The sequence below is a fragment of the Strigops habroptila genome, chromosome 1 (genome assembly GCF_004027225.2).
Source record: "Strigops habroptila isolate Jane chromosome 1, bStrHab1.2.pri, whole genome shotgun sequence".
Taxonomy (NCBI): Eukaryota; Metazoa; Chordata; class Aves; order Psittaciformes; family Psittacidae; genus Strigops; species Strigops habroptila.
Window position 1 is genome coordinate 92,367,153 of NC_044277.2, and position 72,089 is coordinate 92,439,241.

General features: G+C 42.2%; 1 long non-coding RNA gene across 1 annotated transcript; it reads left to right on the forward strand.

The window, feature by feature from the left end:
* Nucleotides 1-17,006: 17,006 nt before the first annotated feature.
* Nucleotides 17,007-33,653, forward strand: LOC115617146. The gene is made up of 2 exons (XR_003994515.1): nucleotides 17,007-17,167; nucleotides 33,393-33,653. It is a non-coding gene; the product is annotated as an uncharacterized LOC115617146 (long non-coding RNA).
* The last annotated feature ends 38,436 nt before the right edge of the window (nucleotides 33,654-72,089 follow it).

Consider the following 72,089-nt stretch of genomic DNA (forward strand, 5'->3'; position numbering starts at 1 on the left):
AGACTACTGAGTGCTTGCTTAGGTGATGAAACAGATGGAAATTAATTGTTGGAAAAAAAACAACCTCTGGTAGCAGTCAGATAGACAAAGGTCTATCTTGGCCTGAAGAACCACTGTAGATGACTTTGTGTAAAAATGGATGCTAAAATGGATGCTTTCTTCCTGGGTAAGCTAGTACAGCAATTAAGACAGCTTTTTCTCTTGATAAGTTGGAACAGTTGACATGCAATTGCCAGAGAGAATAAACTCCTCCCAGCACCATCTTTAAAAGCAAGAACTTTATTTACTGTGTAGAAGATTTACTGGACATTTGGTAAAGCTGCTGTAAGAAAGCAGCACCCTTCTGCTGTTGTGAACACATGATCTGCTCAATGCAGTTAATCCAAGCTCCCTTCTTTCAGGCATTTAGCCTTACTAATAATTCAAATCTGCCTGAGCAGAGACTGTAAATGTTGTCAGATTAAAACAGCCCATTGAAGTAATTTTTCTTGCTATTCTGGGAGCTAGGTACTGGTTACAGTCTTCACCCATATGAACTAATCATTAGTTGTAAGTGGTGTATTTGTAATGAAAGAACAACTAGTATACAAGTATCGTAGGACTTGGCAAGTTTCATGGAACTGTGCGATAACATGCTGTGGGGAAAAGCTGGAAGGTAGGACACTTGCCCATCATTTCAATGATTCAGAATGTGTCATTACACACAGAAACATACATGTGTGTATGCACACGCCTACGATCAAATGCTGTTTATAATGGCCAATCAAAACATTAGCCATGTTCTTGAGAAAAAAAAAGGTGTTTTTTTAGTCTCATAACTCATTCGTATGATTTATGATTAAATAAATCATTAAATATATACATACATTAAATATATACATTTCGTGTGCATGTGTTATGCTCAAGTGCTGTTCTACCACTGGTTAAGGGCAGTTTTACTTCTGTCAAAATTAATAGCAAAATCTCAGTGTCCTCTATTATAGGAATGGGCTTGTAGATTTTTAGTGGTCTCTGAAGGTAATGCACAACTTCTTGTTGTACAATGCATACTAGAAAGCTAGTCAGTGGCTAAACCTAATGTCAAGGCTTAGACCCTTAGATATGCCTGACTGTAAAGTGAATAGGAAACACGCTTTGATTTAAGTGTACGTATTTGCTCACCGTGATGATTTCTGCCCCTCTGTGATATCATCAAGTAAAATAGTTTGGGATCTCTCAAAGCACACAGGGCCTTGTTCACTACACTTGGCTTCCTAAGGGAAGGGAACCGAAGCCCCTCAAGTGCTGTCCTGGAGCCATCATTTCATACAGCAGTGGGTACAATCCAAACCTCTCTGAGCATCACAGCTCTCATAAAATCAGAAAGAAAGGTCCCAGATCAAGGCTGAAGGTGTATCTTATTTCTAATTTCATTCTCGTGATCTCTGAGTCAGCAATAATTGCCAGTTATTAAAAGGACGCACACAGTTTAAGTTTGAAAAATCCACTAGAGCTCTCGGGATGGCCGCATTTTGAGGCTTATAGTTGTGATTCCTCCCTCACACCTTGCTGAATCCTCTGGATGTCCTTCACAAAAATTCAGGTACACTGTCCCATTCTCTAATAAGAAAGGAAGAAATGTAATTATCTTCCCTTCTCTGCAGGTGAGCTCTCTGGTGTTCTGTTTCTTGGGAAACCTATTTCTCATCAAAAGAAAAGTGAAGAGATAGAGTGGGTGAACAGACACTGGGAGTGCAGATGCTTCATAGACGTATTTTTATTTTCTTAGCAAGGTATCATCTGCTCCTCAGAGCATTTTCTCTTCTGCTTGCTTGGAAACATGGTCCACTCAAGGATCAGATGGTTTTTGTCATCTCCAGGATGGATTATTGAGTTGCATCACATCTGAAGCTGAATGGGAACAGAGTATGCAAGTTCTGGCTCATTTAGAAATTGGCTGTACACTTTCTGGAGGGTTCAAGCCTGTGCTCAAATCTCTCCCTAACTGATTCCCAGGGAGCTTCTGTGCCTCATTTCCTGAAGAACAAAAGGTTCAAGCCTTTGCTACATGGGACACCCCAGTTTGATCTAGGAACTATCTTTCTCCTGGTCAGTGCAGTTTTCAAAGCCCAAGATGAGGTATGAGAGGACTAGGAGTCCCTCATTCCTTGCCACTGAGGCCCAGCTATGTAATGAAGCACCCTCCAAAGGAGATCAAGTGAATCATGAGTCTGCCTGCTTGCATGAAGCACTGGAAAATCTTCTTTTAGGAGCATCTTTCTTTTATGCTTTCAGATCACAGAGCCCTTTTATTTCCATTAATTCTTCAATCCCAAACACAACTTTGAATTTCTAAATGCCAAAGTGCTAGACACCACAAAGACTACTACTGTTATTACGATTTTATGCTTATGGGGTTCTGTTCATGATGGACAGCAAATAAAAGAGTCAATATTGAACACTGATATCAAGTCTCCTTATGTATTCTTCTTCTGCCTAATTTTGGTTTCCTGTGGAAACAGGCATTGCAGAGGCTCAGAAAGAGGCTAAGGAACTGATATGCTTAAGGATGGGAAACCCTTTTACTCCTAGCTTCAAAGCTTAAAAGAAAAACACAGAGAATAAAAGAGAGTCTTCAGAGTCTATCTTCTGGCCTAAGGCAATGGAACAACCCTGTAATAGTCTCCCTTTTTTTCTCAGGCACCCTGATAACATAAATTACTTCTGTTCTGTCACAAGATCACATTAGGGATGTCTCATGTAGGATTCCACAGTCTCAAGGCATGACTTCGAATGGCAACAGTAAACCACGTGAAGCCTCACAGAGTTATTAATTCAACTCATGTCACACGCATATAGAATCACACAGCCAGATATAGAATGTGCCATGGCAAATTACAGCCACAAGGAGCTTTGGCAAAAATGCTGCTTGACAAGTGAGCTCTTTATCTCAACAATCCCCCTAAAACTACCCATCAAAGAGGAACAGGTTTGCTTTATCATATTGTTACCAATGGAGAACACGTATGAATCTCAGTGGCTAAGCGCTTTTAGGTCTTCTTGTCAGCAGTAGCTACTAAAGGCTAGGACACCCAGCTAACACAATCAAATTACTGCGGTTTACTAGGTATTTTACCAATATTACAGACTGGTGTATGACCTGTTTAAGTACCGATGGAAGAACACTCCTGATTGAAGACATGTAGGAACTGCTTTAGAGCTGTCCTTGGTGGGCCTGCATTGCCATACTGACAATTTGGGCTGCCTGCTCCTCTTCCTGCTATGCAGGGTGTAACATTTGGATGCCTGCTTCTCTTCCAGTGCTCACTTTTCTTTCACAGTTGCATATGCCCTTGAAACAAGCAGTACATGAACGTTTGTGTGTGGGAGGGGTTGGGGAGGCTTTGGGGATGAAATGGGACACCTTCATGGAGTACTGTATGTTAAATAACAGACTGAGAGAGGGAGTGATGAGTCTCTCAAGGAAGCATAAACACTATGTACTCATTAGAAGGCTCATTATAAATAAAGTACAGGGAAGGTGCTCTGAGAGCAAGCTTTTTCATTGGTATTTATTAGGACAAAGAGCTCCTTTAATAGGGCAACTGAAAAGCACTCTGCTGCAATCATTAATAGGCATTACCACTTTTACTGACTTCTTGGGAACAGTTTTGCCCTTCTCACTTCCTCTGCATTAAAGGGACAGGCTCTTTATTCCATATTTATTCCAAAACTACAAACCAGGCCAAGAAGGGGGGGGGGGGGGAGGAGTGCAAAACCACAAGAACTTTTACGTCTCAGCCCAGAGGCAAAGCTTCACTGATGGAGTGAAACACAGCAGGCTGCTGATAGACTTGGATAGGCTCTTCTGCCTGGATTTCCTCTATTTTGGGAGCTCCAACTGGGGACCTCAACCCACCAGACGAAAAGTATAGCAAAAACGGGGAGTAGGAGAGAGAAAGGAGCTCACTCTCTGAAGTTCCACTATGTATTTTATCACTTCTGCCAGGCTGGAGCAAAGTTGTCTGTTTTAACTAAGCACTGTGCTTCTAGCTTTCAAACCACAAGGACGGTTGTAGTTTAGCACCTGGAAATGGCAGCCATTTTCTCTGTCAGGTTGTCATAGCCTTGTCGAAGCTGTGAAAACTACCAGCCTGCTGGAACACAGTTGTGGTGAACAGCAAGGTTTGCTGTTTGCACTTGTTAGTTTATTCTTCCCTCTCCCCAGTGGAATTTTAAGGTATACAAACATTGTATGTTTTCTGATGTTTCTTTTCTGCTTGTTGTTGGATTTTACCTGGCTGTGCTTGATAAATGTCCATGGAAAGCTGAGCACTGTGAACAATTTGAAAGTTTTGCATTATGTGATCTTGCGCCAACACACATGATGAGCACTTGGAAAGGAAAATATTAAAAACAATTGTGAAGAGAAGTGAACTTTGTTACTTTTCTTTAAAAAGCATACCCATGTGACTTTGAATTGGCTGATTCTCTCTTCTGCACAGGCACATGAATGTAGCAGTCCTTCTGCTTTTCAGAAGGAAAAGAAGAAAATGTTTTGCTGAGAGCCCGTGTTTGCAATTGCAGATGTTGCATCTCATAGAGGATATTGCCCCGTACGACTGCATAGTCACCACAGCAAGGTGCAGTGGAGTACTAGGCTTGGAGTAATCTGTGTCCTCTACCAAGCTGGATGAATTGCGTGGTGCTGAACCCAAGCTGACTTGGCTACATCGCTTCTGGGCTAGAGGCACTTGCTTCAGGCTGTCCCAAAACATGGAAAGAGTGGGCACACAACAGCCTAGACTCAGAGAGAGCTATGTCAGGCACTGCCTGAACACTAGCAGACAAGCACTGCAACAGAACATGAACTGTGTGTGCACCACAGCTTTTGGTCCTTGTTATTTCCCAACTTCTTTTCTCCCAAGGCAAGCACATCAGCTACCAATCAAACCCCTGAGAAGACTTTATCTGCAGTCTGGCCCTCTGTGTTTCTATTTCCTGTTTGCTTCTTCTCTCCTTCTGTCCTCTAGTTCTGTTTCTGCAGTTCAACACTGCATGGTTCCCTCAGCCCCAGATATGTGACAGTGCTGGGTGAGATCAGTGGTCTGTCCTGCTCAGCACCTTGTTTCTGAAAGGAGACAGAACTGGGTGCTCTGAAGAGTTTAAGAACACTGCCAAAATGTGGACAGAAGTAATGTCTTTGCCTTTTCATGTCGCATTAGGCTTACTTTGATGTTCATTTTGTCTATAGAGAAACTTACTTAGAATGAAGAAAGTATTCTAGATGAATTCTCTGGCCCATCATTTATCATTCTTCTTGCTGTCACACAAAGCAAGTATCTCTTTCTAGGTTGTCTGTGTTATATATTTACTTAGGCAAAGTATTGACCATTCTGCTCCCTAAATAACTTTCCTCAGCTGTCTGTAGTGAAGGTTAATGAGAGAACTGTCAAAATCAGTATTGAGCTGTGAGTTTTGTCTTTGTGAGAAACCTGCAGCCTTTTGGTCAAAGGTTTTCTTTTAAATTCATGAGCTTAAAAAAGTGCATAACACTCTTCAGACAGGCTTAGTTCATTTGAAATCAGGCTTATATCAATTTAGATTAGACAGACAAGAATCAATGCAAGCTGTCATCCATGCCAGCCAATGCTAAATTGAACTGACAGCAACCACACAGTGGTTTACACTAGTTTAATCACTGGTTTAAAAAACAACATTGAACTGCTATGACCACCTTGTAAAGAAAGGGCTTTGCTTTACCCCCAGACATATTGCCTGTGGGCTTCAGTTGAAACAACAGGAACAACAATGAGCATTTCTTAGCTTTCTCCTTATGCATGCATCTCTCTCAAGACCTTTCTGTTTTATAGGGTAGAAACTCCAGGAGGTTTTAGGAAGGGCACACCCAGGTGGAACAACTCAGCACTGTGTAACAGTACTTGCTCCAAGCAAGGTAGCTCAGGGACTGTGGTGCCTCCCATGTGCATATGTCCAATCTAAGTAAGCTGGGCTATACTTGAATTAAAAAGCATAGCCAGGTAGGACTGTGGGCTGCATGGCAGCTGAGAGGTACATGGCATGAAGAAATGTGGATGAGCATTCAACCCTGTTCTTGCTGACCTCCCATTTTCTGCTGCTGACTGCTGGGCTGTGGGGAGGAACTGCAGGACACCTGCTGCTGTTCCCTGTAGCACAGGCTGAACTCAGCCTCCTGGAGCTAGCAGAAAATCCTCTCAGAGCCTCCTCCCTAATGCAGACTTCTGGAGTAGGACTTTTTCTTTTCTGAATGGTATAGAGGGAGTTGAGTGTTTGGTTATTTTACAAAATCTCTTTGAATTTCAATTTGCAGAGCAGACCTAAAAAGCAAAATGAAGACAGGTTTGCCTATTAAAAAATTACAGCCAGGTCCCAGAATTTGCAGTCATAAAAGAACTGGGGAAGGTTGAGCTGTCCCTAATGTCCTAACTGCCTATGATGCTGTTACAAACAACAAACACCCTCCTCCCCCAAAGAAACCAAGGGGGGAGAAGAAACCAAAACCCCAATAACCTTATTTACAGCAGGCCTATGCTGAGTATCTAACTTCCTCGAAAATGAATCTGGACAACTTCCCAGATAATATATCTGTCCCTCTAATTCCTATCTCAAGGATGAAGTTGATCAGAGAAGAACTGTAGAGGACTGGTGAGTTATTCTCCATGTTTATCAGGGTAGCACCTGGAGGTGATCTGATCTTCCCGCCTCCTCAAAAAAATAAATCTGTCTTCCCTTGGCTAGCTCACAAATCTGCACTCAAACCCTTCTGTGCCAAACATGTGCAGGTGTACAGTATGTGTGTTACTACTGAGCCATCTGCAGCCTCCCCTGCATGGCAGTTGTTTTACTTCGGAGTTCCTTTCCCGACCAAATGGAAGTCCGTAGAACAGTTTCAATAGCACAAATTAAGAAACTAATGCTTTCTCACAGTGAGATCAGCTTTGCCTGAGCTCACGTTGCAGGAACAGGAGATTTTTCTCTCATCTTGCTTGTCTCACTAAAGAAAATATATGACAGGCAAAGGAAGAGATCTTGTAGGGTCCACCTTTATCCCCCCCACAGGGCATTTGTTGCACAGAGTCCCACTGAAGGGAAAGAAATGCTAAGTATTAATTTTCACTCAGGGTTTTTGGTCAGCTGGTCTACACTGAGGATATGCCCACCCCCAGACCTGGCCTCCTCAGCAGGACCACCCTGGATCTCAAAATCACACTGAGCATCCACTGTCAGATGTATGAGGCATTCCAGCTTCTCACCCCTCTCCCAGAAAGCACTGGCTTCTCCCCAAAATAAGCCATTTCCTATCTCTAGCCTCCTTAGATTGTGACATGCTCAGCATTACTGTGAGCAAAGAATGCAGCCCTTTCGTTTATAAGGGAAGGAAGACAGTAGCGTATCTGTGAAACTGGGAACGTCACCATTTTCCAGTTGTCCCAGTTGGTGCAACAGAAAGCATCAATGTGCCCTCCTGTTTTTCATAAACCTCAAGGAGCTGCCAGCCAACACGCTGAGCTGGTGAAATTGATGGCTAACTAGATGAACAAAAGTGCACTTTGGGGACCTCCCCATAGTCTGTCATTCACTAATGTTGTCCTCCCCTTGACTTCCGTGGGCTTCCCGGGGAGCCAGCTGTTCCCCACATGCAGGTCGGCAGCTATGTTGCATTTGTGAGCATAGGCACAGCTGTGAGTGGTGAACCAGAAACAGGTAGAGAACTTGTCCTAGTGCCAGCAGGAGATAGTATGGATGATGAAATCTGGAGGCTTCCCGAAGCATCTAAGCACTTCTGCCTAATGTGGCTTTGCACCCCCAAAGCTACTCCCAGCTGACCACTGGGGGCCTACGAATAACATGTTCTTAAAAATCCCAAACACTGACAAGCTTTCAGCCCTACTGAGCAGATTCTTTGTGTAACATTTTCAGAGATTTCTTCCTAAGAAAAGGCAAGTAGACACTTTCCTCTGTTTATTGTTCCTCCTATTTCTCCAGCACCATTATTGAAGTCAGCCTTGCTGCAGAAACACACTCTGCCCCTGCCCACGCTTGTCCAGGGCGCACAGAGAGAGGTGGAAACTGTGACTGGATGAACAAATCAGTGTCTAACTGCTTCAAAAGAAGTGTTAGCTGAGTTAGCATAGTCCATTTCTGCTCCTCATGGTTTCAGGAGCTGCTTGTACTTGCATGTTTTCCATTCCTCCGTATGGTTCTGTATTTTAGCAGGAGGGACAAAAGATGGGTTTAGACCACATCATTTGATCATTTGATGAAAAGGAAGAAGTTCGGGATGTGGAATTTCTGCATATCAGCAGGAGAAACGTGTCAGCTCAGACTTTTCTGGACTGAAGTCAGAATGTTTAAAATTTAAAAACAAGCCACACAGCAAAGGTGTGCTCTCCCAAAGAGCCTAAAAGTGACCCCCCAAAATTACTGAGACCCTTCCTTGTTTGTGTCATGTAAATAATCTGGAAAGCATAATATTTAATATAAGGAGTCAAGCTGTTCACATAAGGTTAAGTTGCAACAAACCGTACACTGCACTTGTGGAAATCCTGCCTGTGTTTGCTTGAAACAATGCAGAGAGCCTCAGCCAGTGCTTCTGGTGAGTGGAAGACCTTTGATTCTCCCAATGCCTACAAAGAGATGTCTGCATCTCTGATAAAGTCACTGGTGTCTCCAATTCTGAGAAGGCACTTAAGGTTTCTTCAGTCCTAGTTTGTATTCTCTTTGCTTTTGGCTTTTTCTCCCTCCTCCTTCCTCCTTCTTCCCCCCCTTTCCACTCCCAGCTTCCTTTTATATGTTAGTGCCAAAAGAGAACAAGAAAAGCAAGAAAAGTAGCCCCAACTGGCATTCAATTATTATAGGAAGTTTTTGTAAGTGCACTTTATAAGTTTGGTTGTGTGTTCCTTTTACTAAAAAGATTTACTAATCCCCCTGGAATGAAAATGATTCAGAAAGCGTCAGTTCAAAGTTATTCAGAGAAGTAATTAGCAATCTTAGCCAGCTCTTAGAAATATCTGTTTAGGCCAAATCTTTTTGCACAAATATCTGTTTAGGCCAAAAGTTTTTGCACAAAACTTTCTAGTGACTTATTGTGTCTGCAACTCAGACATAGCCTGACCTTGAATAGATACTCTGTTCACCGTTCGTCTCTACAGGCAAGCAGGCATTAATCTAGTGTAAACATCAATATTTTTGTAAAATATAATCTCCTCCCAGCATCACTTTATGACTCTGTGATTTACAAAGTCTTAAACTTAGTTAAACTCACCACATACATTGTTTATGTCTTTAATACATAGTTGTTTCCTGCAACAATCAGGTGTTATTCACACAGAAGTTCTCCACTGTCCTTGACTCTGCCTTCAAAGGGAACACACCCTCTGTGAGGCAGAGATGCAAGAGTAAATATTTGGCAACGGTATGTTCCTTTCTGACCTGCTCCCTCTCTGCATGGTCAAGGATTTTATTTTAGCGAAGGTATTGTATTCCTTCCAATGAACCTGAACACTCAGCCGTCTTACTGACATCAATCTGTCAGTTTCTGTGTGAATGATTTTGGTGTCATTCCCACCTAGAGGAACTGTCCGTAAAAGCGAGCAGTGGCATCAGTTTTGGAACAGACTGAACACGACTTGTCTTACATATAAAGCACTTTCCAGCCTGACAGTTGTCAAAGTGCCTGTCTTCCAGTGTCTAGTGTGTATTTTGTTTTCATTCTTAAGTGAACTCCAGTCAAAGCATTGATATGCATGCATACTGTGTGTGGCATCACCTATGAAAAGGATCCTGTACTTCCAGCCTTCTCGGGTTTCGTGGAAGCTGGTCTCAGTTGCATGTACAGAAGAAACCAGTCTGGGCTCAACAATTTTATCCTTGCCCCAGAATTTCTCTCTTTTTAAGTCCCAAAGGTGGAAGATAGCCATGCCTTTTCTCAGGGCTACATTACTGCATTCTGCAAATGGCAGGAACTGAAAACTTAGTAACATTTGTGAAGCCAGAGCATTACTTTAATGGAAGAAATGATCAAATTAGCTAAAGAAACCTCACTTTGACAGATGCCATTTTGACTGAGTAGTTTACAATTTGCTACCATGGAAAGAGCACAGAGGAAGGTAAATACTGACAAAAGAGCATTCTTTTCCAAGCTAACTGCTTTTGAGATGAATGTCAGCTCCTTACCTTATAATGAGGCATATCTATAAATCCTTTATGTGAAAGGTTAATAGGAGCTGGCAGTCTCTGACTTGTGCGGTTCATTCAGTGCTACAAGGAAAGAACCACAGGCAGCACATTGGCAGAAATGAGCCTAAGTGCCAGAAGTCAAAACTGGTATCTCCCACAGTGATTCAATGGCACATTTCATATATGCTAAAGCAGGACGACTGACAAATAGCTATTATGTGGAGGTGGCAAGATCTTATATATATTAGTAACTACTTTGGCTCTCTAGAACCGAGCTATCCCATATGTTTTTGAAGAAGTCCTAAAAACCTACAGCCAACCACTGTAATGAATTCAGGGGGTAGTTTAATGGAAATCTCAAGAAGGAATGTAATTAGATGAAGTCAATTAGGCTGCTTGGGGATTTCTAGCTGCTGTTGTTGCTATCTGGGAACCCTAATAGGACGATTAGGATTAACTGAAATCAGCCTGATTGATTAGGGCATATAAACCTACATATGCCAAATTCCAGGGGGACAGAGTGTTTGAGCTTGAATCCATCTGGAGCTATGAGTCAGGAGGATGAGTTTACTTTTCTGGCCTTGGAGAAAGCGACAGATCAAGACTAGATACACACAATACAAGCAAAGCCAAGCAGTGACACAAAAAGGCTGCGAGGGAAAGGACTGATTTTATCTGTTGTGGCACTGTGTGTGAAGGCCATCCAGTCTATCCTGAGGAAGTGAGACTAATACTAAGCAGATCTTTTCCTTAGAAAAATCCAAACAAACCAGGAATGTGTGTGTAACAAAATACATCCACATCTTCTTTGTACAGCTTTTTAGGCACAAGTTCTTACTCAGTATGGCTGTGAAATTTCCTAGGATGTTGGAATCTTGTTATTACTACAGTTCTGTTAGTTCCAGAGCCAAATTTGAAAATGTGAATTTAAAAGTGCATGAAAAAACTGTCAGTGGGTAAATCCTGATGCTTCTGTGTTATGGGGTCAAGCACACAAATGCTTATTTGCATACATTTAAAATCCAGTCTATGCTGTGCATGGGAACCCCACCTGCAACCTGCTTAGAGGACAACTGAGTTATCTTGGCTGTATTTGTTGCAGAGAAAGGTCCTTACAACCACAAAAGGATTTTGGGAATAAAGGTTGGAGTGTGTGTGGGGGGGGAAGCAGAAAGAAGGGGGGACAAAAGACCAGCTCTTTCTTATTCAAAGAAGCTGCTCTAAAGCAAGGTAAAGCAGCCCAGGCAGCAGCCTGAGGGATCTGATCCCAGTCATTACCACTCATGTGAGGGAGAGGATATGTCAAGGGTAGGGAACGTCTTGGGGGACCTGCAATATGGTAACTCACTTTCAGCTAAGTGGAGAACAACAGCTTTAGCTGTACAGTTTAATAACAGGCTAGGCCACTTTGTGCACCGGCAGGGCTGTTAATGCACAGTAGTCTGCCTTTCATTGTTAGGAGAGGAACCCCGCAGTTCCCATTTGACAGCCAGGAGTAAAATTATTTTGCCGCTAACATTTCTCTTCGGCACGAGACAGCGGGGCTGCACATTGCACTCATCCTGCCTGCAGCCCCCTGCACCTGCAGCTCCCTCCTCACAGCACAGGAAGGTTCCCATGGGCTTGGAAGCAAGGGATTTTTGCTTTCCTCCCGCGGCTCCCATGCTATTCAGCTCTATTTGGGTGGCATACCCGCCTGTGTACCATGGCTGCCAGCTGTGGAGTGCTGTACAGCATCCTGGAGTGCCTCCAATGGTATTTTGAACAATTAGTAACCAGCCTGGCATGATCATATCCTAATGAATTACTGAACTGTTTTCTTCTGGTTGAATACTGGGCTAAATGCTGAAAGAAAGTGGACACCTGCAGATTGTATTGGCCAAGACCTGTCAGTGAGAATTTGCCTGAGTTAGGACCACAGGACTTGCCTCAGCCCTCCCCAGATATGTCCTATATTGACCTTAATATTGTTAATTTCTCTTGCTGTTTAGAAAGCATGCATAACATAAGCATCACGCAGCAATTCAAAGGAACAGAGGTCCTATCATAACACCAAATGCCACAATCACTACATGGCACTTCCCTTAGTTACCTGTTGACCCATGAAAGCATTTTTCTTCTATTAACTGGGCTTTATTAGGAAATGATGGGGAGCAGAGGATTTTTCCCAGTACTGCCAACTTGCCCATATTATTAATAATCCAGCTCATGTATTCACAAAGCCAGTGTAAATCTTCCAAGAGAAAAGCCATTATCAAAAATAGATTACTCAGAGAAAAATGTCTGAATTTATCTAATATTTTTCTGCATGTCTTGCTCTATTTTGCATCATTTTATCAACATATTAATTTGAATGTTTATAAAATGCTAGTGATCACTCTGGAAATAATTTTAATCAAAGCACTTGCTTCACTGAAAAATATTGTATAATAAAAAAATAAAAATAATAAAAAATATTTTCAATAACAATCAACATAAAATTTGGTAAAAATTAGGAAAAGGAATCTCCTTTGAATTCTGCTCAGCAGAAACTATTTTGCCATCCCCCCCCAACAAGTCAAGGAGCTTTTTTCCTTCTCATAAATGTTTCATATCTATGGCTCTGACTTTCTGGTAGGTGTAATCATACAGGTAATTCTTTCAGCAAAACAGATCACCTCTGACAGGAGATACTAGTGTGTTTTCTATAACAAACCAGTTACTATTGACTGGGGCATCTGCTAACAGAGATGTTGTTCTTTGTGTTGATTTTTTTGTGTGCTATAATCCTATTTTTCATTAAATTGTTTTATTGCACCTGGCTTGCAGGAAGATTTCATCTGTATCAGAAATGGCTTGACTGTTCATTTTTATTCTAGTTTAAAAACTCAAATCACCATATTTCATGTAGTTAATGCCATTTTTCTTCACAATGAATCCCAGTATCCAGACAATCCTGGATAAGCAAGAGATACTGCAGGCAGCACTCGCTTCTATCGCTAGACCATTTCACAGCTTATTTCATTTGCTAAGTTTTCACAAGATTTGACAGAAAGTCTGTGAAACTTGGGGGAAAAATACAGGATTGTTTTTAACACAGTGGCATTTGACCAAACAGGAGGGAGGAGGAGGGGGAATGGGAAAGTCAAAAGTGTAATAGAGGCTGGAAATTCTTGAACAGATGTAGCAGGTGTAAACATGTTTCCTTATTTTGGTTCCTGGATTTAACATCCTCCTACAAGACTTCCATGTGCTCAGAAAAAAGGTTATATGTGCAGATGGTAAACTGCTAAAATGCCCAGAAGGTTCAAACTCATCTGTGCTTGTGAAGACAGGGAGAATTTCCCATAGTCTGACTCACAGGTGTTTGGAGCACTCTGAGTTAGAGGCAGGTTCGACAGTGCCGCTTTGCTTGAGCAGATGCCTTAGGTTGTGTGTTAGAAACACGCAGGCTCTTTTTCTCATGATGTCCAAGCAGCTAAGAACATTAGGAGAGCTCCCTGGAGCAAGGAGGTGGGAAGAGACTTTTTGGCATGTGGTCCACACAGTCATTACAAATTGAGGCTCTGGGCTGTTGCTGTCCCTGGGCTGCTGCTCTCTCTTCCTGACACATTGCGCTGCCTCGGGTCACTGCCTCACTGCTTGCCTGCCCATTGTAGTTTTGATCATACATTCCCTTTTGGCACAGGATGATTATTTTCTGCATTCTGCTAGGTCCTCTTCCCGTTTGTCCCTATTAGTCCATGGCCAGCACAGGAACGAAAAGAAGCAGGTGTCTTAAACGCTTGGCTGACACGCTGGAATGGGGACGCACGGGGGACAGCTCTGACTATGTGAGTACTGCTCGCAGCATGCTCTGACTGGCCTCGCTCAGCACCAGCAAGCAGCGAGAAAGCATGAGGCCTGCCTCCAAAAGCCTTGCTCATTATTAATAATAAACATACCTGTCAGGCCTTGCGTGGTGGGAGGTATGATGATACCACCACCAGGTGGGCAAACGATGGGCACTGCCTCCACAGGTTTGCCCTCAACCCAGGATTGCCCTGCGGGCTCCACTCAGTCCACCCCATCTGCCTCCACCACAGTGTCCAGCTGAGGCCACCGCAACTCTGTGTCAGATGTCCCCATCACCGTGATGGGCTGACTAGCACTTGGGACTCCATGTCTTTGGCCGGATCCTCAGCTAGCGTAAATCGGTTATGTCAGCTGAACAGCTGGCCTTTATGCCAGCCAGCCTTCACCAGAATCCCTCCAAATATGCTGCGGGGTCAAAGAGAGCCTGTCAGGACCTCCCTGAAGAGCATCTGGCTCAATCCGAATCTAGGCCAGATGTAAACTGCGCTGATGGAAAGAGAAAAAGCAGTCAAGGTACCCACTATTTCCTCCCTCCAGCACCCCACTGGTTTTGCCAGAATTTAAAGTAGGTATCAAATCCATCTGCTGGACTCATACTCTAGAAAGGGGATGAACAGCAAGGTGGCAAACTTGTGGGTGACACAATGTTATTTATGGTAGTAAAAACATGACACATGACAAAAACACCATCTCATGATACTGAGTAATCGGGTGATAAAACGAAGGAGGAATTTCAGCATAGATATGTGTACTGTAATGAGCAAAACAGACAACTTTACACACAGAGCCAAGGGCGCTGGACTAGCTGTTAGATCTCAGAGATTAAATCCTTGAAGTGCTCTGAAATCTAGATATATTTATGAAAACGCCAGATCCATCCTCAGCTGTGTTCAAAAAGGCAAATAAAATTTTAGGATTTAGTATGGAAGGAACAAAACTGAAAACATTGCTACATCCTGGTATAAATACATCCAACGTGCCTGCATCCTGAACATGGTGATGTTAAAGCCCTCTAGCTCAAAAATGGTAACCCTGGAGCCAGAGGAAGGTCCAGGATATGGGGTGGCTACTGTATTAGGATTTCAAAATAGATTAGAAGTGCCTGTCTGAAAACTGAAAATGTGAGTGGGATATGAGAGAAGTCTATAAAATAATGAATGGCACTGAGAAGGCAAATAGGGAATGATTGTAATTGACTCTCATAACAAGAGAACTAGGAGCATCAGATGAAATTATTAGGTAGCCTGTTCAAAACAAACAAAATAAGGGCTCTTCTTTTACACCCTGCTTTTTTGGAGCGTGCCACTAATTGTCACAGGATGCTGCAATGTCAAAAATTGATATTAGTTCAAAAAGCAATTACACAAATTCATGGAAGCAAAAATCCATCAAGGGCTATTAAATTTAAAGATACCACATCTGTCTCAGGGAAGTCCCTGAGCCACAGCTTGCTGGAGTTTGGGACAGCATGCCAGGGAACTATCGCTGTGTGCTTACCCCTCTCTTATGCTGTTCCCCAGGCATCAGCTGTTGTTTGAGACAGGCTATTGGGCTGGATGGACTTGTCTCAACCAGCATGGCTGTTCTTGTGTTTGGATGCCAGGAAATTAATTTTTCCACATCCAGTCTGTCGGAAATGATGCCCTTTCTTTCATACAAGGACTTGGGTAGGATGATTCGTGAATTTGTTATCTCTTGATTATTGTAATCACCTGTAATGGGACTTGAAGTCTGAGGCAACACAGACGTTATTCAGAGCAGAATGTGGTAGTACTCTCTACAGCATGAATAAAAGCAAGGGGTGTAATTTTCGCTGGCTCTTAAGGCCCCTCCTCTCCCCCCCCATGCTAATTCCACACCTAGTGCTCAGTCTTCAAGGCCTAAGTAGACAGGGCTTCACTGGTAACTGGAAATTCACCTACCAGAAATCTCTGAGACACGCTTTGAAGCGCCACTTTTGTGCGACTGGAGCAAACTGCAGAGGCTTATGACAGCCTAAAAGCTCATGAGCAGCCTGTCAGACAACGAGCCTTTTCTTCTTTATTTATTTACAATGTAGGTATATTCTAAGATGAAGCCTACTCTAAGCTTTTCATCACCCACCAATGCTTATAACTGCGACCGATTCTTATGGTCAGCAGCTTCCTGATGCTCTTAAACACACGAACAACAGGTCACGGATACCCTTTTTTCTGCAAAGGCACGCGTCTCCTTTGCGCTGCGCTGGCTGAGGCGAAGCTTGAGAGCAGCGGCATGCTTCCAACGCTTGACGAGTCACCACGGTACACACACCAGAAGGTCAGCCTTTTCTGCCCATTATCTTCAACAGCAACACAGCCGCAGAGCCCCGATCTTGCACTTCACAGGCGTGCAAAGTGCACGCCGATCTAAATTTGCCTGCGGGAAGACTGGATTAACCAGCTTTTCAGGGGAAATCATATTTGAGCTAATGGGCCCCATGTGTTGGTAGCTGTGGTTTGAGGTAGCTAACGTTATTCCAGAGCCTTCTGCCTTTCAAAGGGGGATGGCCAATGCAATGATCACTGCTGAATTTCTTATTATTATTATTACTACTATAACAGATGCTGAATCAGAGAGTGACCACCCTGGTTTGAAAGACCAGCCGTGAGGCTTGTGTACCCTGTGCCAACGGGGCTCAGCGCCAGCCCCCGGCTGCCACCCTGCTTTCCTGGTGGGCACTAACCCTCCTGCGGGAGGGCCGGCTCCCCGCCTTGAGGACCCGCACCTGGAACGATCATTAGGTATCGCGGGGGTGCAGCGGCCGCCGCGCAGCCCGCACCACACCGCGGGAGCCGCGGGGCCGCGCCGAGGCAGTGCCCCCTGAGGCCGGTCTCCCGGCAACGCCGCCGCCCGCGCCCCGCCGCCCCTAGGGGGAGCCCGGCGGCCGTTGGCCGCTCAACCGCGGCCTGCGGGGCCGGGGGGTGATGCGGTGGGGGCCGCTCAGCGCCATTAGCGCGGGCCCGGCAGCCGCGGGACTCGACAGGCAGATTGCTGAGGAGGGCGGGCGGGTAGCTCACCCTCACTCCCTGCTCTCATGAAGACGGGAGATCTGCGGAGAAGGCTCCTCTTCAGCCTCCTTGCACCAAACGCCCCTCCTTGCCAGCGATTTCAAGTACACAGCGTGACAGTTCTTGCTTGGGGGTTCTTGCGGTAATCTGGTGTGTCGAGGAGCTGTTTATTGTTTGAGGAAGGAGCGGGTGACACTAGGGAATCGGCAGAACATTTCTGTTCAGTTTTCTGAGGTGGTGTATGTGGGTTGAGTGTCTTGTGTGTCCCTCCTCCCCCAAAAGAGGTTGCAGGCTCAAATCGCTTCACGTCTTCAGTCAGTTCTTGCCACACCGTTGTGGGTCAGATAGGTAGATATTGTATGGAGAGTAAACTGTTAAGTATTAGTAGCTGAAATACACAGTAAAGGTACAAGTAATTAACAAGTGTTAGGAGACAGGTTTGCTCAGGTAGCTGAGTTAGGGTGCTGGGACGTGCTCTACCACTGGGGTGGGGGCAGTTTGCTCTAGGTTATGGTGGGAACCCCAGCAGAGCCATGCCTGCAGCCAACCCTCGTCTGACTCTGGTTCCTCGGGGCCTGAGGACTCACCTTTACTCAACAACGTTTTGCCTGTGGGGTCTGTTGTGGGTAGGGCTGTGGTGGGCAAAGGTAGCCAGCAGCTCAGGAGTTATACAGCCAGCACAGAAATAACAAGTGATTTAAAAGACAGGGTTTATTTTATTCTCAGGTGTCTGCACACCAGTGCCTGGCTCTGTGGAGAACAGCATAAGTGGGGATTATTAGGGGGAAAAAAAAAAGTGATCTGTCAGTTTATGTTTTTTGAGAAGTTATGTAGGGACTGTCAGCTCTTAGAGCCAAATCTTGTGTTTGGCACATTCAGGAGCATGAGGTATTCTGGAAATGGGGGTGGACGGGTGCAGACATAGGACGGCTACACACAGAGGCTCTGTTTTGCTGTAGCACGAGTGTTTCAGTCCTCCTGCCTGACTCTGGTGACTGCTCATAGTCAGTGTTGGGAAAGGGATTTTTTCCCATAGATGATAGACAGACATCCCAAAGAGCCTCGAAGTGGCAAAGCAGACATACAGAGTGGCTCCGGGCTGGCATATTTCACTTCCCCGTAAGAAACGTTAGCATGCAGATGTGATGAATTCATGCGATGGCTGTGTTGACGTTTTGATCTGGCTGGACTGATTCAGCCTGTTGCTGTCATGACCTGACAGTGCTGCCTCCGTTATCAAGAAGTACATCTCACTGACTGAAGGGCTGTTTGCAAGGAGGTGCTCCAGCCCTGGCAGGGTGAGTGGCAGGGCATGTGTGCCATCCAGGAAGCTATGCCCCTGTGAGGAGACTCCTTCCCACTAGACACAGGACCTCTTCAAACACATGCAACTACTGATGAAATAGCAAAGCAAAACAAATTATCTGAGACTGCCACTGGTAGTTTCTTGATTCAGCAGGCTGGATTATGTAACCTGGGGAGCAATATTCAGCTGATGAGCTCTATCTTAGAATCATAGAATCAACTAGGTTGGAAAAGACCTTTAAAATCAAGTCCAACCATTACCTCAGGACTGCCAAAACCCCCACTAAACCATGTCACCAAGGGCCTTGTCTACGTGGTTTCTGAACCCTGGGATGACTTCCAGGGGTGGTGATTCCACCACTTCCTTGAGCAGTCTGTTCCAATACCTGAGCACCCTTTCTGTGAAGAAATTGTTCCTAATATCCAATCTAAACCTCCCCTGGTGCAGCATGAGGCTGTTACCTCTTTTCCTGTCACTTGTTACATGAGAGAAGAGACTAACCCCCACCTCACTACAACCTCCTTTCAGGTGATAAGGTCTCCCCCTGAGCCTTCTCAAGGCTAAACAACCCCAGGTCTCTCAGGTGCTCCTTATAAGACTTATACTCCAGACCCTTCACAGCTTCATTGTCCTTCTCTGGACCTGCTCTAGCACCTCAATGTCTTTCTTGTAGTGAGGGGCCCAGAACTGAACACAGGATTCAAAATGCGGCCTCAAATGCTAGTTTGATTAAGTATACCCTTACCTCAACCCTAAGGAAAAGTGATCCCTCCTGCAACACTACATCCTTTCTGACATACTTCTACTCATCTGTCACACTGCTCAGGTATGGCGACAATGGTAAGATACAAATGTTCCCTCCCTTTGGCAAAGGGGTGGTGATCGTGTTAGTATTCTTTCATAACAAACTCTAATCATCGGCAGACAAGTTACAATCAAGATTTTCTTTCTCTCTTCGGCCCCACTGCTGGTTAGAGTAGTGTATCATTAGAATGATTGGATAACAGATTCATGTACAATGCTGAAATTAAACTTGACCTGTCTAATCATATCATAAATAGCAATTGGAGGTTGTGGGGTTTTTTTTCTTAAGCTGTCAACCATACATCTGATCTAAAATGTGTTGGTGTTGGGGAAAGAGTTGTAGTTGGTGAGAGGAGGAAATATTAGCAGAAAAGGTGTGTGGAATATGAAGATACACAAATGAGTTATCTTGTACCTGAATGGTGTGCTTGTTTAGGAAAATGCCTGAGGAAAAAAAAAATCCAATGTATCTGGCACCTGGGGGGCTGAAGATGAGTGCTTAATACAGAACTTCTGCGATTGGTTTGCCATAACTTTGCAAAAGGCTAGCTGGTTAGGCCTGCCCTTGTATGCAGAAGAAGATACAGCTGTCTCTTCTCACCACTCTTGAGTGGTGACTATTGCACAAGGTCAAACAACTCTCTATGGAGCTATAGGAAAGAAAAGATACGGGAAAGCGCAATAATTTAATATTGTGTCAGTACAAATAACATAACCTACACACCACATAAAAGTGTAATAAAAACCAAAACAGGAAACTTCTTCTCAGCTTCTTCTAAAGCTTACCCAAATTCTCTAGCATAGAGCATGGTAGAACTGATTCATCTTAGTGCTTTGTGAGGGAGTTCACTGGAGGTCTGTAACAACACATTTTATTGATGAAGTCTTTGCCCAGTAGGTTGGGTGTGAGAGAAGCAAAAAACCAAGTGAGAGTTCACCATGTTGTGGTGTTTTTAAGGTGATTCTTTTAATGTACCTCGTTAAAAAAAAGGAAGGTAGAATGAAACAGAGGAGACTCCAAAATCTGTCCCAATTTTATGATGTATAGTATCTTAAAAATACCTGTGAGTTAACGTAAGTGCATAATCATAATAAATGCACAATTTGGCCTGCTATGTTAGTCCAAAAGAAAGCACTAAGAGTATAAGCTAATATTCCATGTAGCACCAAACAGAAAATATGGTTAGTAGCAAGATCAGCAATATGCTATTGAAAGTCTTTGTAATCTTTGTAGCTGGGGAAAGTTTAGAGTTTAGATTTCACTGGAAATAGTTAAGGAAAATATACTTTTTTAAAATTTAGGAAAAATAAAAATAAGAATTTTGAACATAGAATTCAGAGATGAGAAGCATTCCTTTAATTTTTTTTATTTCAGTGTTCTTAAAAAATATTAAGCGTAATTTCTATTTAAGGATTACTAGTAGTGACAGCTAAAGATAATGATATCCATTTAGGATAACTGTCTTCTTTCCTAGTACAGAGTATCTCCCATTTATGTTATAATGCTCAGACTGTCAATGTTATTTCATTACAACACAAATAGAAGATATATGAGAATTACAGTTGTTTTGGAACTACATAGCAGGAGCCCTTAGTGATGTGACAGTAAAATTAAACCATTTTTCAACTGTCGTATTATCACATATAGGTAAAATAATAGCGCATATTCCATGAGCTATATATGAACATGTGAAGACAGTGTGGTAAGGTCTGTATAAAACTTAGTCATTATAATAACATTTTAAATTAGCCTTTAAAATAGCATCAGATTTTAAAAATGTGTGTAACATTTGTGGAAAAGTTCCCCCCTCCCTTTCCCCGAGCTCTATCACCAGGAATCTTTGACAATAAGAGATCCCACTAGTTCTTGCTATGTGTGGATTTAAAGGGAATGGGTGATCTGCCTAACTTTGCAGGCTCCCTTCTCAAGCAGCCTGCAGGTGAACTGTGGCTGAAAGATTGCTGTCTCTGGTTACTGGTTTGCGGACTGCATGGGATGGTCTGGGTGGTCCCAGCAGACAGGCTTCTATTTCTATACTTGAAGATGTGCTTGTGGGAGAAGGCTGAGGAGAAGACATATGCCTAGCACAGATTTTAGGCTTCTCCTGGGCATCAGGTAAGCACTAGGGTTACCATTCCTCTGTTCCAGGTTCAAGCACTGTTATGCAGAACCAAAAATCAGCCCACAATTTCTGCTTGACTTCAAAGACCAGAGAACCATGGAGACTTCCTTCAAACCTCTCTGTGTTCTAGACTATTGTTGTTCTGTGCTCTCAATCACTTGTTGTCTTTGGTTATTTCACCAATGGAACATGAAAAATATTTTAAAGTTTAAAATGATGACTTCCATAAAGACAGCATGTCCAGTCTTTAAAGTAGTGGTTTTTTCACCTTCTTAAAAAATATAATAAATTGTGAGTGAAATAAGTATAAATCTTTGTGTGGCCAGTTTACACCCACAGGCTGACAGTAGGCTTGCTTGTTGTGGTTGCCTTTCACAGACCTCCCTTAGAAGTAAGCTGTAGAGCAGGAATCTGCAAGTGAAGGTAGAAAAAAATGCTTCAGTGTAATGAGACTTTAGTGGAGACTGAAGACACACACAGGGGTTCCCATCTTAGACCAAGCAAAACTACATTGCTGGCAGGCTACATCCAGCAAAGAATTTATTCTCCCATTAATTATTTAGAGTACATAATGCCTTTTCAGTGTAAGATATGTGTAGATCCAAACTAAATAGAGTTTAAGTCACTAGGGCCTCCCAGTAATACCTCAATGCAAATGTTAAGCAGTAATAATAAGGCTGTAACTACAACTGGTTTCCCATGTGCTAGGATGCAGATACTCAGACCTTACATTCCCAGAGGACACGTTGGGCATGACACAGAGCAAATGATGAGCCTGGATTTGTTAGGTGTGGAATGAAAGAGGGTAACACACTGAAGTGGATGAATTTCAAGTGTGACCAATAAAAATAAGTTTCTTATGTAAGTATTTTGAATATATTTGATGCTAACAAGATGAGAAATCACCTACCTTAGAAGTTAGCCATTGCAGAATGAAACGTGCTGTGGACAGAGGAATCGTAATTTTATAGGCATCATTGAATCCAGTTCCAGGAAGAATGTACACCAAACATAGCTGTCTTAACAGCCCCATTCAAAGAGCTACTCAAGATGGGAGCTGTGTGAATAAAAAGCCTTCTGAAACCGTAAAAGCAGCACTTTGAATCTAAGGTGAAAAAGCTCTAAATTACTGCGATGTGTCACAACCTGTCAATTTATTAGCGGATGCTTCTAAATCAGGATTAGGAACAAAATATCAAAACCGTCAAGAGTGGCATAATGGAACTGTTCTGAAAAGGGAGAGAAAACATGCACCACAGGACTGGGGTTTCTAGGACTTTTGTTAATGATCTTCAGAATGATGAAGACAACAAAGCAGGTAGCAAGCAGCCAATGTCAGTTTTTAAAAACAGTAATTGATTTTATGATATGGAACCAGAAAAACTTTGCAGTGACTTTCTGAGGAAACTTTTTTGTCAGGAATAATAGCTAAGCAAAAGAACAAGGAGCTAATTCTGCTCTACAGCTTGCCTTTTGTTTAGAAAGTTTAAAATGTCATCAAATTGGAATTTTCTTTTCCCACAGGGATGTACTAATATTTTAGTTTCAAGGATAGGCACGGCCATAGCTGGTGGCAACAGGTAGCCTATGCAGCCTAACCTAATGTTAAGGGGTCACAGCCATTGATTCTGAAGGCTTTTGGCCTGCGGGTTAAACAAGATCTGCACCTCAGATGATGTGTGGCTAGGCAGGCCAGTGAGTACTGTGGGGCCGGAGACACCTTGTCGCTCCTGCTGATGCTGTTCCACATTGCTAAAGCGCTTCAGTCCATGCTAGAACCCATGTGTTTCCCCTCTCCAGCAAGTGCCCTAAGCCCTTCACTAAATAGCTATTCTCATGCTCTCTCACTCAGTGAATATGTAAGTATTGCAAGCAAAGTGGAATAGATCCGAAAGGAGAGATTGAGGCAAAATGGCCTCATAAGGCAATCTCCTTGCATTTAGGGCATGCTTTTGAGGCTGCGGTTCAATGATGCAGTAAGTCCAGTTCCAGTGCTCCTCTTATATGTCCAAATACATCCCAGCTAGATTTGTATTGCAAATACAGTGCTGACACTGGGTTTACACTGGTTCCAAAAATGTTGTTGGGTTATCTTCAACACCCATCTTTATACTGGCTGAGACTGGCTGTTGTCTTCCAGCCAGCAAAAGGTCAGTGTAAGGATAAAGGCAGCATGAAGATCAGTCATATGGCATGTTCAAGAGAAATAAAATGGAGTGCTCCCCTCTGGCCTAGATCAGATCGGTACTGCTGGTATATGTAACTGGCTTGTACATCGATCCATAGATTCAGAGGTGAGAGATGTGTTCTCAAATCCTTGCTCTGAGAGTGACTGGGACAGAGAACAATTATTGTGGAGTGGATTATTGAAGATACTTGCTTGAGGGGGGAGATCTTTTGTTCAGACTCTAATCAAGTGACAGTTTATTGAAAATGGAAGAAATTAACCACACATAAACCTAAGAATACCTGTTGTCTCTTATGTGGCAATCTTACTGGAGCTTTTTGAACAGTTTCTTTCAAAGTTTTAAAAGGAAAATGGACACCTATCCCAATCCATTTTCCTCTTTTTCAGAATGGTTATGGTTTTCAGCAGAAATACAAGAAAATTGTCAATCCCAGATTCCATCTTCTGCTGAGAACTCAGCGGAATCAAGCACTTCAGTTTACATACCATGTGCCTGTAACTGGATGCTGGACACAAAGAGCTGCCTACCCTCTCCAGTGCTTAGAGAAAACTTGCCCCCTTTCTCAAAGCCTAAAACAAATATATGCTGTTCCCTGTATATCAGTTAAGAAATAATGGTCTCAGCAAAGGGCATTTCCTGGCGATTAATGACCAACTGGGTGAGTGGATGGCTTGAGATTTTTAATTAAAGGTGCAAGCTTCATCTGTTCTGGCATGTGAAATTCCATTTAAATTAGGTTCTTTTGAATTCAGAGGTTTTTCATGGCATGAAGTTCACTGGTGCTGACAGATCCATGCTTCCCAGTTTAATGGGTGGCAGTGTCTCATCAATGCCAAAGTATTACTGCTGTGATGTGGCCAAAGAAACCCATTTGTTCTGCTGGGGCCTTCAGAAAATTTTAACTGGTTCATCTGCAGTAGTGAAGGAATTGGTTTCAAAGTTGTAGGTGTGCGAAGTCATACGAGAGGATCTTTTCCACTCAGAGTCTACACTGAACCCTGTCATGGCCCATCACCTATGTAAAGATGAAGGACAAAGGCAGAGGGTGGTAGGAGATGGGTTCGTGGAAGGAATGATAAAAAAAAAGTATATTGAAACCAGAGATGAATCTTGCCTAAGAACAACTAGAAGAAGCTTCATTATGTGTCAAATGGGCCATGTTAGTAGCTGTGGCATAAACCCAAGATAAATTAAAACTCCTTGAGTTTGTTTCCTTAAAAGCAAAAGAATATGCAACTGTTAGAAGTTTTTGCTGTTGAAAATCAAAGATCTTTGCCCTTCCTGAGCAGAGATACACTATATGCAACCTTTGTTCCAATCAATGGTAAAGCCCCAAAGGCCAGCAGCAGAACTGCTGCCAAAAGTGGTATCTGTGTAGCTCAGTCAGGCCTGGACAGGACACCTGTTGATCACAGCAGAGATGGACTGAACCCAGTGCAGGAACACTAGAGTTACCTCTGTTGGGCATGAAAACGTCCCGACAGCTCCATCGCATGCCTGCCCTTCGTCGCTGAGCTGGGCTGTTATTTCTGTCTTTAGTTTCTCTGAAACTCATGCATTATCTCCCTTTAGTACTCATTAGCAAAACAAAAGCAGGATCAGGCCCTAAATTTATGGAAATTATATGCTGTCAAATCTGTTTAACTCCTCTAGGACTTTTTCACAACTTTATTATAGTTGCATCAGAGGCTGCTTTGTTAGGAAATAGTAACATATTTTCTGCTCCCCCACCTCATAGCACTACTGTACAGAAACTGATCTGACAGGGAGCAAAAATACAGTATTGGAAATAAATTTCGTGTTATGCTGAAAATCAGCCATGAAACCTCACTTGAAGATGGTGGGTGAGAAAGCTTCCCTTCCCTAAGGAAAAGCCTAAGAACTACTTTCTTCATGGCATACGCTCACTGAGAGCCTGGGAGCCACACTATACATGCTGCACCATACATACTGCACCACACATGCTTGGCAGTGCTGAACTGTGGGGGCTGAGGCATTTCTCCATGATCTAACTGCAGCACTGGGTACAAGGTGGCATATGATGAAATGGAGCAGTTCAGAAAGTGACAGCAGAAACATCAAGGAAACAGACAGAGGAAGTAGCAAGGATACACCAGAGCCAGCAAGGAAAACCCTTATAGCCTGACCCTGAGAGAAAGCCAAGAGAGAGAGCGAGAGCTTGAGTTGTGGCTCAAAAGAAGCTTGAAAGTGTGAAGAGAGAAAGCACTGCTTATTGTTTTGACTCCCGCTGTGCCCAGAGTAAGGGGACATTGCGTACATTCTTTCTAAACAAACAGAAGCACATTAAAAAGCCCAGTTCACTCCCTCATCCATTTGTTCTCCAAACAGAAACAACCTGTAGGGACCCTGAATATTGGCTAACCACTGGGGTCAAAGAAGTATATAAATAAAGGGAACTTTCTCCTCAGAACGAATTTTGTCTTTTCTTGCCTCTAGTGAAAGATTTTATTCCTTGTCTGTAGTGATATTGTCATTAGCATTGTCATAGCAACTGATAAACAAGGAGAAAGAGATGTGTAACAACTTTTTTTTTTTTTTTTTAAACAGGCAGGCCAAATGTCTTACTAACAAGTAATTTGGTGACAAAATTTAACAAAGCGGTTGCACAGTAAATGGGTTTATCTTTAAACATAATGCTCTTTTCCATTTTAACTGAGCATAAAATTGTATCTTTAAAGGATCGGCAAAAAGCAGGGCTTCATGCCTCTTGAGCAGTTCATGTGACATATGGTCTTTCCAAGCAGTAGTTTTATCGGCTGTGCACAGTAGCAGCAGATTTGAGCTAATGTTCCTGTGAAAACAAGTAAGGGTTTATCCAAAAACTGAAGAAGGGGAGGAGAAAGACACCTTTGCCCTGCTGTAGTAGAAAAACAAATCGTGTCTTACGTCAAACTTACAACATATCTCTATAAATATAGCAGCTGCTGGTAGTGACCTAACTTCAGCACATGCACCGAGTGGGTTGAGGAGGACTTGGTGATCTGTTTGATTCTCTGCCCACTGGTGATGCTCCCAGATATGTTTCAGCCATATGCCACCATGAAGCCTTGGATGGAGATGGATTTTGGGGCCAGGTAGAGCATCACCTGTGTTGGGAACTGAGTACTGGCAGAGAGCACATGTTGCTTGTTGCTAGATGAATCACAGGAGGTACTGAAGAGCACCCCACCTCCCTGCTCCCAGACATCCTGCTTCATGCTGGGAAAAGGGTTGGAGACTGTTTACTTAGCAGCTGGGCAGCAGTGAAGAGCAGGATGAACCTTGTACACAAATTACACATGCCCTGTGTTTATTTTAGCGCACAGGTCTGGCCAAATATTGGCCTAAAATTGTTTTTGAGCTCACTGCTACTTCAGTTGGGGACTGCTGCCACTGACTAGCACTAGAAATAATCCCTGTAAATTAATTGGTGCTGGCATTACAAATGCAGGAAGAAAGCAAAAATTAATGGATTGCAAAACATTTCTGCATCTAAAGGATTTTGTTATAGTAGTTGTACACACACAGAACAGAAATAAACAAACATATGCTCATATGGTTATATTCCTGCATACACACACATACACATATTTATATTTGCATTTACATTTATATATGTATACGTATAATGACATTAAATAAATAACAGGTAACATAGCAGGGAAAATTGATCTGTAAAGGCACAAAGTTAGAAAAAAAATCCTGTGGCTCGATAGCTCCACAGAAGTCATGTTTTCAGAAAAGCTTTCAGTGTGCTTGAATGGCTCTATGATTCTTTTGTAATAACGAGTGATTTTTTTCTCTCATTCTTGCAACAATGAAGTAATTTGTAGGTTGAGTTCCTCAAGGCCTTCTCACCAGCAAGAATGAATTCCCTCCATTTTGAAGTCTTTCATGAGCACTTCTATCTCTCCCCTGCTGTCTGTGCCTCTGTCTTATCCCCAAGCATAAGTATCACCAAATTCTGTCTGAAGTTCAGTGAGATTTTTTTCTGGGAAGTGGCTGGCGTCTCTGTGTAGCAGTCATGAAAGTTTTTCAAAACTGACATGAGGTTTCACAGTTGCAGCAGTGTTGCAGTTTTACACAGCTGTGATCCCTCCTGGAGGACACCTGTTGGTTCAAGGGGACATCTGAATCAGAGTACAGCCTGTGGATTGTCCCAAGTCCTAAAGCTGCATGGGAAACAGATACAAATTTGATTTGAGGCCTGCCACTACACTTAGGAATAACATCTGCCTGTAGTAAAACAACACAGTGGAGAGTAAGAAATTACTCTTTGGCATTCTATACATATACAGAAGGAGCAAGCAGAGACATGAAAGAAATATCCACAATTGGTGATTGGCAGAAATGTACCACTGGCCTTACAAAATAGGAGGAAACTGCAGCTCCTGAAAGCGTCCTTCCATCTCTGAGTTTCTCTTGGGGCAGTGGCACCACGCAGAGTTGCTAACCCCAGAATGGTAATACCAGCCCTTAAATATTGCATGCATACCAGGACACCATGGTACTCTGCAGCAAAGTAAGAAAGGTTTTGTGCTGGCTCAGCAGAACTAGGTAACAAATACAGCTTTAAAAATAGCTCTTTCTCAATAAAGAGTAATTGGTTCTTGCCTTTTCTCAGTGTGTGAGGTACTCTATAGACTTTATTCATTAGAGAGCAATCTGAAAAGTTGAAGTCAGACACCTGAAAAATGAGGTTGGCAATAGGATTATAAATTCAGCTTGTATGTCAAGGAAATGACAATAAACTGGTACACTTTCTGAAAAAATCACTGGTTATATATACCATTCCTAGAATAAAAGTAACAGACATTCAGTATCCCAATATCTGCAAGGCGTAGATGAAGATGTGGCTGTCACAATCACAGAATGGCTGAGGTGGGAAGGAGCCTCTGCAGATCATCTACTCCAACCCACCTCCTCAAAGCAGGGGAAACTCAAACTCAGTCCTCAGGGGTGTGTCATTAGACCATCTTTTGGACTCTTCCTTAGGGACTGTAGTGGTAGGACAAGGGGTAATGGTTTCAAACTTAAATAGGGGAAGTTTAGATTAGATATAAGGAAGAAGTTCTTTACAGTGAGGGTGGTGAACCACTGGAATGGGTTGCCCAGGGAGGTTGTGAATGCTCCGTCCCTGGCGGTGTTCAAGGCCAGGTTGGACAGAGCCTTGGGCCACATGGTTTAGTGCGAGGTGTCCCTGCCCATGGCAGGGGAGTTGGAACTAGATGATCTTAAGGTCCTTTCCAACCCTAACTATTCTATGATTCTATGATTCTGTGATCTTTTGGTTTAGAACATCTCCAAGGAGGGAAACTCCACATCCTCCCTGGGCAACTTATTCCAGTGTTCAATCACAGTAAAAATGGGGTTCCTTATGTTTAGAAGAATTATTTTCTGTATTTCAATTTGTGCAATTTTCAAATTGTAACAACTGGTGGACCCCAGTCTTATGAGCTGCCGTGCCACTCTAGTGGCCTTGCTTGGAGCGGGCAGAACAGCCAGACTTAAGGCCAGCTAGGCTACTGCTATGCTTGCTTTTCCAACTTTTTCTTGAATGGAATATCAATTTCTTTAGGCTGAATTCCACAGGGGAGAGTAGAAACATCTTCTGTATCTCCTTTAATTCTTGATTTCGTCGCAACAGCTGTCAGTTTTAGTTTGTTCATCGATCATTCAGTTGAGCAAGAGCAAAAAGATGAAGGACCATTCACCCCTTGATGTTTTTAACAATCCTGTCAGGCTTTGACAACTTGAATGAGAGACATTTCATAAAATTATGAGTAAAATTTTAAATGTCTCTTTGAGGTAAACCACAAAATCCTTTGCTGTCAAATGAGCCCTTGCAGTAACTTTTTTTTTTTTTCCTCCTGACTCAGCACTCTGCTCACATCAGACCCATGAGTTTTTTTGAATCTTCTCTTTTATATAGTGGGCATGTGCAGCAGCATTAACACAAGTATTAACACTCAGTTTACCTGTGGACATCAGTACTGTCATTTGTGTGCACACAGCAAAAGGGCAAAAGAGTTTAATGAAGACTCTTTAAAATGGACTGACCTCTGTTTCCCTGTCAGTTTCACCACCAGATTCAAACTTACAATATTTCACAACCAACTCAATGTACTTTTTCTCCTCTGCCACTGATTGAGTGGGTCCACATTGGACTTTAGGTGATGCTTTAGTCCCACAACAACAAATACCCTCTGGTGTGTGGTTTTTAAATGACTTTTTATTACAGCCATATTCTGGCCTCACACATTTTGTGAAGGGGATTTATTTGGCCCTTGGCCCAGAGGCCTGTGCAGCAGGCAGTACCACCAGGACTCTTAAGAACAGCTGTGGCCCACATCTGCTGCTGTCTGTCAGTAGCTGCAGAAGCCCTTGCGTCTGCCATGCTTGACGAAGTTCATCACCCAAAGCACAGGGCCAGAGGTTTGTCTGCCTTTCACTGCTACAGACGTGTCCAAGCAGCCTCTCTGAGGGCTTCCCAAAGTTTGCTCTTCAAGGTACATCCAAGCATAGTAGTTTCTTTCCATACAGGTTTCTGCTGAGAAGAGCACATGCAGCCTTTGCTTAGTTGACTGCAAACCCCATTTGAAGAGAAAATTTCGTTTACACAACTTACACACACGTGGTGCCAGAAGGATCTATTGTATTACATGAATAACAGTCATTTTAAGCCTGCTTCAAACAGAGTAGGTATCTGTTTCTGAGCCAGTAGACAAAACCAGATGTAACCATGCAATTTATAGCTAACTAGGTAATCCATCAGCACATAGGCTTCAGCTTGGACAAACATTTTGAGTACCAGCTTAACTTTTAAGTGTATGTTTATATACATAGATTTCAGTGGGGCAGACACATGTTCCTAGAGTTAAGTGTGACTAGAGCTATGCGTGATTAAGTGCATCACTGAAAGAGTATCATTAGAAAACCCCCTAAATTTTAGCTGTATGAATTTGTCTAGGGATAAATATAATAACAGCTTTGCCTTTGCTAGCTCTGTTTCTTTTTAGTGTAGTGCAATGTAAGCAAGATCCTATTACTCTGCAATATTGATGGCATACCTTCATGCATATGTGATAGCAGATTCCCAGCATAGTATATAGTTTAATCTTTTCCACTATTGTGATGATGTTTTTTTCCCAGTTTTACTCCTCAGAATCTTCTAGAAACAATAATATAGATCCTGTGTGTTCAAACTATTTGAGGAAGATGAACCTACGCAGTTTCCTAGTTTCTTATTCTGTTCTCCTCTGCTGCCCTTTGTTGTCTGTACTTTTTTTCCACGCTCAGGAGAGAGCATGCTTTCTGCCAGAGTTTCAGCATAGTCTTCTGTCACATGTCCTCCTGCTTGGAGCTCTTTTGTTCTAATACTCTTGACATTTAAGCTCGGGCACTTTAAAGGTTCTTTCTCTTTACTTTATTCTATGATTTATTGATTACTTCCAGCTTTTGTTTCCCTAAGCCTATTTCCTTTCATGTTTCTCACCCTTCCCACTTCTTGTTATTTTATCTCTCGATACAAATAGTGCTTCACAATTCCAGTTTTAAAGCCACTACCACCACACAAGTTTTTCTTCCATTCGCTTGGCATGGCAGCACTTTTTTTACACACAGAGGGATAAAGGCATTGTAAATGATTATAGGGGTCATTGTTAATGATGAATGTGTCGCAGCCACACATTTACAAAGAGCTTGCTGAGCTGCACTGTCCTTTGCAAGTAGTCCCTGTAGAAGTCATAGGCTCTACTTGCAGATCAAGGGACTACTCAGTGTGGGAAAGTGACACTCTGCACTGGGACTCAAGTCAGCACTGTAAGGGGAGAAGTCGCCTCCCAAAGGCTGAGCTATGCTGGCTGTGCGAGCCTGAGTTAATACCAGAATAGCTATGATGCCAAATGAGGGGGGTGCCAGCAGTTTAGGATTTTTGTGCCTACATATTGTGGGGCAAATTCTCTGCTATTTGCTACCTGGTGGGAGACACACAGCCATGACAGAGTGTGGCTGTGTGTGCTCTCGTCCACACTTCTGCAAGGTACTGTTTTGTGCTGGCTTTTGCTCAACCGGTCAGCAAATTGAGGCTTGCGCTCACCAGGAGACCCACGTTCTACCATAAGAAACAAGCCATGTAGCAGGAGCTGGTATTAGGTGGAGGGTCTCTGGGTGAGTCTGGAACTGGAGCTACCTCAATTGCCCACATCCCACTTCCCTGCTGTAGGCATGGGCATAATATCTGTGTCAACAGTGGCATCTTCTGATGACTCAAACTATACAATAGTTTTAAAACCATCATCAGTTGGGAGATCATAAGAATGGCGTAAAACATTAGCTGCTGTGTGACGCAAACCTATGCAAAGGCTTTGAATAGCCTTCCTTCTCTGTCTCCTTACTTTGGTTATGGGAACAGGACCCCTTGTCTTCTCCCACGAAATGTCTGTGTTCCCATCCTGCACTGAGCAACACATTGGGCCCTTTTACTTTCCCTCCATGCCCAAAGTAGTGCAATGATTTGCTGCTGTACATATGCTACAGCAAAACACAGTAATTCAGCTAGATTCAACTAAAAGTTTGAATAGTAGGCATTAAGGAGTACATTGCCCCAAGGTAACAGCTTGATTCTGTACCGTACAGTGCTGTGTTTGGACGGGCACTTTTGCCCACTTCCAACTCAGACATGAGGGGGTTGAGAAGCAGACTGTAACCAATACATGAATATAAAGCATGCTCTAGTCAATTAGGTAGTGATTTTTCTGTCAGCCAGGTTTCTGTGCAAATGAAGTGATATCAAGGATGCAGAAAATGATTGAACTCAGCTGAAAATGTACCTCCTGCTTGTGTTCCAAAGTAAACAAACGCCTTTTTACTAGCAAAAAAAGAGCATTGTTCTTTACATTTTACCGTTTCGATACAGATTAAAAATTAAATTGCCAATAAAATTTTATGAGAAAGGAAATTCTTGTTAGAAACTTTATCTCAAGGTATTGATTTTGCTACTGTGAAGAAAACTGCTCTCTAAAAGTTAATAAATAAGAGTGAGCAAGGATAGACTTTTAATTGTCTGATTTTATTTGAAATCTTCCAACATATAAAATATTGGTAAGATTATGTTTTAAAAGGAAGAGGTAACTTGCTAGTTTTCCTACATTTAAATGTCAGTTAGAGGATTTTAAATAGTGAAAAGTTGGCCTTAGGTGTATGTTAGTCTGTGAACACAGCTCCTTATTAAACTGTAAATAAAGATGACTAAATCATTGGCCTCTAGTTTGTCTATCAGGATATCTGATGCAGATATCTGAAGAATGTTCCTCTGGTTCATTTTACATGCAGCACACCGAAGGGGGCTGTTGTCTTAGAGGCTTGAACTAGGTTTTACTTTACATTAAAAACTCAGCCAAAAATTATACAGCCTAAGACTGAGAGATTTCTAAATAGTAGTAACTGTGCTTTCATTAACACCAGAAATTTGACAGTTATGCTTCTGGTAAGAAAATTGATTTTACCAATAACAAGTATTAGTAAGAAATATTGTCACTGTGGTTTTGTATGTATATATGTATGTATGTATTTATACACGTATGCATGTGTATATTATATGCACGTGTATTGTTTACTTTAGGCGACCACCACAGTGACGTCTTCTGATGAATTAAGAAACTGAATGAGCAAGTAAGAGAATGCTGTGGGTTTTTTTCTTTTTCAGCAGTGGGAATAGCATTAGCCAACTCTGTGGCTAGAAATATTTTAGAGAAAGCCTTCAGCAAGTTGCTATTTATTTTCTCCTTTCAGAATCTGCACAAAACACATAACAAAAAAATATTCAAGATGTTTCAAGATGACCTGTTCTCCTTTGTGTAAGAGGAATTTTAGTTTCTTATACAAACTGCTGGTTTGTTTCTTCCAGGTTGCCTGGAGAATTACCCCAAAGCAACCAGAGACATGTTGCCCTTCCCTAGGACTCTAACAGGACGGGACCCCAGTGCTCTGCCAACTCCAGGGGTGCAATACAAATGAAGGATTCTGCCTCGGACCCCTGCATGGCAGAGTGGTGCTCTTACATGGGTTTTAGCAGTGTTATCCTCAGATGAATTCAAGTGAGGCAAGCTCAGGAGCTGACAAGCACAAATAAATCTCCAAGTGAATGACTTGGTAGTTCGTGTGTGTATACGTGTGTGTCCTTATTTCCTACTTAATTTTATTCCAGGAGTGGCTACCATCTTGTACTGTTGTGGCTTTCCTTTCTAATCTCACGGATGCCTGCCAGCTGCTGGATACTCAGAAGAAGATGGCCACTTGGGCTCTTTCCCATAACCCGTGTCCCCAAGTAAGTTCTCACACACAGAAAAGAAATTCAGGACAACAGAAAGATATCAGTGAAAAGGTTCTTTTAAAGTAAAAATTTGGTGGAGATTAAAATAGGGCAAAAAAGTTCAAATGAGAACGAACCACTGCCAAGCAAGCAAGAAACTTGGCAAAAAGGAAGGAAAAGAAACATTGGTTTAAAAGGCAAGTAACCATGGCAAGGCAACAGCTCAATGCTAGAATCTGGTTAAGGACTAATATCACACAGAGCTGTGATTGTTTATTCAAGGCTAGCCCATGAGAGAACAGTTGTCTCCAATGAGTGTTCTCACAGCTTGGATCCAAAATTATAACTGCATTTTTTTTAAGCATCCAGCACTTCTTCACAACCCATTTGCTGTTAGACAAAAGAAAAAGAAAGTACAAAGTTTATTCTTAGTGTCCCTTGTGTGTTTAAGGCACAGCTTTACATATGGAAAGGCATTTCATGTCAGCTGTTGAACCAGTATCATGCTATTCTGCAGCAGTTGCCAATGGAAACTGTTGATACATTTTCAGTACCTTTCCCAAGTTTCAGAAACTGGAAGCAGTGTATGGTTTAGGGATGTTTTGTTTGTGGGGGTTTTTGGAGGGTGAGAGAAGAGGGCTTGCACCTATGAGTTGCATTACTGCAGTTGCAATACAGAGCAGATAGATAATGGACTGTGGGAGGTAACAGCTGTGGAATTAAGTTTAGGCATGAAATAAAAATAATGGCAGCTTTGATACAAGTAATAATTTACTAAAGATGTTTTGTGGCTATCAGCAAACTCACCACATATCCACATATCCATACACCTGCTTAAGTTGTGCACCTGTTGTCCTACAAATAAATGAAAAGGGAAAAATGGAAGATCCTAATGTTCTGCTATAAATAAAAGATGATTAATACCATTATAGTGACAAACAGGTATTGGCAGCACACAGAAAGAATGGAAGATTGTCATCTAATTTGTGCTTTTGTTTCGACATCTAGATGAGCTTGGAATACATATACAGTGCTAGAGGGCACAGCTGCAGCCCAGCAGATGAGAAAAAGAGAGCAGGTCAAATCCATCTTTCACTGTATGTCAAAAGTAGCTCAACCAAAGCAGGGATTTTCATGGAAATGAGCACAACCTGATTTTACTACAAACTGGGTGATTTTATCACTTATGCTATTTTGTTGCTCAGAATATATTGGGCTAAACTAAAACACAGTGGTCTGTACCAGGTCTGCAAGTCTCAGCACTTTTGGGAACCTGACTTTGCAGTTATTCTTTGGAGACTTATAGGTCTGCATGGAAGGTCTTTTTTTTTTTTGGAATTAGCATGCACGTCCTTAAAAAGATCTTTTCAGGTAAGACCTAAATCACCACATTTGCACTTTCTGGAATCATTTACACATGTGCAGAGGGCAGCTTTGAAAGTTGCTGGAGTCTTTGGTCTCTTCAAGTCAACAGGGCACATGAAAATTGCTGCGTAGACAACTTCAAAGTTCCCCGTTTACTCACAGGCTAATTAAAATTTAGGCAATAGAAGTACGATATCTTTGAACTTTCCTACTTCAGAGCTGGCTACACTGGCTGTCAAGGTGATTTTGCAAAAAAATTGTTCTTAAAGGAGAGGGTTGGATTTTAGAGGGTAAAGCTGAACTATTTCATTTGCTTCTGTCCTGTCCTTCCCCACACCCCCATCTCACCCAAATGCGCGCTGTTCCCCTTCAACCAAGCAGCTGCCTCACCTGTGGAATCAGGCTTTCTGGTAGGCTAAGAAAGGCAGTCAGGCAAATCAATGGTGTAACAGTGCCATTCCTTGTTTTACAGGGCAACGTGTGGGCCACTCTTCCAAGGTACAATTTATTTCACTGTGTTTATGAAATCTGAAGTGTGTTTTGCCCACTCTTGAGTATATGTAGCTTATATTAAGGGCAAATATAGTGCTGAGAGATGGAGGGCTTGGTGTCTGATATGACTGCATTTTCCCTATGCCTCTACATACTGTGGAATCAAAGAATCATAGAATGGTTTGGGTTGGAAGGGACCTTAAAGATCATCTAGTTCCAACCCCCTGCCATGGGCAGGGACACCTTCCACTAGACCAGGTTGCTCAAAGCCCCATCCAACCTGGCCTTGAACACTGCCCAAGGGGTATCCCCCAAACTCCCACCTGCCATTGTATCAAGCCAAACTGCTACAGCACATTAGAGAGATACGCAGTCTTCTATTCTGTTGGTTTCTTTGCCTGTCATCTACAGTGAAATCAGTCAGAGCAGGAATGTCTCATCAGTCTTTCTAGGTTGAAAAATCATAACCTTGTGTTTTTGTGGTGCTCTGAATCCCACCTGCAGTAGTCTCCTAGTGTCACATTCTGTATCCCTGGCACATCAATGGAGCTGCACAGTGGTCTTAAGGAGCACAGAGGCTTTACATTGATTTTTATCATTATATATACTCCATATAATGATAAATATCTATTTATATATATACTTTGTGGAGGCAGAGTAGGGATGACCACATTTGATCCCAGGCCCTTGTGCAGGACAAAATCTGCTCTCAGATTCTCTCTGATCTGTCATGAAGATCTCTGTGGTGTCTTTCATACTCACAGCCTGATCCAAAGGGCACTGAGTTCCTCTCTGCACAGATATATCACTGCTATAAACAGGTGCTTGTACAGAAACCAAGAGGCAATTCAAAGCATATGTGAAAGCAGAACTCAGCCTACTGTTAGTGCATATCTTAAGTTTGCTAAAGAGTAATATATGTTCCACTTTTGTGTTATTGTCTTTTCCTTGGTTGTCAGTGAGGACCTTTGGATTCTGTAGTATGAAGTGGGGACATGTTGTCACTCTTCCTTGACAACTTCCCCCTTCTTCACTATTGTCAGGAATCCACAATCCAAATGACTCATGTTATGTGAGCAAATATTGCCTTAGTTTGAATGATTTTATTTTCCTTGCATCCACCTTTGAATGTTACTATAGTAATATCTCTGTTTTTCCTTGTCAAGGAACTGTCACAGACGATTTCATAAACCTTTTATGCAGCTACAGTGCAAAGAAAATGATGCATTTATTTTACTTTTATGCTTGCCTGTAAATAAAAAGGGTATTTTAAATGGATGGCATATAACTGAATCACAAGGGAAGAATAAGGTGCTAGAATCAAGCAGGTTAAAAAATGAGAACATACTGGAATTCCCTCCCTTGCTCAACCTTTTCCCAGAACTCTACCTCATCCCATTCATTCCTTTTTCTGGGCATGAGCAGATGGAGAACCAGGAATTGAAAGAGATAATTCCCTGGCTTTGTGCTCCAGTGACAATAACACACTGTCCTTCACCAACTGCAAGGAAGGACTAGGTTGTACTGCTGGCTGGAACATGCCAAGTCACTTGATAGGAAGACCATATAATTCGGTCTCTAGGCATCGCAGGATGAAGTGTCCTCACTGGAAGGGTCTGAAAGTGGGACTTTTCAGATGCTTCAGTTGCTAAGATTCGAAAAGTCTTCTCCAGACATGAACATATGGTGATTTTCATTTTTTATATATATATATGTAATTTGCCACATTTGCAAAAAAATGTCCACAAAAATGGCAAACAAGCATATGTGCAGAACATCCTGAAAGTAGATACCAAGTTTCAAGTAGCACAGTGTTAGAGTATCTTAATGAAGGCTGTATGCTTGCTTTTCTTCTTTAACAAATAATTTTCCCTGATTTCAATCGCAACTTAAGAAAACCAAAAGAAGGCCAAAGTATTTTGGTTGAACTTCTCCCAGATCCTTAGCTTTGAATGGATCACAGGAAAAGAAAAATATTCAGTTCAATAATTTAGCTCAAACAATTAAGTTTGATAAAGTTCTGAGAACATGAAAGCAGTGTGTTGCAATGGGAAGATCTTCATGGTAGAAACTGTGATCTGTGTTGATCACAGGGTGGATCTGTGCTGATGTGGATCTGTGCTGATCTGTCTGTGATGGATAACTCTGCTTCAGAGTTATCCATCAGGTGGGCCAGTTCAGTCTGGCCTGCAGACTTGGTCCACAGCAGACCGATAAGACCCCCTACACCTGAATGTCACCTGTGTGTGTGGGAAGACACCTAGACTGCTGAGACACCCATCAAGGATGGAAAAGACACTGGAGATGGGTTGTCTTGTCCACGTGGCCTTTGAGCAGGCCTAATAGCAACACTTAGTCTCCCCATAGTTATCACCACTAATGTCATAGTAGAGATTGTGAGACACTACTAGAAATGTTTGCATACATCCCTTTCCTGTTACCAGTAACATCCCATACTAAATAGGTCTGCCTGTCACTCCCATGTATGTGGCTTGCTGCTTGTTAAATGGGTTGGCTGCCTCATATTACATTGGTTATTCAAGTGTGGCTTTTTCTGAAATTAAAGAATTTGGCCAAAGCTCCACAGATTGACGTGTGTGCAGTGAGCAGACCGAGACCCAAAGATGCAATTCAACATCCCTGCAGTGTCTGATAGGAATTCCTCTTTCTTCTTCTCCATGCCCTGCTTGAGCCTCATGCTGCCAGTTCTCCCTGTTCAGAGAATGGGAGTGCCAATCATAGAGATGTCAGAGGCTGCAGAAGAAGGTGCTGGATACTGCTGCATGAGCAAAACCAGCCAGGTGTCTGAGTTTTTGTGAGCACCAGGATCTGGCAAAAAGTGAATACAGGTTTTCTCTGAGCCTGAAATGAATTAGAGAGCCATCCACACCCCTGTGAGAGTAGATCCTCAGCAGAGCCTCAGTAGGCATCTTGAAGTCTAGTCCTGCCATGGGAAAGTGACCTGTCTTTGCAGTGAGTAGGATTTTCATGTGGGCATTAGGATTTCTCCACTGAAACCATTCCTGCATAAATTATTGTTTTTAAACCTCCTTAAAAGAGGTTGAAAGCACAGAACAGCTAGGAGAAGATACAGTATTCCCCATGTTAAGTGAGGTTACTGCGGCAGAGTCCCACCACTGGAATCACAATTTTCTGCTGCTATACTGTATGCTTCCCAGAGAGGCCTGTTATTTAAGTTTCCTTATATATCTCTCAGAAAGGGGTGCTGTTAGGTAACAAAAATCTGTCAATTTCTTTATGCTTAGTTCAGTGGTAGACCAAAGACAAAGATTATTGCATAGATGGATGCTTTGTCAGGGTCATGAACCAGCCCACACAGATTAATTTTATACTTTAGGCTTCTTGTGGTTGCCATTTTATCAGTCACTGTAAGCAGCCAGCAGGCTCTCATTTCATCTATGAAGAATGCAGCATTTTAGATGAGGCAAATGGTGTTAGGAACTTGACATAGCTGTGGGATAAGATCTTTAAAAAAGAATGTGCCTGTGCCTTGTGCAAATGCGAACAAATGTCCATAGTTGGTTAGGGGCAAAGGATGAAGGAAGTGCTAGTATGGAAATGCTGCTGCAGGACAACTGCCAGGGGAGCTTACAAGTATTGGCTGAAGTCTATAGAGTACAGAGAGGATAAAAGATGATGGTGGGTGGTGGGGATGTTGTACATAATGTCCTAAAATAAAACAAATGAGAGAAGGCAATAGTGAAAAGAGATGCTAGGAAAAAGGAGAACCATTGGAGAGGGGGGAGGGAGCAGCAGACAGCAGAGGCATGGCATTTAATCAAAAATAAAGAGATGAAAAAGTGCAGGAAGGAAATATTTTAGCATTGTAGGAGGATAAGCTTGCAGACAAATTCTGTTTACTTCCTCAGCCAGAAGCAGGTCCTCATGCTTTATACAACAAACAAAGCTCTGGTGACATCTCTTATGCCACCTCACTGATCTTTCTCCTTCAGATGTACCCATTCTTTATTTGTGTACCCATGGCTGCCCTCCCTGTGGTGCGGGAGGAGGCTGCTTGGGAGCATTTTGTCAAAGTCACTTTCAATGGGACAAAATTCCAGTGTGTGGGGCCAGGAGTCCAACCTGAAGCACTTGGTACTCTTGAACAGTTTAACCTCAACTTTTAACAAAAATGTGTTTGCAGAGAGGAAACCACTGTTCAGTATTCACTTTGCAGCTCTGAAATGAGGCCATATTCAAGCTATCTGCAGGGATGTGTTTGCAGAGATTTCATCACTAGGAAACAAATCTTGGTAGACTCACAGTATAAAATAAAGACTTATTATTTCCCATCTGTTTTGCCATTCAGCATTTGTCCATCTTGCACTGACACTTCAAGCTGGCTTGTTGTGATTAGCTCAGTGTGGCAGAGAGATGGCTCACATCATCAGTCAGAGCTCAGGCTCACAGTCCTGGGCTGAAGGTGTAGGTTAAATCGACACAAAATGCTTGTACTGTCATAAAAACCCTGGTAGCTATGGGAAAATTCTTTACTTCTTTCTTTCTTTCTTAGAAAGTTTTGGTGAATAAGGTCTAGAAACAAGAATGAGGTGTGGGGGTGAGGAAGCAGCTCTAGCAGAGGAAGGGCAGAAGAGACAACTTATTTCATACATATGTGCTGTGCATATGTCATGACTCACTAGGATATGAATCTGCAGTGGGAATTAAAGAGCAAAGGAAAAAGACAGGGTAGGTTTTCATTTGGAGTCACAGAGGCTTTTTTTAATGAAGACTTCTTGGTCTTGGCTTCCCACAGTGATGGGACTGGTCAAGGCATTTTTAATTAAGTAATGGTTCCAGCTAAAGCTGTTAGTAATAAGAGGGCTGGCTGGCTTATGTGAGCAGTGATTGGTCAGCTGGGTCACAAGTTGAAATGTGCTCAGCTTCGTATGGTAGCAGTTCCGAGCGGATGTTACTTGCGGTGGTGGCCTGTGTGAGTTTGGAGATCTTGGCCCAGTTTGGCCACAGGTCCATATCATAAAAAGGAATGACAAACTCTCATTTAAGAGTTTCTGTGGAAGTCTCTGCAGAGACCATCAAAGCGCGGACATAAAGGAGAAAATCCCACAAAGCATACAACTTGCCATTCAGAAGGTAGCAACCCATCATAGACCTGTCACAGATAGGAGAGAACCTCCTGTGCAGGATCATTGGGTACCTTGGGATAGAAAATGCCTGACATTCACTTGCTGTTACTGCCTGTCTGCCATGGGAGTGCCTTCGTGCTGTAAGAAATCATTGTAACAAAGGACAGTGACCATATCACTGTAATTTATGCAACCAGCAAGGATGCAGAATTTTGAGGTAAATAAATATGTAGAAAAACCCCACCCATCTCCATCCAGGAAGGCTGCATATAGAGACCTAGAGCAAAGTGAGGGTTTCCAGAATGACAACAACTCACCTTTGTAAGAAAAGGAAAAGATTTAGGTTTGGCTTCTGCCCTCCCACCCCGTCATCACTAAATATGGCTTGTATTTAGCCTGAAGCTCCTTTAACCAGGGGCTATGTTGGTCCCACAGAGTACAAGACGAATATGTCCATTCAGTTGATAGATGCAGAATCAAGCCCTGAATTGCCCTGGAACCAGATACTTTAAAGACTTTTAATTTAGCAGTTTCCACTGAATTAAGAATTGATGACATTCTTTCCACCACAGTAAATGGAACATACTGTTGCCAAAGTTCCTGCTACTGTGTAAGCATGGAAAACCTGATGGTTTCTTGAGACATATTATCTGAATAGCTCCCACTGGCTTGTTGTAGTTTCCTCCCCACTGAAAAGCTACAGTCGTTTGAAATGTGAGTTGCAGAAAAACTAATTAATAAGGCACATGCTATGATAAAACCAAAGGAAGTGTTATGAGATGGATAAGAATTATGTTCTTTTGGACTAAGATACTTCAATACATAAACAGGGACACTTCAGGCCCTCTCATAGATGAGACAGAGCTGTCCTCATGCAGGAAGTTGTTCTGTTCAGGGTACAGGACTTAGCCCTTCTTCTTATTGAACTTCATGATCTTCCTGTCAGTCCATTTCTCCAGCCTGTTGAGTCCCTTCTGAACGGCAGCATGACCCTCTGGTGTATCGGCCGCCCCTCCCGATTTTGTGTCATCTGCAAACTTGCTGAGAGTACACTCTGTCCCATCATCCAGACCATTAATGAAGATGTTAGGGGGGTTGGAACTAGATGATCTTAAGGTCCTTTCCAACCCTAACTATTCCGTGATTCTATGATTCTGTGTTAAACAGGACTGAATCCAGTACTGTCCCCTGGGGTACACCACTAGTTACTGACGTCCAACTAGACTGCATGCCACTGATCACCACCTAGCCAGTTTTCAATCCAGATGATGTCTTCTCATCCAGCCCACACATCAACAGCTTGTCTATGAGGATCTTATGTGAGACAGTGTCAAAGGCCGTACTGTCAAAGGCCGTACTGCCAGTGGACACTAGTCACTGCATCTACCATATCCACAGTATCCACTGTGATGAGATCATCACAAAAGTGCCAGGGACTGTACAGCTGAAAAAGTGGGAACATCTGCCCTGCTTCCTTGATGAGAGGCTTTTATGCAGGAAGCAACCATGAGAACTGCCCATGGCACAGCCTGCAACAAGTGCTCAGGGCTTCAGGAAAAACTCCCCATGTTGTCATCACTAACCCAACAATGTCAGGTAGCTCTTGAGTTCTCTCTCTGAAGTATCATGCATTATTCACTCTGGACTCCTCAAACAGAGCTAGCAGTTGTGAACTAGGTCGTGAATGAAGGCTTATCAACTTGTTTATTTTCAAGGCAAATATTTTCTGGCAGGCTTGTATGTTGTTGGTTGTATGGACAGATCCTGAAGCGGAAGAAATGTCATGGAGCTGAAAGCCACTCTACTGACTTCTGAAGAAGAATTTTCTTTTCTCATTCGTATTTTTCATTAGTGGTGCATCCAGGCCAGAGAACTGAGAGTTGAAATTGAAGCTGACTCACTCATGAGAGCAGATAGTAAAAGGTAATGCACACTGTGAGTAGACCATAGTGATGAGATTTCTAAGGCCATATATTTTACTCACAGATGATAAAAGTAATGTGTAATCAGACCTACAGGCAAATATTTCCTCTATGGATGGAGGATACAGACCCAGTACCAATCCTAGTGCTGTCACGATCCTCTTCAATGACAGGAATAGTTATAGTTTATAAAACAACTAGAATGTCAAATCACATCTGAAGTAATTCTCACCTGATATCATCCATGGTGGGGAGGATAAATGTCTGGTTTAGGTTGACTCTGGTGATATGTGAATATACGTGTGAGCATGCGTATATGAATATGTTGATTTAGGTGGCCTTTGCCATCTAAATGCTAGATAGATGAAATATTTGTATGATTTCAGGTTTTAAAACCCTTCTCCCACTTTTTCTGCATGTTTTTATGTCTGAGTCTCTCTCTCTTCCTCTCACGTTCTCTCAGATGTTTCTCCAGCTACCTGGCAATCAGCTTCAGTTAAATCTGAAATAGTTTTCACTGCTATGCAAGTGGTTGAGGAGAAGCTTGCAGGTGATTTACAAGAGCTCAGATGCTGGGGACTATACATTGAGCTAAATTGGCTCTGTCAATAAAAATCTATCTAAGCATCATTTCAAATTGGAAATAATTTCAGGTTTGAGGTTCATTGTTCCTGAAACGCAGATGAATGCATGCCATTCTCTCCCCCTCCCGCCTCCACTCAGACCCAAAACTGGCATCAATACTGGCAACTGTCTTTTTTTCTGTTCTTCATTCATGAACAACATAGCGAACATTGACTCTGGGAGAGAAAAAGATGTGAAGACAGTAATATCACCTTTTGTCAAATGAACCCTCTCTACCTTTGCATTTTAAAGTACTTTGGACCAGTTTTATTAGAAAAGATGAATCCCCGAGACCAGAGATCAAAAGATAACTCATTCCCCCCTCACCTCTCCTCATCCGTGGAGGAGTGGGACCACAGATGTCAAGGGTGCAGGGTGCCCAGGGGGAGCGCCCCATATTCTGATGCCCATCCCAAGGTGCCATGGCATCCATTACTCCTGAGCTGTGCTCAGCACTGTCTGATGGGCAGGAAGCCAGCACTGCAGCAGCACAGGCAGAAGCTCTTGCTTCTCATGGTACTGTCGAAGACACCCAGCGACTACAAACCCTGCTTTCCTTGGGAGCCCACTCCTGGCTCTGACAGACTCTTTTGGCCCACGAGCTGTATGACGGAGGCCAGGCTGGTGGGACCATCCTGCCCCTGTGACTTGTCCTCATGCTGGCAGCAGGAGTGCCTTAGCTGGTTTTGGCCACTGCACAGGGCCACAGAGCTAGCAGCCATCTCAGATCACCCACATCCTCAATCATTCAGGGCTGGTTCCTCTCACTCTCACACAGTAACTAGATTGATAGATGGTGATTTAATTAAAAATGATCAGCTATTGCAAGGACAGGCTTTTTCTTTTTTTTTCCCTCTCTCCAGGCACTTGGTTTACATGTTTACTGTGCTAAAAACAGTTACGAGCAATCTGGATAGCCCTCTGTTAGCTGTGATGAAAACATTCTCTAGTATAACCAATGGTGCCTGCCACTGAAGAGGCCCGAGAAACACTGCAACTAAATGGGAAATGAACCTTGCTTTCTACAAATCATAAGCTGAAGACCTGATGCTGGCTTTCACCTCGGGTCAGTGCTGCAGCATCTTTCCTGGCAGGGGCTCTGGCTTGTCCATGGTGAGGTACCTTTGGTGATTCCTACAGCCGCAACACAGGTGGTGATGCCTGTGGGCTGTGTGGGGGTACACTATGCACCCATCTTCCCTCCAGCATGCCACACTGCTCACAGAGCTGTGGGAGACATGGATGTGGCTGGCACAGAGCTTGCCTTCAGGGTCTGATGCTGTTGGGATGACTGACGCATTCAGCAGAGGAAATAACATAACTCCTTACGATCCCTGGCCTTTGGTGCGCTCGGGCACACAAAACCAAGCTTATACCCAAATCTTTGCAGAAATATTTCACTGACATGAGTCTGGGTCAGGGCATGGAAGCAGCTCAGATCTCTCAAGCCAGATTGTGTCTCTGCCTCAGAAATGACTGACCATTGCATCCTCTTATGAGACACAGCTGAACACCACTGCCCATACAGCAGCAATGTGGTGCTACAGTCACAGCCAGCTCTCCTTCAGGACATCTCACAGCACCTTTCTCTGGGAGCAGTTATACCAGCCCTTTCCCTGGGCTGCAAAGCTGTTTTCTGCTCACTTCCACACTCATCCTACAGTTCACCACCCTCTCTCTTGTGCCAGTCTGGGGCCATCTGCATGCTGGGTCAGTGTTAAAAAATCCTCCATGCGGAGTTGCACTGAGCTCAGTGCTCAAAGGAGGCCAATTCTTCAAGCAGGGACGGAAAAAAGAAAAGAAAGTTCATCTCTCCTTTTTGGTGGTAAAGCATCCATGCATTACCGAGTCACTACTCCTGAAAGTCCATCTGGTTTGCTCACAGACATCTACTGATAATGCAGAAATTGTCTTTCCTTCCCACCTCACACAATATGAAGATATATGCATATACGCACACACAGATACAAACATGCAATTAATCTCATGGTTAGGAATATATTTTTTTAGGTATTAGTGGGCTGTCGCGAGTCAACATTCCCAAAGCAAAGCTGCTTTATTACCAATTTTGAAAACGCCCCTGTCCATCATTATCAAATATCCTAAATACCCATGTTCAGCAGCATTCTGCTGGTACTTAGATTATGAGTCACTGGGTAATTTAGCCCTGTGAGGGAGATTGTAAGCTGTTCTCCCCCTGTCTTTTCCAGAGAGGAGATGCCAGTGGGGGACCTTCATTAATATTCTCTGTAATGTACATCTGTTTGCCCCCTCAGCCACTGCATGAAAATACACAGGGAGAGGGGGAAGGGCGGAGGGGGTGCTTCAGAATGTTTGTAGCTAAGGCAGGAGCCAGGGATGCACCCCGAGCTGTTTCTGTCAGTCTGACGGGGACGGCAAACATTTACCATTTCTACGAGCCATTCTTTGTGGCTTTATAGGCACTGAAGCATTTGAAATAAGAAGAAAGGCACTAGCTCTGGCTGTGGAATAATAACGAAGCTCAGGTTGATAATGCTCCTCAACAGCTCGGTGTAGGGGCTGGTTCTTGGGTGTGGATGCGGGTGACCCACTTAAGAGTTTTAGTTGCTGTTGTTCAGAAAACCTCACCATCCACCTTCTGTCCCATTGAGACTCAGCTACCACAGAGTCATACTTCATATTCATCTATAGGAACATCTGGCCCATGTCTAACATTTAATTTCCACACCATTAGAGTCAAACAATACGTGTACATCAGTAGATAATGTAATGCATTATCACGCAAGGCAGAGAGCAGCAATTTATTAGCCTAATTTAAAATAGCCTTCAGCAAAAAATAGTGCATCTTAATTCATGGATCTGAAAGGAATGACATATTTTCCTGTAAAATGCAAAGGTATGAACAGAGACATGCTTTTCCACAGTGGTGCATATATTATTTCTTTTTCTTGTAAATCTTTTGAAAGATGAAATATCAGTTCTCAGTACAAAAAAAGAAAAAAAAGAAAAAAGAAAAAAAAAGAAAAAAGAAAAAGTTCAAAACCTACGTACATCCATAATAATACAAAAGGAGAGATCTTACCAAGGGGACAAAAGAGAAAAAGCTGCCCCAGAACACAAGCAAAAGTGACCTTTCCTTTACAGTGAAGTTGTGATCTGAATGTGAAGATCATTCAGACTTTCCATGCTCATATTTGAACAAATCGAGGCTCCTCAAGTGCACATCAAGCATTTCCTCCTCTTTTTTATCTATCTTTTAAGTCTGTCTTTTCCAATAAGGGACATTCCCTAGATAGGATGAAAAATATCAAAACAAATTAGAAGCCTTTGCCACCCTAGCACAATGAGTCACTTTTCACAAGCTTTTGATTAAAGACCATAACTTCCTGTTAGGGGGAAATTTAACTTCCCAAATGCCAGAGCAACACCAGGCTTACGTGCCACCCAAAGTTCACCTCAGTTCTCTGAAGCAGGATGAATTTTCTCACTTTTGGTTAATAAATACATCATGGTCTCCGGCTGTACTACTCAGCTCCTATCTCTAATGTACCCAAAGTTTATAGCTGTTTGGAGCTGAGATTTGTATTCAGCATAATTTCTGTCTATCCTTTTTCTATCTATCCTTTTTGTATTTGGCATCAAAATGCCATTGAAAAAATACATAGGCAGTGGCAAAGTCTAACTCAATAAATACTGAATCGTTTTTTTCCACAGTGGAACAAGTGGAAATCTTTTGAAAGTTTGTGTGCTAGGAACAAGTGTGCTAGGAGAACTGGAGGGTTGTTCTGCCCAGTCTGGGATACAGCCTGAAGGTGGGAGAGTACCCACTGCCTCAACAGCGCTTTAGAAGAAAGCAGTATTATTTGGGCAGCTCAATCCTGCTGGCATGTCAGGTGTCTTGAAAGCTTCTTGGGAGACTTAGGGAGGAGAGCCCATAGTTCTGGATCTGATCAGTTTGAGCCCTGCCAAAAAAGAAACCATGCGATATTTGTAGCAGAACTTTTAGATAACCAGGAAACTTTTAAGGCAAAAATACCCAGACATTCTTGTTTCAAAAATCTGGATCAGCACCACCCTTGTTTGGCAGCACCTGAATGGGGACTCCCAAGATCTCAGCTGTCTAGGACTTTGCCCTAGGCGACATATAGGTAAAAATCCCAAACAAAAGAAGTCTTACAGTTAGTTATTCTTTCAGCATCAAAGCCAGTTATTTCCACTTCATCAGGATGAAGAGCTCTGTTTAGTGGGCTTGCACAGAATAGCATAGGGATGATTGGTCATGAGGAATTACAAACACACAAAAACGTGACACAACACTGCAGCGTATGGAGGGAGAAAAGTCAGCAGTCCCAGGTTCATATGGGAGGTCTTCTGGTCAGCCATGAGTACCACCTAAAACATCAAGGCTGAGAGGCTGGGCTGGGAGGGGAAGGGTGAGGGAAGTGTTAGCTCTTCTGCTTCTGCTGCTGGCAGCTTCCTGAATAGGTGTGTGAGCACACTTCGATCAGGTCAAGTACAGCCTGGTGATGGCTCCAGGCGGGAGCTGCCAGTGCCAAGGACAGTGAAACTGGGGATGCGGCCCCGTGCAAAGCATCCCACAGCAAAACTATGACAGGGCATGCCTATCAGCAGTGGCAAGAGGAATTCTGGAGATAAAGCTGAAGCTGAAAAATTGATATGTTTGACCGGATTAAAAAAGCCTTATTTCAACCAGGGAGACAGTCTCTCCACTCAGAGGAGGGCTGGTACTTTTGTGCTTATAAAAATATTCTGCTACTGACTTAAAACATGAACAGCAGCAAGAACAGGCAGGAGCCAAGATCCAGGCAGGTGATCCTGAATGCACAGTCAAATAGACCACTGTGCTTCTGGAAAGAAGAGGACTATCAAAGCGTGCGGTCTTGGAATTTTAGAAAAAGCCACACTTGACACAGGTCCACTTGACACATGTCAAGAGATAGAGAAAAACAATAAATCTTACGCAAAACAGAAGTCATCTCATCCAACTGGCTGGTGTCCTGGAAGACTTCATTTGGATGGTTTACTAACTGGCTGCAATACATACAGCACTGTGGCTTATGTGTGAAAGATGGCACATCAGCAAAAGATTTTGGCTACCTGTCTCAGCTGCAAAAGAAGAGGAGAGTCTTCTCTACCTGACTCCATGGCATATAAAGTGGCCTGGAATAAAGCTGGTATATCTTACCTCGCCTTGTGTTTGTCATCCGTTTACTAAGAGGCAGCTGGACATGCTCTCCTGACACAGTTACTACCCTTGTAAGGACGTAGCTTATGCTGAGATACCTGCATCTCTCTTGGAAGGAAATAAGACAAAGAAAAGGTGCTTGCATTAATGCTGCCTCAGGGCACCAGCAAGTTACGGGTTGGTGGGTTTTACAAGACTACTTACTATGCTATTCAATTAAAAAAAAGAGCAGTTACCATAGCAACACCCACATCTAATGGCTCTTATGCTACCTCTGAGATACAAAGCACCTTCTTACAGAGATACATTGACCAATACAGCATGTCGTGGGAAGTTTTATGCTTCTAGCAATGGTTTAAGGGGGAGAATGTGCGTTCTAATAACCAGACATATTTATATCCCCAGGTTGTAATATTAATTTATAACAAATTATTTTGATTCCTTGATATCTCTTTTCTTCTCATTACCATTTCCTTTCTAATAGTGCCTACATTTTTTCTTTTCCTCCCCCCTGGATGGATGATATTTGATTAAGTACAGGATGAGATTTGCATATGGGAGCTCAGGGATATGTCCAGCAGTTAGGTGGGTCATATCTGTGTGTAGATCTCATATCTAGGAAATGCTACCACTTTATCACAGTTGAGCAGTCACGGCCGAGTGGAAGCCAGGGGCTAGAAGGTGTTTGTTGTATGCAGTCTGACACTATCAGTGGTAAAGGATGGCTTTGCTGTCCTGAATAGGGATGGAAGGCAACATTTTTATTTCTTTTGCCCAGGAGGATTAAGTGGGAAGGTGAGGGTGTGTGTGCGTCTCCCCCAGGAGTGGAGAAGAGGGTGTGGAAGTCTCTTTCTTGTCCTTCATTACAGGCATGGTTAAATGGAAAAGAAGTTATATGACCTCTTGAACATGGCAAGGGCTAAACTAACATCCTCACAGGCATGCTGCAGCTGGAGGGCCACTGTTAGAAATGTGAGGAAGGGAGAAGGGGCAGCTGGGCCTCAGGATGTCCTCCTCACCCCTTGTCCCTCTCTGTGGACATTTTATTTCTTTACAACAAGTCACAGAGAATACATACACTGTTTGTGGAAGAGCAAGATACTGAGGGATGCTGCGTCCCCTGTCCCAACCGCTGCTTTAAATATATCCGTTTGAAGTGGCACATTGCTGGACAGTCGTCACTTGGGCAGACAGGACTGTCTCCTGCCCGATGGGAAGCTTGGAGGGGTGAGGTGCAATGCATGAGTCACAGACAGAGCTTCTTACCCTTTCCTGGGCAAAGCCCAGCTTGGGCTCTCTGGCTCTCACAGCTTGCTTGCCACTTGAGCTCCCACCATGTCTCTGAAAAGTGGGGTCAAAGCTGACAATTAGTTTCCAGAAACAAAAAAAAGAAAGCAAATCCTCAATAACCTCTGATTTTCAGTCTTCTAATTATCTAGCCAGCCCAGTAGGGGAGGAAAAACATGTTTGTCCTTCCTACACCAAATATTCCTTGTAATTCTAAAAAAAAAAAAAAAAAAAATCCACAAAAAGCCCCTAATGATTTAAAGAAAGAGATAGATACAGATTAATCACAGTAATTACTGTTTAGATATACGTTATCTGCATAAACACAGGACACTGCTATTTTGTTACTGCAGCATCACTGAAAAATCTCTTTCATTCAAATTGCCAGACTATCAGTTCCATGTTATTTTTCCATGCACATAGGGCTCCATGTATTATTTGTGATGCTCCTAATTTTTAATTACCCCAAATTAAAACAATGGGATGATATATGATGAGTGAAACCAAGCATATGTTAAAAACATCTAAACAGTTTTACCTGGGAAAATGAACAGAAACATAAATTGCTTGTAGTGCACATTTAAAAATTCAATAGCAAGCTAAAATTATCATTTGCATTAATGTATTCTGAAATATGAATTATTAAGTGATTCACATTGGTGCAACAAAAGCCAGTTTGGAGAACCTAGCTTTAGCCTGAAGCAGTCCTCAGCAGCCTTATCTTCCCAGTCCCCTCTAAATAGTGCTAAATATATAAAGGAGATTCTTCTAATTGGAAAAATGTATACACAACACCTGTATAAAAAAAAAGCCCTCCACATTTCCAAGCAGCTTTAAAAAAAGCACCCTCTCAAACAAAAGAAATTCAAATATTCAATGCTATTCAAGTCCCCGTCTCTTTTTCTCTCTTTCCTTTTTTAACCCCCTTTGTGCTTTGCACTCTTGTAATTTTTTCTTTGCTTTAATCCCATCCATCACTTGGTTTCTTTTTTTTTCTTTTCTATTTTTTATCCCTTCCTTCTTTAAACACAGTTCCATTGTTTAGCGGTCAAGGCAAGGACCTGCCGGCGGAACGTGGCAAGGCTTGTGCTTGGGGTGGTGGGGGAGCAGTCGGGATGCAGCAGTGAGTGTATGGAGCTGGCCTGGAGGAGCGCTAGCTGGTGGGACCAGGAGGTTTCTCTGCCTGTGGGGCAGGAGCACTGTCTTTCTTCTCTATACAGCAGCAGGGGGGCAGGAGGGAGTGTGCAGAATGGGGAGGCTGACTGCAAGCAGAAACAGTATTTGGTGCTTCATCCAGCAAAATCTTAGTTCACAGAGTAATATTTCCTCCTCTGCAATGTATAAGAAGGGAGAAACATGCCGGCAAGGTTGTCGGGGACTGGGACTTGGTCTTCATAACTCAGAATCCCTTTATAGAGGATTTTTTTTTCCTTGTGCCTTTTTGTTTTCGGCTGAGGAAATGAGACCCTAATGCATAGCAAGACAAACAAGAGCTAGCTAGAGAGGGACAGTCTGCTGATGGAAAAGCAGCCCCAAATTGCCCTTGGACTCCTGTCCTTCTGATGTGCTGAAGGTCAGGCAAGGAATTTGTGGAAGAGCCAAAGTTAGCAGCCTGTGTTCCCAGCACTCTACTTTCACTGTACAGGCTTGATTTCCCAGAACACTTCCTCAGCTCCAGTTCACTTCAGTGAGAGGATGGTTGCAAAATATCTTTGACTAATCAGAGCTGAGATGCTGCTGCTTCTCAAAACAGTTTAGCAGTCATAAATGCCAGATCTGTGATGTGTTGTACAGCCTAAGTTTGCAGACTTTCTCAGCACACAAAGCTCAGCATTTCTGAAACTTAATTTCTCTTCATGCCATGTGATTACAAACATATTCTGACTCACTATTTCCATTTCTCTTATGTATTAGCAAAAAGGAAAAAATGGTTGGAAAAAATTATCTCTGTAGCATTATTTATTTCTATAACAATTCATTTCATATGCGAAGTGTTACACTGCTCTGGGAAAAGTGACACCAAAGGACTTATGTGTAATTATGTCTGTGTTGTGCATATACAAATACACAGTGCCTGATGAGCTATGCTAATATATAGACAAAAAGTGGACGTGACATTTACCCAATACAATAAACATAGGTCAAAAAATGAGTTGCCAAGGGATCATTAGGAGCACAGTTATGCACAAATAGCTTTACGTGGCCAGCAGTCTTGCTAATCCAGTATCTTGTCACCCCACAAGCATCTTTAAGAACCCTTAGTCCCAGGAATATTTTAATCCTAGTCTCCACTCATTAGAAATTGGTATAAGCCTTGAAGTTGAAGAGTTTCTTTTGCTTTTGCCAGATTTGTTCATCTGGCTGGATATTTTTGTTATCTTGTTAGGTATCAGGTTCTTGGCCTGGATAAGTGAATAGATTAGTTACATGCATGAAGGCATAAGAAATCATCTGTATTTCATTAGCTTTGAATTTTCCACTCTCCTATGTCTTTGAATTTCCACATGTTCTGGTACCAGGGTCCCATCACGCTCACTGGGAGAAGAGCAAGAAGAGTAGAAGCTGCAGAACAGGTACCTGCTCATACAAAACTCCCATGTTTCTGCCTAGGAGATCCTAGCCAAAAGTGCAGCTCTCAAGCTTGTCAAGCATGTCCATGCTTTATGCATGCCCTGTGTTGGTTGATCCAGGGAGACTGAACATCATTCAAAGCATGTGGAGATACTGTCCCATGTGAACTTCCATGTGGCCAGGAAATGCTGACAGATGAACTGCAAGAGGAATGTCTACTCTGGCCCACTTTGCCCACACTTACTGCAGACATCCGTCTCACACTTTGCTGCTTTTCATGAGATGTGGAGGGATGGATCACTGGTGATCTAGAGAAGCCAGATCCTCCTGATTCTCCACATGGGACAGAACTGAAGCCAACAGTTCCCCCAGGCCACCCAATGCCTCATTGTCACCCATATCAAACCATGGCTAGGGAAAGGCGTACCTTACCAGGAAACCTTGGGGGCTGAGCACCCTGCTTCACATTCCTTTTTGGCAAGATTTCCAACATCCTATTGGCCCAGCAAGCCCAGGGTGGAAAAACCCCTTTGGGTGACCTCATAGCTGGGTCTTATGGCCTCTCCCCTTGCATCTGTCTGCTGAGCATCGTGAGCAATTGCTGCTCAGGGCCCTTTCTGGAGACAGCTTTCTCCCACCTGCTGAGCTCAGTCGGGCAGTGGTGAGTCAAGGGCCACGCTTGCCCATTTCTCCACATTGTTTCATGTTCAGTTAAAAACAAAGCTGTCAGTAATTAACAAAACATGAGATATTTGAGAAACCAGATTTGCCAAGCTGCTATTTTAGCAAATCATAACGGTGTTGCTGCCAAGATCATCACTTCTCTTCTCTCCCCTGCCCCCCCTCCGGAATCAGTGGTGCACTGTGTAATTGAAAAACTCTGTGTGCAGAAAGAAAGTGAGGTTCAAAGAGAGCTGTGTTTTTTCCAGTTTGTTACACTACCAATGCAAAACATGCCATAAAAATATTAATGGCACATTCTAAAAAACTCTCACTCCTTTGAATTTTTTTTGCTGTCTGTGTAATCATATTCAAGCTGGTCCTAATCGAATGAAGCAAGCACCTACCAAAGAGTTTTGTGAAAAAAAAATATCATTCTCTTCCTTTAAACAGAGGGAAATTCAGGCTGGCAGGGTTGTAGTAATTCATACAATGTGGTTTGTAAGCCAGGAGTAAAGTACACAGCTCCAAGGGCCCAGTCCAGCATATTAACTGTTGGACTGCAATGTTCTTCCCTCCAGAGCATGAGCTTGGTTGCAGGACAGGCTTCCAACATCTGAAGTTACTATAGGCCTCATTTTGCATCACACTTATTTAGTGTTTTAAGATGTGCAAGGGTTATTGTATCTCACAAACTGTAACTAGAAGTGACAACTCTTACCCTCTCATGAGAGTTGCTTAGTATTAGCCAAAACTCGATGAATCCTATACTCTATAAAACCTTATTGTGTAGATATGTATGTGTTTAAAGAAACTACATATTCAGCAGCCTTTGAGCTTTGATCTGAGTTCAACAGTGCTAGCAAATGACCTTGCTATTTCTAAGAAATTAGGCAGAAGACAAGGTACTGGACTGAATGAGATTCTCTAGGAGTTTTGTTACAAGAACAAAGCTGGTGAGGTCACACATTAAATAGGGTGGAAAAAGCCATATAAAAGCTTGAGTCAAGACCTGTTGGAGTCATCAGAAATTTTCTGTCTGAGTTCTGTGGACTCTGGATCAAGCTGTGAAAGAACATTAGGATTTCACATGTCAGTATTCAAACTTCAGGGTGTCAGTTAGGTTATTTACACTGCCCCAAGGCATTTGGATTTGGTAGCACCAAGGTTACTACTATTTTTCATATAACCCAGTCTAATAGGAGACAACATCTTTTAGAAGCCATATAATAAACCTTGAGAAATTAATTGAGGAATTAATTTAATACTGGGATGCTAATGTTAAACTCACTAATGTAATCGATTAGCACATCTTTGTTGACTCATAGTGATATTTTCCAAAGTGGTTAAGCAGCTGAAGGATGCAAACCAATTAAAATAGATGTATATCCCTTTCAAAAGAGGAGGCATTTTCAAAGGTGTCCAATTGGGATACCCTTTTCCCACTTGAAACGACGGAGAATTAAGTGTCAACTTTCTAGAACTAGTTTTGAAAATCTCACCTTCAATTCTTTCTATGGTCCATATTTTTGTATTTTTCTATCCCAATATATTTATGCAAGCACTGGCACTCATTCTTGCTCTTCTAGGTACTTTCACCAGACACAGTAATACTGCAATACTCACGTAACCAAGATAACTCTTTCAGTGCTGCAGCATCACAATTCTCAACATGTGAGATGATGTCTATCCAGGAACTGATGGAATTTCCTGGAGTGCTTTAGCTTCTTTCCAGTTTCTCACTCTCCTCTTGCTGGTTGTTTCTTATCCTTTAAAATTAAAATAGTTTGGCACTGGCTGTGAGTGCATACGTAGACACAAACCTGCCTTATTATTCCTAATAGTGACCCATCTCGGCTCAAAACTTTGCTGAGGATTTTTATTCCATTGTGCTCCTTCATAGGAGCTGTAGGCACCCAAAGTATCTGATGCACTGCTAATATGGGCATTACCTCTTACGATTACTCTGACCTCTTCCCAGAGGCATTTGCATAATTGTTTCATGCTAAGTAGAACATGTCTTGAGGAAACATCTTTGCATCATTTCCAACAGCTCATGTGGGAGCATGAGGTTTCCTTCTAGTGTTCCTTCAAAACTGGGTCTCTCATATCTGAAGTTATTGGATAGACGGTCACTTCTCCCCTTCCCTCCTCCCAGCACTAGCCCTCAAGTGCAAGTTAGGTATGCTCTGGAAGCACCTGTTTGATTGGGCTTACCAAGTATTAAAGGAATGAGAAACCCACAAGACTTTTGATGTGAGGTAGGTCTCTGAGCAGCTAAACAGTTACATGGCTTAAATGGTTTTGCAGGTCAGCACAGCAGAAGGGTTGCCATTGGAGGGCTCTAGGTACCTCCTCAGTTAGCAGGCAAGTAGGGGTTGTAAGGAGAAAGTCCATGATGTTCAACCACCGAAGTTAGACTATGCTCAGAGATTCTGTTTAGGCTGTTGCTGATCCACACGAAGATAATGCCTCTTTTAGCCCAGCCCTAGGCATGACTGATTGGCTACCACATCCATACTCCAACCCAGTAAAGGCGAAACAAGCCTGTTTAGCCTTAACATTTTTTATAGGATACTTTTTTTCCTTTTATAGTTAGACCATTTTGGCCAGGTGGTGAGTGACAATGATACTGGCAGATCTGAACTTGAAGGGGAGACGTAGGCAAATTCCTATAAGGAAGATAACTAATGAACAGCTGAAAACAGGATGTGTTTGGTAATCTCTTAGTCCGTATCAGCTGCAGCCAAAAGTGCTGGTTTACATCTGATTACAGCTTTTGTCTTCTGAAGAGCTCTAAATCCCTTGGTGGATCTTAGCAGTTTCAAGAAATTATCTGCTATCTGCATATCCTACATTGCTTAAGGTATACAAGTAAAATATTCCTTACTGCTCCTCCCTCAGACACTCTGGAGACGAGGCAGATGATTCCAGTCTGGATCTATTCCACTCCAATTATCCACTGTTTTTTTGTAACATATTTTTTATTTAAATAAATCAAGAGGTTCCATTTAGCATGTTGCGTTTGTCTTGGCATACACTTCACACGTGCAGAAAGTCTATATTAAGGCTTTCATACAGCCGTCAGCAAAAGAATCAGCCAAATGTATCCCTAGTGTAACTCTGCTGACTTCAGTGAAGTTTCACTGGGATATCCCTGTTCCGTTGATTTGTCCCCTTCGTTCTCATTCCAAAAGATGAAACTCAAGAAATGTATGTTTGTCTGTAGTTAATATGATGTATTCCCTATATGATACACACATAATCCTCTGCACTTCGTTGTCTGCTATCTTGCTTTCTGGTTTATAGGAATGATTTTCACATTTATATATCATTCTGGTTTTACAACAGATGTCATAACAACATAGATGTTGCAAAAACAAGCAGTGGGAAGTCAGGACTTTAAGTCACCATTTGCCCCATGAGCATAAGCTGGCAACCTTGAAGTGAGCCTGTTGACACCAGTGAACCTAAGAGCAGCCAGACTCACTTAGGTGATGAGTTAGTTATGAGTGCAAGGCTCCAAGGATCAGCTCGTGGCCCTGTTTCAATATAAGGATTAGAGCAGCAGCATCGAAGAAGTGAGAAGAAGCAGATCCAATAATAGAGTGTTGGTTTGGTGTGAGATGTGGGCAGGACTTCATCTGCCTTACAGTGTGATGCATTGCATTGCCTGGACTATCCCTTCATGGCTCCATGTTTGCTTCAAGAGTCATACCTGTCCGTGCTGTATAAAACCCAAGCAAGCTGAGCACTAGCCTACTGTGAGAGTCAGTTCAGAAGAACGAAAGCAGAGTAACATCAGTCAAGGAGATGAGACTTGGGCGAGCTTCTCTACGACTTAGTTTTTGCTATCAAACACTTTTATGAATGACATGGATGGCAACGTAACTCCATTATGGACTAAGTCTACCCTGACAGAAAGAGTCAGTGGGAGTGATAAAGATTGCAGATTGACAATATCTGGAGCACTTGCTAAATCAGGCACAAGCAAATTACATACCTAAGGGTACAGGTTTATATCTGTCAACAGAGAATTCCGCACATTGAAGGGGTGCACAGGCTACCCCAACAGTCAGTGCCCAGCGATGCAACAGATGACATGGTAAATGGCATCTCAGGGTGATGCATCAGCCTTTGAGTGCTCAGTTATATTAACAGGAAATACTGTTTCTCCTGCAACTCAGTGGTCTCCTATGTATTTGGTAGTGGCATGATCTCTGCGTTACTGTCTATTTCTGGGTGCTGAAGCACTGATGAGCATTCAGAAAATATCCACTCAGGGGAATGATGGGCTTGGGGCACATGACTAAGGTACAGACCTGAAGGTGAGAGCGTGGTTAGCATGTCAAGGAGAAGGCAAAAGACTTATTTAATCACCATCAAGACAGGAGGCAGAAATCTGGTAATGTGTGGTATTTTCAGTTTAGCAGATATATAACAACATTCTGTGTCTGGAAGTTGAAACCAGTCAAATTCAGAATAAAACTGACATGCAGATTTTTAACATTCAGGGTAATGAAAGACTGGAATTATTTCCCAAGGGCTACAACAGAGTATACGTCATTGGAAAAAATTTCAATCAAAAGAGAATGTGGGTTTGGATTGTTGTTTTGGGTTTTTTTTCCTCCAAATAGATATGCTTTAATTCAAGGAGGAATTAATTGAGGCCAGTACTGCAGTCTGCACAATACAGGAGATCACATTAAATGTAACCCTTAATGGTTTGAACATCTTTTACTGGCATAGGGGCCCAAAACCAGGATTGTACGTATATAAACATATTCTTATTTATTGCTAACACACACAGCAGTGGGCCAGGACTAACATTATTAGGCTAAGCATTCGTATGCTCAGTATCCATGGGGCAGTCACCTTGCAAGTCTCTGCTGGCCAAGGTGCTGTCAATCAAGCAAAGACATGTCAACCTCTGTTTCTCCTTAGAATAGGCTGATCCTCAGTCCTATTGATGCACTGCCTTCCTCCTCGCTGCTGCTTCTCGTAAGGTTTTACATCTTGACAAGCCAACGATGCTTTTCTGCCTTTTTCCCCTGCTGAATCTCCAATGATTTTACTTCTCTGTTTCAAACTGTTACTAACTGATACTGACTCAACAAGCTCACCTCTGTGGTCCCTCTTTGTTTCTGCCTTCTTCCCTTGCATGGCTAAGCTGCTTATAAAAAAATCTCTCACCTTCTGATTAAAGTGGGAGTGACAGCTACAGCTCATCTCCATGAAAACTGAACCCTGAGTCGCATAAATGGTTCCAGTGGTACCTTTTGATTTTACAGTCAACAAAAATGCAAGGACTCTAGCTGCTCCAAGATCTCCCCTCACAGGTTGCATCCTATGTGACCATATATCTTAACGAAAAGTGTATGCTCAGCCTGCTTATGCATGAGGATTGCAAGCATACCCAAAGAGATAGAAGGAATGGTTCCTACCTTACTTACCTCCATGTAATGTGAGCCATGAGTATAGAAAGCTGGAAAATCAGTAATTAAAAACAAATTCTGCTGCTATACACAAATATTGAGCAGTATGTATGAGGCATGTGCTTAAGACCTCATAGATGCAAATGAAACTGTTAGATAAATAGACAGTACTAGGTACTGCTGTGCTCTTATGTTTCACATTTCATATCTTTCTTGATAGCTTTAACTACTCTGAAAACCCAAAGGCATGGCTGTGGTTGGGGATAATGTGTGTGTCAAAGTTTAAACATCTACACCAATTCTCTAAGGTGTTATAATTGCCTAAAAAACATAACAGGAAGAGTGCATCTCCCCCCCCCCCCATAATTCAAAACTTAATTACAAACCAAAATCCAGCAACTTCACTCTGGGTCCTTCAAGGGATATGTAACATTTCAGGCAAATGTTGACAGAATGATAAACATTCTGCAAATGCCCTGTAGGATAAAAGTATTTTAACTCCAAATGTAATTTTGTCTCCAAAACATAAAGCAAAGGATTTTCTAGCACCGATAACAAGTGGCACCAAAGTCATTGTTTTATGTCCTGCTTCATAACCCTTTGTAGCATGCCACTGTCCTGCAGGCTACACAAAACCTGTGCATGCATCCCACTCAGCACTCCTATTGCAGGCAGAGGGAAAAAAACTTCCTTCAGCTTTAGTGCAAGCCTTTTTCGTGGATAGGCAAGTAATGTTTGTTCTGGCTGTAGTATCCCTTCTAAATGTTATATATTGCAGTGCCTGGAAACTCCACTAATGGCTGTGTATGAAACTGTGACAGATGGATTACAGAGATAGATAACACTGGACATTTTTATGTACTTGTAACCTGATCAGAAATATTTCATTTTTATGTGCATGGATAACTTCAAAAAGTAAAACAACAGAAAAAGAACCCCACCCCAAAACACTAGCAGAGACACAAAAGAATCTAAGAGGACAATGAAATTAATTATACATGCATCTACATCACCTTGAAATAAGATTCAAGTGAAGTTTCAACAAGAATCCTGCTTGGGACTTGAGTGCCAGTCACACCACCATGTACTGCTAGCATGTAGAGCTATGAACTGATTTTTCTTTTATTACATGAAGCTAAAGGGAGATAAGATCAAGCAAATTAATCTCTTTTGCATTGCTTTGAGTTTGACCACTCTGGTGACACCCCGTGAGGCTGCACCCTGCCACCCGCTTCACCATAGCATGTTGCTGTCTGCAGGACTGCCCATCCTCTGGCAGAAAATTAAGGTACACCATTAAGAGCTTTCTAAAAGTAACCCATGGGAGCCTTCAGCAGTGGGATGTGACATGCTTTCAGTATGGCTCACAAGGAGAGCCCACCTGATGAATTTGGCTAATGTTAAATCTCCCTAATCTGAATGCCACTTCATGTCTTTATGCTTATGAGACGAGTACCTCCTCTTCCTTCAGCCTGTGGAAAACAAATGCAACTCATCTCCTCTTCCCTGTTTATTCACCCAAAGAACATCAGCACCGGCATGATTCTCAGAAATCTGTGAACACTGGGATTTTTTGTTCCTTTTTCAAAGAGTCAGGAAGATGACAGGGTAACTGTTTTCCAAGCAGTACACTACTTCTGCTTCTAACAGAAAAAATACAGATTATGCAAACAGTTTGCTGGTTTTGCTTTAAATTAAAGCACTTCCATTCTCAGTGAGACTTTCAGTCTGGATGTTGAGGCAATGTTTGGGATGTTTCTTATTTAAAAGTGCTCATCTATTCTCAATCACGGCAGAGACTCTGTGCTCAGCATTACTTAGGTGTCCGCCTGGGGTGTATGTGTATGTATGTATGTGTCCTGTTTTTGAGCTGTTTCAACTTATGCTTCATATTCTAGTGCTTTCTGGTAAGTAGAGTTTATGTCAGAATAATTGGCCTGAGGATTTTTCTTTCCAGTCCAGTACATTTCTGAGGTACAGCTACATGGGAGATAATGGAAATGCCTCTAGAGTATCTGTCTGACAAGGGAAATAGCAAGAGTAAGTAGTGAACACAAAATGGGGACCTTGTCAAAGAGCGTGCAAGTGAATCAGCCCAATCAGTCACTGTGGGTGACGTATCTGAACAAATTGAAGCTGACACAATGGTCAATTTGACTGGGGAAAGTATAATTTTGGATTAGGGTGAAGGTCTTTAATCTGTCAATTGTGGCAGTCTTATACCTGTAATTGAAAGAGCACAGCACTGCTTTAATCCAGATGTCAGTCAAACCAATTCACCCTCTTCTGATCACTGATCAGTTTGTGCTCTTCTGCATTTATTTATTAGACTCCTATTTATTTCCTCTTTTAAACAAAATTTTTGCTCTACTTTAAGAAAATCTCAGTCTAATAAGGACAGCCCTTCAGAATAACACTTGGATTCACCTGATTTTCAAGCAGATGGTGTTCAAGGCACAGGAAACAACAAAACAGAGTATCACCATGTGTTTAATTTTAGCTCTCACTCCCTGAATTGCTGTTTCAACCATAAAACACTATCTTATTTTTAGTCTTCTTGTATGCCTGAATAGTGTCAGCCTTGCCACTCCAGAATTGCAGTCATGCCTCTGTAATGTAATTGAGAATGGGATAATTTCTGTTCTGGGAGCGCTATTCCCAGAAGATGGTTGAGTTTCCATCCCAGTTTACTTGTCCATCCTGTCCCAGTCTGGAACAGGTAAGTGAATGATTTCCATAGGCATCTTACCCACAGACTGGTCTGTAAAATTACAGACCAAGGATACTGGCTCATGAGATGCAAGAATCTTTTAACAGCTTTGGGAGAAGAATTACTTCATCCCTGCCCACTTGCAGGCAGATGGTTCTATGATTTATCAAGAGAAATGGTCCATATGCTGCTCACAATCTCCTGAGACTTCTACCCCAACATCACCTCTTCCAATGTTTAGATTAAAGCAATGTGAAACGGAGAATAAAATTAGCCTGACCTTGCAATAAACAACAGATAGCATAATGACTTGCTGTGTCAGAGACCCTCCACTTCTATGTAGCATCTCAGGCAAATTAACCGTGAAAGTTTCCTTATCTTTGCTCATGCTGCAGGTGATCCGTGCCTTACACTAACATCCTACTCTGAATATTGAACCTGACATTCTCCACAGCACTTCGAATTCTAGCCTCTTTAATTTATGGTCATCACAGATACACTTGTTCTAAATGTTTTCTGAGCCCCTTCTTTTGCAGCTCTAGAGGCAAAAGGAGAGAGAAAACCCTTGTTATTCTGAGCAGCAATCTTGTTTTGGGAGGCAGGCCACAGGGAAGCACTGAAGAGAGAAGAAGGTTCCCATCCCCTGGCAGGAGAAAATGCAGCAAAGGATTAAAGCAGTTAAGCAAACTCGTATCTTCAGCATGTGAGGTTGAAATAAACACGCAGAGAAGCATCCCACCTTCCAGAGCTTCTGAAGAGTAAATCATCCAAACTATTAGTTATCCATCCTCTACTCTATCATTATTCTCTGCCTGTTGGATCCTTGTAGGGGCTGTCAGTTCCATCCTTCTTGTGTTATTGTGGTTGCCATGCCCTCCTCTCAGCAGCTCCTATCAGCTATAATGAAACACTTGGGCTCACAAATTACTGGAAACTAAAGGGACAACAACAAAATTGTTTAAACTTTCCCCCAAAACCAATAAACAGAATAAAAGGAAAACCAAAAAGAGAGAGTGAGAGAATTTTGCAATCTGTAGATGATTTCTGCTTCTGGGATTGCATACGTCATTAAGATTTATAGGTCAGTCCAAAGCTTAAATAGCAGATGTTTTCTCATTATTTATCTTCCTAGCTAAGGCACAAGATTACTTTTTAAGGAAATCTGTGTAACACATGCAATGAAAATAGACCAGGTCCTAACATCAGCCATTCTAACCAGCTCGTAAAGGCTTAGCTGAAACACCCACCAGAGAGCAGTTTCATATGAAATGAAATGACAGGAAGAAATGTGCTCACTAGGGTCTGATCCTGAAAATTCAAAGCAATAGTTATAATCTTATCTGGTTGTCCTCTGACTATAGTTATGAACATTTGAAGAGTTTCTTGTATGAACAGTCAACTGGCTAGCAGGTTTCAGCTTCTGCACCCAATCCCAAGACCTGGGGTTTTGAGCTTCAATCAAAAGAGTACTTTAATCAAAGTACTACTCTGAATAACATCACTGCTATATATGTTCTTCATAAAGCAAAACCTGTTAGCACTATACAGACTACAGTTAACCAAACTGAACAAAGTGGTGTCAATTCCACAGGCATCTCTCCTTACAAGAGCCCTTCTGAGCTTTTTACATATTCAGCCACAGAACTGAAACCACTTTCAAGAAGTCACTTTTCTAACCATTGCACCCCTTTGTGTGTAAATTAGTGGCCACTTTCTTTCAAGCTCTTTGCAAGCTGTTTGCACATGCCGTCCTCTGTTGTGGAGGTGGAAACTCAAACTAAACAAAATACCCCAATTCTGAACTTTCTTCTTGCGTTCCTTACACCAGAAACACCTGCTGATTCAGAACTACAGAATATTTTTTCCATCCTGTAACATGTTTCAAAACACATGAATTGTACACATTTATAACTTCCACAACTTTTGTATATACTGTTTAGTCTCTCTTGTCAGTGTAATGGGGCTGCATAGGGATCTCACATATTCCCAAGCCAGCTGGGTCTCGGTCTGATCTTGGAACTGTTTCTAACTCTAGGACCACAGGATTGCTTGTGTGAAGCTCCCTTTTCCGGCTGCTCTTCCCTGAGTGCAGGCCTTGGCAATTCTTCTGCTCTAGGCCTTACAAGCACTGCTGAGACCATTCATGCCTGAACAACTTACTCAAGCCCACACACCTTGAGGGTGTTAGATTCATTTTAGAATCAAAAGTAATTAAGAGAAAAAGGAACAGATTTGCATGACAACCTCATGCTCAAAGTGCACAAGCATTACAGCTCAAGTAAAGCACCAAAAGCCTTCATAATCACCTGTACTCTCAACAGCCTCTTGAAGTCTGTGGGATCTCCTTGCCTCTGCAGATGTTGAAACATGGAAGGAAAGAAAGAAATCTTGCCCCTTTTCCTCAGATCTCAGTTTCTTATTCCAGCCGCCCTGCTTCTTGGCATCTTCAGGCAATTGAAGTCCAAACCACGCTGCAGATGAATTGGAACAACCAGTTCCTTTGAGCCTACCTGCCCTCTCGAGCAAAACTCTTGCTCTGAGAAGTACCACTGCTGACCCCCACAGCAGCTGTTATGGTGAGGTACCACGTTAGATTTTAACTGTAAGCACTGCCTTGCATGGGTGTGATGTAAGCATCACTCCTCCTGGAACACCTCTAAACTGAAAGATGCTGTTCCTTTGCTCATGGTCCAGAGTTTCAGAGTGCTGAAGTCACTGCACCTGCCTACTTCCTCAGCTAGATCACAGACAACAGTAACCACTCAGGAAGGGTGAGGAGTCTCTATTTCATAGATAACTATAGACCTGTCAGTGTGACTTGGTGCCAGGGAAGGTTATGCAGCAGATCATCTTTAGTGCCATTACGTGGCACCTATAGGACAACCAGGTCATCAGGACTAGTCAGCATGGGTTTATGAAAGGCAAGTCCTGCTTGACTGACCTGATCTCTGACAAGGCTACATGCTTAGTGGATGAGGTAAAGGCTGAGGATGTTGTCAACATATTTAGTCTGAGAATAATATGGACTTGTTGGAGCAAATCCAGAGGAGGGACGCAAACATAATCAGAGGGATGGAGCACCTCTCCTATGGAGGCAGGTTGAGAGAGTTGGGTTTGTTCAGCCTGGAGAAGAGAAGGCTCCAGGGAGACCTTACAGCACCTTCCAGTACCTAAAGGGGCCAAAATGAAATCTTGAAGAGGAACTTTTTACAAGGGCAGGTAGTGACAGGACAAGGGGGAATGGCTTTAGACTGAAAGAGGCAAAATTTAGATTAGACATTAGGAAGAAATTCTTTTAGCTCTTCAGGATTCCTTCCCTCTTTGGCTTCCCGAAAGAAATGTGCTGTATGAATGTTCAGCTGAGCTCCAGTCCAGTATTTTTCTGTATTAGGCGAAAAATGTTGTTTTCATTACAAATCTTTAATCCTTTAAAAAATAAGTAATAATAAAAAAAACATCCCTGCAACTGAAACTGTTTCTCATAAAGTCCACATTGCATAAACAGTTGCCCAAGGTCCTGGGAACAACAGCCAGTCCACACATGGACTGCATCACAAAAGCAACAGCTCATAGTGGTCAGCCCAGGGCAGAACAAGGACGTGCTCACTTTAAGGGACAGATGGTATCTATTTAGCTAAACATTCTTCCACTAAGGCTGTTTTAATGGCCAGATCATTTTTATCAGCTTCTTATCACATTTGGGAGCCCAGCATGCTTCTGATGGAGGCTGTGTAAGTGCTTCCCAGAGAATGCTGTAGTTTAAAGGTTCAAGGCAACATAGCAGCATGAAGAGGAGGTGTGTGGGTATGGAGGGGGGGAATAAAAACAACCCCATGCTATGTTTGCTGATTTTGAAATGTTCTTGGATGAATTTCCAGGTAGAATATAGATATAAGTATGTGGGAGGCCTCCTTCATCCATAGTCAGTTTTGCTATATGTTCAGGGCCAGACTGTGAGCCTTTAACTCATCTGTGTCTGTGCACTCTTTTGTAGGCTAACATGAAGGAGGTCTGCCAGTGCTCTGAACAACTCAGAGATGTCTCACTGGCATCTGTAGCATGGTATTAAGCCCAAGCTATCCTGGCTCACATCTGACTGCAAAATTCAGTGTAGACATGCAACTTAGCCTGGCATTCACTCCTAGGAATGGTTCCCATCTGAGATACTTCTGTTGTGAGGACAAGGTGTTACTCATCCTCACTACGCATATCACAGGGTGCCTTACTGTTAGACTGTCAGGCAGAGCTGTCATCTGAAACCTCCAGTGCAGTGAGGCGATACAGCCCTGTGTCAGTCCTCTTGAACTGTGAAAGTACCACATGCGAAACTAGTAGCATGACATCTGCACAGTGTTGCATGCACCAAAGCACCTCGATGTAAAGAACGGGAGGGTGTTCAGAGAGAGCAGAGAGGAAAGTGTGGGACACCTATGAAAGGCAAAGAAAAGTATTTCTCTCTCTTTTTCTTTCTTCACCAGGGAACTGGCTCACACAGTACTATAATAACAAGCACTGGCAGGCTGCCCAGCATCACTGTACTCTGGTTGTAAGTGAACTATGAGGCTAAAGCAATCTTCTGGGAAAAGTTCACACCAAATGTATTGTATGTTATGTTTTCCCCTCATTGGGGTTTTTTTATTTCCCAAACCATTCTATTATATTCCTACCCTGTTGCATTATGGATTTTTTTAAGATCCCCAGGAGCTGCCCTTTTAAAAAACAAATATTGAGTAATCAAACAGATCTGTTTTTTAAAGTAACAGATAGATAAACTAGTAATCCTCCACTCAAAATAAAACCAGATCATGACTCATTAAATGGTCAGTTTTTCTGTTGTTGGGAATTTGTTTGCTTGTTTGTTGGTTTTTTTTCTTCAGATAAAATCAAGAAGTGAGGGAAAGAAATGCATTATTAAAACGCTATCATTATGTATACGATGTACATCTTCTATGGAGTGGAAGCCAAGCAGAGCAGACTTTACAATAGTAGTACAGTAAAAGGAAAAATGTTCCAAGAAGCATGTTCTGTGTTTGACCTGAACCTTTCAAAACAAGTCTGATGTTGTTTTACATGATAGTCCTGGTCACCTCAAAGATGCCAACTGTAAATCCCACTGTAAATTTAATGGGTACATAAAGATTTTATTAGAAGTACATGAATCTGTAGCACTTGAAGAGTGAAGAGTCACTTGTTCTTTGCTGAAAGCAATAATAAGAAGCATTTGTTTATTTTTTACTCTTTCTCAATGTGGCTTTTACAGAGTCATAAAAAGACAAATTTTCTAAGTTTACAAAAACGATGAAACTATGAACACATTGGACATAATTTATCTGACAAACCAGACCACAGACAGTCAGTTGGAAACTGGGTAACAAAAGTATAACATCTATACATAACCAGCCCAAATACATATTCCCCATTGCCCTGCAAATACAGACACTGTGAATTTATAATTTACTGTTGTTTTTACTAATTAATTGTATTGTATTAGTCCCTGGAGGCCTTTGCTAAGCTCCGTATTGCATTGTGTGAAGGGTTGTACCTATTCTATGCATAGGAGGTTTCTGCCTCAAAAGGCTTAGGAGGTTAACTTAAGGTTGTTTTGAAAACGTGATGGCACTGTACAGAAAGCAAACTCACAGGAGACATGAAACAGTTAATTCAGCTTTAATTTGCAGGGGTATTGAGTACCTGTAATTTCTGGAGACCTCAGTAGGAGTTTTGGATGTTCTGCACTTTTGAAAGCCAGACTGAGGTTCCTTGCTATGATTCTGACAAAAGGTCCTTAGGAATTAGAGAGAGAAAAGACTTAATAGGTTACCAGGCAAAATTTGTCCCAGAAGAAACCCCATTGAAGTCAATGGAATTTCACTGGGGATAGATTTACCATAGACAGATTGTTCCCTCTAGTACACTTAGAAGTGTTTTTTCCTATGCAGTTTAAATTAGCTCTACATTAGTCAAGGTACTGTACCATTCTTTCAATCAGCTACCCTTGCAGAGAACTGTCTCTAGCTATCCTTGTCCACATTTCCCCTCCCCCCCATTCCCTATTGCCTTCTTCTCACCCCCTCATTATTTTATGTCTAATTTGGCTAATGAATTTCTCAAGACAGAGCTGCCTTTCATGTTTGAGAAAGACCTACTCTGTACTGAGGTTAAAAGAAAAAACCAAACCCCACAAAACAAAACAAGATCAGGAAGAGAGAACAAATTCTTCTACTGAGAAAAGCAAAGGTGTTCATGAAGCTTTAAGCTTTTCATCACTCCATCAATCCATATATAGCTAGGCCACAGTTTTTCACTACATATTCTGCATTAAAAGGGACAGGAGTGCTTTAGTATTGACTTCCAAGTTTCATCACCGACTCACTGCATTGTTAGAGCAAGTGGCTTCACTTTTCAAACATCTGTTTCAACACTATCGCAGTAGCCACAGTCATGCACATATAAAGAATTTCTCAAGCTGCTTCACAGAAATCAGGAAAGCATTTTAAGTTCTGTAGTGGAAAAGCACAGCAATACAAGGCAAAGGACTGTTGCCATCAGCACTCTCTTTTTCTTTCTTTTCTTTCTTTTTTTTTTTTTTTTATTTCTAACACAGACATTCATCTTTCCTCTGATGAAAATCCTAACAAGATTATAGGGAATTTCTAGTCTCTGTATGCTTTCAGTCATATAATTACAACTAAAACAACTGTGTTGAGGACAACTACAGGAACTGTGGGTTCAGTGCTGCCTTCTGCCAAAGGGAAAAATGTCCACAATTAAGAAACAAACTCTAAAACTATGTTGGACAAGTTACTAAATCCCATCTACGTAAAGACGTGTATGCTCACTTCTGAGTCACTGTATCATTTGACCACGCAAGAAGCAAGACAGTTTGATTGAAGAATGTCAGGAAGACCAGAATATAATTAAAAAATAGCCATGTCTTCATTTTTCTTAATACTCTTCTAAAACAGGCACACACTCACTTTAAAATTAACCACAGAGCTTAATTAAGCTTCTTCTGATCATGCCAGGGGGGTTCCATGTTGTCTTCTTGTGGTCATTTCATCAGCCAGGGCTTTTCATGTAAGAATGTGCTGCATGCATGTCACAGCATGGGATCTCATCACAGACACCTGCTCTCAGCCTGTGAACACAGATTTTAATCCCCCTCCCTGCAAAAATGGTGACAGAAGGGCATATTATTTAATTACTCATGCATGCTATCCAAGACAGGGTCCACAGCTCCACTTGTTTCATATGGCTTGTGCTATTCTGGGGGGGTGGTCAAATCGTTGCTGAAAAAGGAGAGAGCTTCACCATAGACTTCTCATTGCTATCTGATGAAAGCAATATATGAAAAGATTGGGAAGATGAGTACAGGAACTGAAGAAAATCTAGGTATGGTAAATATAGCTATGAAATTACTCGTGGTATCTTTAGCTTTCACTGTGAAGATAGGTAAGCTAATGTGTAATGTGTAACTTCACTCTCCTCTGCTACAAGACCACGAATCTAGCAAAAATTAACTGACAGCCACCTCTAATGTACTGAAGAAGGCGAAACCAACTGAAAACCTTCATCTAAGTTAGATCTGAAGTAGTGGTTATGTTTTCCTTTGGTACTAGAAGTGGGGGGAAAAACAAGAGGAAGATGAAAGTATAAACTTTTAGCTCTGCTTAAACAATGCATTTATTAAATCACTTCAGTCAAAGTCATTCAGGATTTCCTACAAAATCCTATTGTGGACCAAAGCAAAGCACAGCTAAATGAAACTTTATATATTGTATCCGGCAAGCAATCACTATACTCGCATTCTCACTGCCCTCAGCAGCACCTGCATTCTTTGATCACAGTCCTTTTATGTGCTACACTGTATACAAAAGACCAAGCCAGCAATTAGCCATTCTAGCACTGAGTCCCGAAATCTCTGCAAATGCTTCAGCCCTTTAATGAATTCCTAAATAGAAGGAAGTTGCAAACAAAGTTCAGCTTGTGTATTTTATGCCAGGTTCCCACAGCGCTGTAGGTTCTTAGAGCTTAATTAATGACACTTGCATCCTGTGTGCCTTCCAGAGTTTTAGTGGAAATTTTACTGGTCACTTCAATCTCTGACATCTTTTGGACCAATTGTCCTCACAGTATTGGGCAACCTCCCCAGTCTATGAAAGGGAAAGACATACTTTGCTGCTAATCATGACTCGTCTGCACCAACAGGGTGGACAAAAACTGGGGGGACAAAACATGCATCATTTAAAGTAAACTACTCATCAGAAATCCTATGCATTGTATAGGAACCAAAATGGGTGATGAAAATGAAAACCACAGCCTAATATACCAGCATTTGGGAACTCTGCCAATGCCCCTAATTAAAATTTTGTACTAATCTCCTTAGGGAATCCAAGAAATTCTTTCAGAAAATGGAACATTCTTCTGTGCACATCCAACTACTTATCCTGTAACAGGGAATATAAAGGAGATTGTATAAGATCAGACAGAGGTCAGTGGAGTGGAAAGGACAGTGTGAAAGCTACAGGAAATGAGCCATCTATGAATGAAAATACTGGAATTCCTTCTTGAACCCTGACTCACATAATGTATGATTTTTCTGGTCCTGGTCTAAGGATCATGACATCAATGGAAAGACTTCATTAATTTTAGTGGGGTTTTAATCAGCTCCCAAAACAGGAGAATACAAAATAGGTATTTAAAATTACAAGGTATGCCAACATGTCCTTTTCCTTCTTTTCTTTTTGTCCTACCATCATTAGAGAACTTGGTGAGAGTGGTTTGAGATGAATGAGAAGTGTAGAGGCTGGACTGGAGAGGGTCTAAGACAGCACCTCTGACACTGGCTTATAGGCAATAAACAACACATTCAGTGCTGTTAGAGATGCAATTAGAGATGAAAGGAAAGAAAGAGTTGGTAATTGGTTGGTAACTGGAGAGGGAAGGGATGCTGATGATAGAGAAGTATTTCTAAGAAGGGAAAGACCAAAACTGCTTTATTGTTAAAAAAGAGCCACAGTGAGATTTCAAGAAGAAAAATAGGGTCATACACAGGTGTGAAGGAGAGGGGAATAAAGTAGTTAGAGCAAGTGTACAAGGCTAGGTTAGAATCTTATTCATCCGGACAGAAAAAGAGGCAAAGTAGGTAGGAGACATAAGGAAAGCCACAGACAGCAGGGAAACTGCATCATACTTGATCAGTTTTCTCTTTGAAGAAAACAGCAGGGTCCTATAAAGAAAAATACATGAAGGCAGTAGGAGAGAACTACCGAAGATGAATCTAGGCTGGCTCTGCAAGGAGTAAATCTTCTGCATAGATATGCAACTGAGGCTCATAAGTCAAGCAATCCTATCCTGAGCTTGAGTTATTAAAATCTAAGGCTTTGGTTTGGCCAATGTGGAGTGACGGGGTTTAGACAGTGATTGCTTTCTACTTTCCATAGACCATGCCACTCATGCAGACTGACTGAACCTACCTAAAGGGAAATGGAGGCAGAAGAATGTATGACATTCACCTTTTGCAAGTCTATAAATTACTACATGCGGATCAAGACAGTGGGGACTCAGTTCCCTCAGCTAATTCTCCCAAGTGAACAAGATCTGCAGTGAACCCAAACAGGACTTTAGCTTGATCCACTTGTCATTTGTAGAGTTTCCCCTCTTCTTCTTGACTTAAAAGCAAACAAAACTTCCTCTCTGCTACCTTTTTCCAAAAGATCTTTCTATGACTAAGGCAATTATGTTAATATTACATGTAATTCTCTGATGTCAGATGAGATAACAGAGATAATCCTCATAAAAGATTTATGACATTATAGATTACCGCTTCCATTTGTATGTTGTATGCATTGCCTTCAAGAGGCCTTGAGCGATGCTATAAGATCTCTGTATTCAGATTATGAGATGTTTGCATTCAGCACTGCCTTATTATAGGTTTAGAAGTACCAAAAACCCAACTAAGTGATCTGCCGTTCAGATCCTGCTGTTCTCTGAATCCATGCAAAGGTGAAATACTATTGTGGTCAGTGTGATCCTTGCCAGGGTAAGATTTAAACCATTTTCCTTGTATTTCTTCACCTGTCATTTCACTATAAAGTGATCACTTAGCAGACAGAAAAATGTATTCGAGAAAAAAGTCATCTTTGTTTCAACCACAGTTTGTTCAAGCCAGAAAGGTACTTGCTTATTCTGACTTTTTTTTTTTTTTTTGCTATCTAAACTCCTGGTTTGACACAACCAGCAGGAATCTCGACATTGGGTTTTACTTAGAGCTCAGGGGCCTACCTAGATCTTAAATACTTTTGTGGATCTGCCTGAAGGTTCCCCTCACCTCTCAGGAAAAAGCTGAATAGTTACAAGATGAACTGCTGCTCTAGAACTCCACCCAAGTGAATATAGAGTTAATACTTCCAGGAGGTGATAATGGTGATAATCACTAGAAAGATCTTTAGTTGTGTTTCCTGTTGTGCAACACACACTCTTCTGGTGAGGGAACTGAATAATTTTGGGAAACAGAGTAGCTATGCTCAGCAACTTCACAATATGACTGCTCTGATACAAGGACATCTCTGCTTCAAAGCCTGGAAAACAATATAGCTGATCTCTGTAATATCGAGTGGAGTGAAACGCTGTTCACATAACAGTATATCCTGCTTACCATATGTGGGATATTCCTAGAAGGAACTTGTCTGATAATAAATTTGAGTACCATTAACACAAATTTCATGTACAATGCTCTTTTGTCTAATTATTAGTGCATGTTTCTTGAATCTTGCAGTGATCAGTTTTTAATTTCGTCTCTGGTGAGAGCACATAGCAATAGAGTGGGGGAATTTACATTTTCATTCTAGTGATAGGTCAACCTCTACAGCAATAACCTGTGCTTTCTAGCCTCAGCCACGCTGACATTTTGCCTGATGCAGTTTTGCTC